This window comes from Prunus persica, chromosome G5, assembly GCF_000346465.2.
Source record: "Prunus persica cultivar Lovell chromosome G5, Prunus_persica_NCBIv2, whole genome shotgun sequence".
Classification (NCBI taxonomy): domain Eukaryota; kingdom Viridiplantae; phylum Streptophyta; class Magnoliopsida; order Rosales; family Rosaceae; genus Prunus; species Prunus persica.
The window spans coordinates 1,183,384-1,254,536 of record NC_034013.1 but is presented as its reverse complement, the minus strand read 5'-3'; the positions used below and the strand labels follow the sequence as shown (position 1 = coordinate 1,254,536).

Below are 71,153 nucleotides of genomic sequence, written 5' to 3'. Positions count from 1 at the left end.
AGAATTAAACATGGAAATCAAGAAAAATCAAACTCGAATGGATAAGAAAATGGAGAAAAAGAAGCTACCTTGCAACAGCAGACAGATAGGGGCGTTGAAACCATGATGGAGAAAGCAAATAAGAGAGAGAGAGATTCATAAAAGGGAAGCTCGCTCATGCTAAAATATTAAAACTATGAGAGAATATTTGTTTGTGGGAATTTTCTGTGTATTCTTCTCCTTGTATGAGGTCATATTTATAATACAACGAAACCTGAATGGGAAGTAAATAATAAATTCCTAAATCTATTTGCAGTAGGAAATCAGGAATTAAAGTAAATCAATTACAATTATAATAGGAATTCTTGGTGTGTAAGGAAAGTAAGTCAATATCCACAAGTCACGCCAACACTCCCCCTCACGTTGGTGCATAGATGTCGCCAATGCCCAACTGATCTAGTCGAAGACAGCCCACCAAACAGGCCTTAAGGGATTGAGAATGGGAGTAGGAAAGGCAATGAAATGGAATTAAACAAAGAATAGAAGACTCTAGTACATAGTTTGGTTGGGAATTACTAATTAGGATGGAAGGGAATTAGTTCCACTGTTTGCTTTTGCATTTGTAATCGGATGTAATAAACTGTAAAATAAAAAGTAAATAGGAAAAAGCAGTTCTCTTTTTGAGAACATTTAAGTTTCCACAACTGTTAAAATATTGTTTTCTTCTAAAAACAGTTCCTGGGAAATATCTTCTGTTATGTAGATTGTACTTTAAAAAAATTGTCATCTATGTTGTAAAAAGAATAAAAATAAACATGCGGAGCCCACTAACTATTCATACTGTTCATTACTGTTCATTTGGCGGCTTTGATAGAGTTACTGTTCATTACTGTTCATTACTGTTCATTTGGCGGCTTTGATAGAGTTTGTCTGTCACGGGTGAACAGTGATGAATAGTGATGAATAGTGATTATTTCAGCCTATAAATAAGAAGAGAAACGGAAAGAAGAAGAGAAGAAAAAAGAGAAAGAAAGAGGAAAGAGAGAGTAGAGAGAAATTCTCCTAGAGAGAAAATTCAGTGAGCTACATATATTGTAAACACTAAACTTGTAGCCCTATTATTTTACATAGTGGAAAAGTTACTGCTGCTGCTCTCCGAGGACGTAGGCATAGCCGAACCTCGTTAAATGCTGTGTCTCATCTACTTTACGTGCAGCTCTGAATTATCACACATATCCCAGGTTATTTTATAACACGTTATCAGCACGAGAAGCTCTCAGGTATAATTTTTGTGCTGCACTATTATTTATAATAATAACCATTATGTTGATGTAAAGAAGAAAAGCCAACGCATCTAGCTTTCCACTAATATATCAGTATAATATATATATATATATATTATATATATGAAAAGTTGATGGTAACACTACTACAAAAAGTGAAAAAGACGACCAGAAAACAACGACGGTCTAAGTGAAAACCGTCGTGGTTTATAAAAAGACGACGGTTCTAAAAACACCGTCGTGTAATACAACCTTAGACAACTAAAAAATGGAGTTTCAAATGGCTGTTCAAAAACAACGACGTACATAATTAAACAACCGACGTCTATTTGAAACAGATTTCCGCAGTGTAAAATCAATGCCAACAAAGAACGGCAGAAGTTATGAATCGACCGACGTAGAAAGTAAAGACGACGATTTCAATAAAAACTGCCGTTTTTACTCATAAAATAACACGACGAGGTTTTCGTATAAGACGCCGTATAATTACAAACAAATCCACGGCTTTAAAATACAAAATATCGCCGTATTAAATTAATTTACAACGACGGAAAATATAAATATAACGACGTCATTCTCGTATAGTTCTACGACGTTATCTTTAAATCGTACAATAAAATTTATCGTCGTATTTATTCATTTTATACGTCGTACCTTTAATTTTAACGGTCGTCTTAATAAGAATTTTTGTTAACAATTTTTTTCTTTGATTTTCTTATCCTACGTCGGTAGATCTACTTAATGACAAGAATTGAAATAACCACGACGGTTTATATAGAACACCGCCGACATAATCAGATTTGTCTGAGATCCCAAGGGTTACGAAATCTTACCAGATGGAACTCTGTTCCACATCATAATCTTAACAGATGACACAGATTTGCAAATATTGCGTCGTGTTAGTTTACAAATTCTAGAACATTAATTTCCCTCATTTTAAATTTCCTCGGGAAAGAAAAATCTATTTATCACGCTTTGGAATTGAAAACTAAAACTGAAAGAATACGGGAAAAAAAACTCTATTTATAATTTAAAATTAAAATCCACGTCGGTTGTAGTACACTTAACGACGTTTAACAAAATAATCTACGTCGGTAATTATAAATCTACCGCCATCTTAACTTAATATAGACGACGAGAAAAGACGACGGTAGAACAGAAAACCGCCGTTGTTTCAGTTTCTTTAACATATCTTTCTGCAGGACTTGTGTAGTTCAAAGCATTGACAATGTCTTCATCATATCTCCCAGAAACTACTGATTCAATTGCTCATGCTTTAGAGGCCATCTGAAGCCATTTCTATTCTTTATCGCATTCTTGAAACCCATCTTCTTCTTCTGAAGCTCTACGGATAAAGGAAGAGGCTATCACAAATCCGACGGATCTTCTTAGGCAAGAAAATCAAGCAGAGGATCAGGCACATCTGATCTTCAGATTTCCCTGAGAAGCGAACTTTCCTTCGACAGCGAGTGGAGGCCAGGCTTGCATCTCTTTTGATGGAAAGCAAGGAGTATTCAGAAGCACTAAGTGTCCTATCAGGCTTGATCAAGGAAGTGAGAAGGCTAGTAAACATCCAAATTATTATCTTTGAGACATGAGAGACTGAGAGAGGAAGAACTTGGAACCTTAAATGTAAACCGAAAATGAATGAAAGCGACAAATTTATAGAATAAATTTTTAAAACCAACGGCGGTCCTTACAAAACAACCGCCGTTTAAATTGTAAAATCAACGTCGGTATGATCGACGTATATTACAGAAATCCACGTCGGTAAATTAATAAAAACGACGTGTTAAATAATATACCATGACGCGAGTTATTACTTATGTACTTTAATTTTTGAGTTTACTACGACGGTACCTACAAACTACTGTCGTATTTATTTACCACGTCCGAAGTTAAATGTACCGTCGTATTTTGTAATTTATACGTCGTAGTTATATGTAACCGCCGTATTATTTTTTTGAAATGGTTTTATATGTAAGCAACTTTTCGTCTACTTGACTTACACATTTGTTGTTTTTATATTCTTATTTTATTTAAATCTGTCATCCAAAAAAGAAACTTTACATATTGCAGAATATTAATTTCCTTCGTTTTAAATTTCCTCCGGAAAAAAAACTCTATTTATAACGCACTGTAATTGAAAAATAAACTGAAAGGTCACGGGAAAAAAAATTCTTTTCATAATTTAAAAATTAAAATCCACGTCGGTTATATTAAACCTAACGACGTTAAATGAAATGATTCCACGTCGAACGAAAAATATTGCGTCGTGTTAGTTAAAAACGACGTAGTTAAATGTAACCGCCGTATTATTTTTTTGAAATGGTTTTATATGTAAGCAACTTTTCGACTTACATATGCACTGTTTCCAAACCCGATTAAAAATTTCAATCTCCCAGAGAAACCTTTTCGTCTTTTTTCCTTGTCAGAGCATTGTCAGAGTTTCTCATCGTCTTCCTCTCGTCTTCTTCGTCGTCTCTGAACTTAAACATCGATCATCTTCCTCTTGCTTTCATTGCATGCAAAAGGTAAGCTTTCATTTTCACTATTTTGGTTACTGTTTTGCATGCTCATACGTTTTTTGTTTGAAAAATCTTTTGACCTTTTTTCTGGCCAAAATCATTTTACTTCTTTCCAAGTTTGATAAAATATACAGACAAAGAGGGAAAGTTTCCAACTTTGAAGACAACTACATCAACTAAATAAGACGACGGTAGACCACGACGGTTCGTCAGTTGTTCTAGCGTCGTCTGAAAATTGACAAAGTTGTTTTTAAAATAATAGTCTTTTTTTATATGCTTGTTTAATTGCAGGTTTGATTTCTCTGAACAATGGTTTTTGTTTTTCCCTTATTTGATAAAATATAAAGAAAAAGAAACTAGGGTTGGTATCTAATATAGACGACAAAATATCTTATTGTTTTACGTCGTGTGAATGTTAATACCACGACGGTGTATTACTATTGACGTCGTATGAACATAAATACCACGACGTTATATAAATAATAGTTTACCACGACGGTGTATTACTATTGACATCGTGTGAACATATATACCACGACGTTATATAAATAATGGTTTTAAACATTTATTACGTCTGAGATTATTTCATTGCGTCGTCTAAAATCATATCATACGTCGTATTTTTTTAATACCGTCGTTTGTGTTCTTAATGTTTTCCTGAAATATTTTCACTTGCAGTTTTGTCTGTTAAAATGGTTTCTCAACAACAAACTAAGGATTCTGGCTCCAAGAAGCTTGGAATGGTAGCTACTCAAGACAAGTCTTCGAAGGAGATGAAGTCTTCGAAGAAGATGAAGTTTGCTTCATCATCTGCTGAGACAGAACAAACCAGCCAGACAACAATCTCTGATGATTCAAAGACTGGTCGAGGTATGAGCACAATGCCTCGTGTTGTGAAGAGAAAGCTTCAGAAACTGAGGCCAATTGTTGAGTACAATAAAAGGGGGAAAGGTGTTGGCCAAGCACATATTGAGATGCAGTCGTATATTGGTGTGTTGGCACGCTCCAGGATCCCACTTGTGGACAAGAAATGGTCCCAAATCCCCAAGGATATAAAGGAGCAGATTTGGGAAGCAGTTGACATGGCTTTTGTCGTAGGCCAAGGGGGCAAGACCTCTGTTTTAGCTTCTGCTTCCAAGAAATGGAAGGATTTCAAGTCTACACTAACGAGGTATTATATCCTTCCATACACCAATGACAGGGAGAAATTAAGCCAACCCCCTGAAACATATAAATTCATAGAGAAAGCACAATGGGATGCCTTTGTAGCTTCAAGGCTATCCAAAGATTTTGAGTCTGTGCATTCTCAACATGCACAGATTAGGGAGAAACTCGAGTACAATCATCGATTGTCTCGAAAAGGATATGCTGGATTGGAGGATCAATTGGAGGAAACCATGCCTGGGGTAGAAATTGATCGATCTACCTTATGGAAGAGAGCTAGACAGGACAAACATGGTAACATCCCTGATCCAAAGGTGGCAGAGAAAGCAAAATTAATTGTAAGCCTACTATCACTCTGTTTTAAATTTTTATTAAACTGTGAATTATTCTTATTACGTCGTATGTTATATTTTTCGTCGTGTGAATGATATTACCACGTCGAAAAGTTTTTAAAAACGTCGTTAAAGGTCTAAATAGGAATCACTACTATGTTTTCTGTAATTACAGCATAAGACGTCGGTGGTTCATTTTCGCGTCGTGTGAATGATATTACCACGTCGAAATTTTTTTAAAAACGTCGTTAACGGTCTAAATAGGAATCACTACTCTGTTATCTTTAATTATAGCATAAGACGTCGGTTGTTTATTCATTTCGTCGTTTTAAATAAATAACCACGTCGGTATAACTACTGTCGTGATAAGTTATAATAACGTCGGTTTATACGTTATTGCGTCGTGTGAAATTATATAATACGTCGTTTGTACATAAATAACCGTCGTGTGTTTTTTTGTTTATCTTTTTTTAGGATGAATTGCAGAAACAAGTCTCGGAAGGCAAAGTCAGAGTAGATGGCAGCAATGATGTGCTGACCATGGCTTTGGGCCCCGAGCATCCATGCAGACTGAGGGGAGTTGGTGCTGGTGTTTCCCCAAGGCAATATTTCAATTTGCCCAAACCACAGAGGGTGAGCTTTGACGACCGTTTGAAGGACAGTTTAAGAGTTCTCCTTCAAGAAGAGACTAAAAAGATGGAGGCTAAGGCAAGGGAAGAGGCCTTAAGGATGGAGGCTAGGACAAAACAATTGGTAGAGGCTGAGAGGGAGCATTTCCTGAGTCAGCTTTCCCAATTAATTCCCAATTTTGATCCAAGCATGCTTAAACCAAGAATTAGCCAAAGCCCCAAAAATCCAATGTCTGACAAAGCTAGCTGCTCTGGAGGTTATGTGAGATCCCTACATTTGGAGGATGATACTGCCAAAATGGGGAAACATCAGCCAGATGAAGAGAAGGAAGAAGAAAAAAGAGATGAAGAGAAGGAAGAAGAAAAGGAGAAAGAAGATGAAGAAAAGCATGACGACAAGGTATGTTCACATAACTTTGCCTTTTTTATTTGTTTTTCAAAATTTCAGACGTCGATATTTTTATATAATCCGTCGTTTGTTTAAAACTTAGACGGCGGACTTTTTTTAAGACGTAATAAAATATTTAAACGACGGTTTTTGCACCGTCGTTTAAATGGTTTCAGACGACGCTTTATTAATAAAACCGTCGTCTTTATTGAATTACCACGACAGTTTTTTCACCGTCGTTTAAATCCTTTTAAGACGACGTTTTATTCCTTAAACCGTCGTCTTTATTGAATTACCACGTCATTTTTTTTATTTCTTTAAACAGGTTATTGAAGTTGGTGATTATTCAAATATGGAGGCGCCATCTTCTTTAAAAACCCTTTGTCGTTTTGTGGAAATGACACTCCTGCCTGAGGATAAGACACTCCAATTTACAATTGATATGGAGGTGTTTGGTGGTGAGCACGATACCTTCCTCCTGCCTGAAGATATTACACAATTTGCAGGCATGGAAGAAATTGGAGCTACTGTATTGGCTGTATATATGAGGTTTGTACTTCTAAGATAATAACTCGTTGGTTTATATATTGCGTCGTCTTAACTAACTAACCACGTCGTCTTAACTAACTACCGTCGTGATAAATATATTATAACGTCCTTATCTATTTCAGTACGTCGTGTGAAATATTATAATACGTCGTTTTTTTATACATAACCGTCGTGTTTGTTTTTGCTGACTTGTTTATATTATTTTATGTATTTAGGTACTTACACGATGTTTTGAAACAAGCCAATATGTGCAGCATGGTTGGCTTTATTGACCCTGCTACAGTTAGTGCCAACTCTGGCACAATAACTGAAAGATCACGACTGGTAGCAGCTCGACTTCAGAAGACAGACGGTGAACAGCTTTTCATGATGCCTTACAATCCAGGGTTAGTCTCCTTAGGATTTTGTTTTTATGATTTTCAATAAATGACAGATTATAAACTAACCACGTCGGTGTTTTATTTTATTTAGTCGTTTGAAACTACTAACCACGTCGGTATTTATTTGTCGTCGTGATAAATATATAATGTCGTCGTTATCTACTTTATTTCGTCGTGTGAAATACTATAATACGTCGTTTTTGTAAATAACCGTCGTTTTTATATTAATTTTGTGCAGCCGTCATTGGATCTTGCTGATTGTAAGAGCAAAGAAGGAGACCGTCTATTTTCTGGATCCTCTGCCAGGTCATCGTGTGGTCGACGAAGAGGCCAAAAACATCGTGAACAGTGCTTTAAAAATATATAATACCCACATAGCCCGAGCAGGACGTAAAAATGTAATTTGGAAAACTCTCTCAGGCACACCAAAGCAACCCAGCAATGTCGAATGCGGGTATTATGTGATGCGCTTCATGAGGGACATCATCATGGATCCTTCCTTGGGGTTTGAGAATAAGGTAAGAAGAAATTACCTTCATACATTTCACGTCGTTTTTTGTATTATCAACGACAGTCATGTAAAATTAACGTCGTTGAATGGATATACTACGTCGGTTATGAAAAATATCGTCGTCTGTGATTGAATTTCTTTTTATTTAAAACCCTAATAGTCATTGTTTATGCAGTATGCCAAGGGAAACCAGGAAGCTTCATACCCCCAAGAAGCCATTGATGAAGTCCGGAATGAATGGGCAGAGTTTGTTTTCCAAATTATTAAACAGGGCAATTATTGAACACTTGATATTTATGTATAATGTACAAATTTTCTCTATAATATGTAATGTAAAAATTTGTTGAGGTTTTCTTAAATTAAAAAAAAAACAAACATACAAATTGCTTAACCGACGTGTAATACTTTTCCAACGACCTAATAAAGTCAAAAATCGTCGTATTTTGTTGTTTCGTGTTTTAAACAAATACGACGTAAAAATATAGTTAGACGACGTTCTTTGAACAATTCAGTCGTTTATGGTTTACAACATCTTCAATTTCTTAAGGGTTCAGGGTATCATCGACGACGTTTATGTAACGACAGCGGTTAAGTGGTTGATATATATATTTTACGTCGTATAGGTAAATAGCCGCCATGGTTTCTCATTTTAACGACGTCATTTTAACGACTTAGTAGTCTATTACAATTTACAACGTCTACAATTTATTAACACCGACGTGGTTTGTTGTTGTGGTAAGAATATTTTATTATTTTTATATCAAAATATTCAAAATAAATTTAAAATAAATCAGAAAATTGAAAAGTCAACTCCTATGAAGTCATTGATATATTTTCTTCCACATAAACCTTGAAAAAATTCATTTTGAATAACAAAAATTTAAAATGACCATCCAAAACAAAATTGTTTTGATGAGTCATAAAATCACTTCTAGTTTTATGGTTTAGGGTTTAGAGTCTAGGGTTTAGAGATTAGGGTTGTTATTTATTGGGGTTTATTTTTAAAGTATAATTTTTGGGTAGTCTAGGGTATATGTTAGGCTTTAAAACCATAAAACCTTTTATAAACTTAATTTTTTAAATTGTATAATTTAGTTTTATGGGTTTAGGATATTAATTTTTAACGACGGTGGTTGCGTCGTGGAATACATATTTTACGTCGTACAGAAAAACATACGACATGGTTTACGCTTTAAACGACGTCATTTTAATATGTAAGTCGGTTTATATAATTTACAACGTCTTTAATTTCTTAACACCGACGTGGTTTTTCAGTCGTCGTTATATAAAAAATTCAAAATAAATTTAAAATTAATCCGAAAAATGAAGCTTCAAAATGAACGGCCTTACGTTCTTAATCCGAAAAATGAAGTTTCCGTCGTGGAATATTAAATTTACGTCGGTACGTGTAGAACTTTCGCCTTGGTTTTTCTTTCGACGTTTTAAAACGCGCGAACTCTAAAAATTTTCGCGCGACCTAAATTTTTTTAGATTTGGCTCTTATTCTTATACTTCGAACCCTGAAACCTAAAATTTTCAGATTTCGCGCGACATAACATTTCGCTCTCTCACTTCTGCTATGGAGAAAATGATGGGGAGCAAATAGTACCTACGAAGGAAGAAACTGATAATGAAGATGGGGATTCGAGTGATGATTCTAGTAACGATTCGAGTTATATTAGGTTGTTTTGTTAAAGGGTTTTATGTGTATGCTTTGCGATCTGTTAATAATGTGCTTATAGGTATGGGTTCATGGATTTTCTGTTTAATGGGTTCATGGATTACATTATCTGTTATGTTGAATTGGGAATGGATTTAATTTTGTCGTATCTTTTAATCACCCTATGTTATGTTGAATTGGGAATGGATTTATTGTTTTCATGCTTGGTTTCATGTATATGTTGGTTTCTTGCTTGGTTTCATATATATGTTGTGTTCTTAATGGGTTTTATGTTCTTGAAAATAAACTGAGACACGACGAATTTTAAGGCATACGACGACGATTACACGACGGTGTTTTTAAACTACCGTCGTTGTATTACTTATACACGACGGTTTTTTCATAAACCGTCGTTTGTATTACTTATAATAGACGACGTCTGTTGAAAATCCGTCGTCTATATATGCCAAATACGTCTGTTTTTGTTTAAAACCCGTCGTCTCTGTTGTGTATTACTTGCGATTAGATCATTGTATAATCTGCTATAGTGATGGTCATTGCCTGTATTTTCACTTTATTATAGATAATAGGTTATAGTGTCGGAGATGGATAAGTCATGGATGCACTCGGATAGAAGATCGAAGGCATATGAATTTGGGTGGAAGCATTTTTGAACTTTGCTGTAGAAAATCTTCTAACTACAACACATATCCGTTGTCCATGTGTTAAATGTGTTAATTTGAAGTTGTTTGGGGTTGGAATTATAAGGGATCACTTATACTTTAATGGAATTGACCAAAGCTATAAGAATTGGACATTTCACGGAGAACCTTGGGAAGCAACTACTAATGCTAGTAGAAATGTTGAAGAAGATGATGGTCATAGTAGGTACAGTTTTGTGTCTGAAGAAATTGATATGGATGATAATGATTTTGGTGATTTTGGTTCAGATCCGTATGAGTTTGCCAATGTGATTGGGGATGGAGATCAACTAGTGTACCCTGGTTGTAGAAAGTACACGAAGTTATCGGCATTAGTGAAGTTGTATAATTTGAAGGCAAAACATGGGATGAGTGATGTCTGTTTTACAGAATTATTGATACTTCAAGGCGATTTGCTTCCAGAAGGAAATACAATACCAACCTCCATGTATGAGGCTAAAAAGACTTTGTGTGCATTGGGGCTGAGTTATGAGAAAATGCACGCATGCCCCAATGATTGCATCTTGTATAGGAAGGAGTATGAGGATTCAACTAATTGTCCTACTTGTGGTATCTCAAGGTGGAAGGAAGGCAAAGATTCAATCTTGAAAGAGGGTGTGCCAGCGAAGGTGGTGTGGTATTTTCCCCCAATTCCAAGGTTTAAAAGGATGTTTCAATCACATGAGACAGCTAAGAGTTTGACTTGGTGGCATGCTGCTAGAAAATCAATTGACGGTCAGATGTCTCATTCGGCGGATTCCCCGTCTTGGAAACTTCTTGATGATAAATGGCCTGAGTTTGGTAATGAGCCGAGAAACTTGAGATTGGCTCTTTCATCTGATGGATTCAATCCCCACAGTTCTCTAAGTAGCAGATATAGTTGTTGGCCGGTTATCTTAGTTACATATAATCTCCCTCCATGGCTGTGCATGAAACGAAAGTTCATGATGTTAACCTTATTGATTTCCGGTCCTAAACAACCCGGAAATGATATAGACGTCTACTTGGAGCCTTTGATTGATGATTTAAAATCCTTGTGGGTTGGGATTAGAGGAGTGTATGATGCACATAATGGAGAATACTTTACACTCAGAGCTGCATTAATGTGGACAATTAATGATTTCCCCGCCTATGGAAACTTATCTGGTTGTGTTGTTAAAGGATATAAAGCTTGTCCAATATGCGGCGATGATACACCTAGTCACAGGTTGAAAAATGGCCACAAAATTTGTTACATTGAGCATAGAAAATGGTTACCAATCAATCATCCATATAGGAGGCAACGTGCAGCTTTTAATGGGAAACCTGAATATGGCATACCTCCCGAGCCATTAACCGGAGAAGAAGTGCTGCATATGGTTGAAAATGGTGACAGAGTTTGTTGGAAGAAGAAATCAATATTCTTTGATCTCGAGTATTGGAAATACCTTCCTGTAAGGCATGCCCTAGATGTTATGCACATTGAGAAGAATGTTTGCGATAGTATCATTGGTACATTGCTGGAGATCCCTGGAAAAAATAAAGATGGGATTGCTGCTCGATTAGATTTATTGAACATGGGGGTCAAAACTGATTTGCAACCCGAGTATGGAGAAAGACGTACTCGTTTGCCTCCTGGGCCTTGGAATTTGTCAAGAGCAGAGAAGAGAGAGGTTTGCAATTCTTTCTATGGTATGAAGGTCCCTGAAGGTTATTCTTCAAATATTAAAAATCTTGTATCTGTACAAGATTCAAGACTTCTTGGCCTTAAATCACATGATTGTCATACCTTAATGCAACAATTGCTCCCTGTGGCAATTCGTTCTGTTTTGGAGAAGCCTGCAAGGTATGCAATAACTCGTTTGTGCTTCTTCTTCAATGCTATATGTGCAAAGACCATTGATGTTTCCAAGCTAGATAAGTTGGAAGAAGATGTAGTAGTTACTCTGTGTTTGCTTGAGAAGTACTTTCCCCCTTCATTCTTTGATATCATGGTTCATCTAGTAGTACATCTTGTCAGAGAAGTTCGTCTATGTGGGCCAGTATATTTTAGGTGGATGTATCCGTTTGAAAGATATATGAAAGTGCTGAAGGGGTATGTTCAGAATCGTACTCGTCCCGAAGGTTGCATTGCTGAGCGGTATATAGCTGAAGAAGCGGTAGAGTTTTGTACTCAGCATTTATCTGATGTTAGTACAGTTGGAGTGCCTTCAAGCCAAAAGATGGGAGTTTCAAAGCCATTATCAGGTTGCACAGTGAGCGTAGTTGATCAGGACCTGTTGAATCAAGCACATCTATATGTCTTGGAGAATACGGAGGAAGTCCTACCTTATATCGAGTACGTATGAGTTTTATTCTTTAAGTTTCCATTTAAAATTATTTCTTATGTTTATCTTATATATTTGGGACCGTAATGCTTGAATTTTTCGTGTCATGTAGGCAACATATGATTCACATCAAGACTGCTTATCCAAAATTTAGAAAGAGAACAAAGTGGCTGCAGGATAAGCACAATAGCACTTTCATTCAATGGCTACGCTTCAAGGTATATGTTGTTGAATAACGTATTTCTCTTTTAATTTTCTTCTTATTTATATGTTAGGATGAATTAAGATATGATTAATTTGCAGGTTCAAAGTGAAGTTGAGGAAGACAATCATGGCGTATCAGAAAATTTAAGGTGGCTAGCAGCTGGTCCAAACATGTCAGTGCCATTATATAGGAGCTATCTTATTAAAGGTATTAAATTCAATATCAAGGCACAAGATGATGTGCGGACAACTCAAAATAGTGGAGTTTATTTACTTGCACATACCATGCAAGTTGCTAGTGCCAAGGATAAAAACCCAATTCTCTCAAATATGGGTTTCTATGGTGTCATTCAAGAAATTTGGGACCTTGACTACCAAAAGTTTACAATTCCAGTCTTTAGGTGTGATTGGATAGATAGTTCTGGTCTTGTAGTCGACGAACTTGGATTTACCCTTGTAGATTTGAGTAAAATTGGACATAGGAATGACCAATTTGTTTTGGCTTCTCAAGTCAAACAAATATTTTTTGTTGACGACCCGATGCATCGTGGTTGGTCGGTAGTGTTATCAATGCCTAATAGAGAATATAATGATGTTATTGGTGATGAAGTCTTAGGTGATGTGATAATTGAGTGTGAGCCATTTACTAGAGGGATGCCAAATGTTGACACATTTGATGAACTGGTGGGTGAGTTAGGCGGTCAAAATATTCGAGATGGGTGTGAAGATATATGGATTGAATGATGCTTATGTAATTGGCAGTGTATGACATTAATTTTGTAATATATTGTAATGTGATTTCTTCACTTTCTACGTTCAAATAAAACACGACGTTATTGTGAATCAGTTATTCAGCATATTTACCGACGTCTTAAAGCAACGTAACAATGAAGAACCACGACGCTATTGTGAAGCAATTATTCAGGATATCACGTCGGGGAAGGATTAAGAACCGCCATGTAATTCAAAATAACACGACTCCAATCCCATAATACCGACGTCTAAAAAACGAGATATATAATCTGAACGTTAAAAAATACGATGTCATCATACATTTTCCACGTCGCAAGTTCTTTTATAAACGAAGAGGAACGAAATGAATTCCGACGGAAATTCATTATAACCGCCGTCTAATAACAATTAAACGACGTTATTTGTAATACGGCTCTCATCATAATCAACGCCGTCTATATGTTCTGTAATACGGCTCTCATTTATTTGGAACCGACGTTGTTTAGAAGTTCAACGTCGTCTATATTATTAAGTGCGTCGTGAGTAATGATGATAGATATAAATACAACGTCGACTATATAAATGCCACCGACGTTGTTTCGCATTTCAACGTCAACTGTATAAATACATACGTCGTAAATAATGACACTGACAACTATTTCCACGTCATCTTTTTTAGAAAAATCGAAGTGGAAAATTTATTTCACGACGGTTGTTTGTAAATAAGAGACGTAGTATATTTCAATAACGTCGTCTTCTCATGTATTTAAAGACGTCATATTTTTTCTTGTCGTGTAAATTATATTTAACGGCGTAAAATTTTAGTTGTCGTCGTTGTATGTATATCTTGCGGCCTTGTTCTTTTAACATGTGTCATATTTTTCCTTTTTAACGACGGTGATTTGTTTGAGTTGGTCGTCTATTCTCATCCTCGACTATTTTCTAGAACTTTAGCAGACTAAACACGTCTGTTTTTATTGTTTTCCGACGTTGTTTTATTTAACAACGTCTAATATTTATCGTCGTTGTTTGTTTCTGAAAATATGACGTATAAATTTTGTAATACGACTCTCATATATTTGTAACCGACGTTGTTTCGTTTTTCAACGTCTACTCAATAAATACATACGTCGTAAATAATGACACTGACAACTATTTCCACGTCATCTTTTATCGAAAAATCGAAGTGGAAAATTAATTTTACGATGGCTGTTTTTATATATGCGACGTAGTAGGTATCAATAACGTCGTCTTCTAATGTATTTAAAGACGTCAAATTTTTTATTGTCGTGAAAATGATATTTAACGGCGTCGTTTTTTTATTTCCGTCGTTGTATGTCTATCTTGCGGCCTTGTTCTCTTAATATGTGTCATATTTTTCCTTTTTAACGACGGTTTTTTTAGAGAGTTGGTCGTCTATTCTCATCCTCGACTGCTTTTTTAGATCTTTTTGCAGTACAAAGACGTCGTTTTGTATTTGTTGATGACGTTGTATATTTTAACAACGACGGTGATTTAGCGTCGTGGTATATGAGGGAAAAGATGACGGTGGATTCCACGACCATTGAAAAATCGAATACACGACGGTGATTTACCGTCGTCTTTTTGCTTTTTTGTAGTAGTGTAACATAATATACTATATTTATCTGCTTTTCTATTACTAACCATTAACAAAAATGGACCCTTGGTAATACTAAACATATTATCAGTGGGAGACCGTTGCTAATACTAACACTTTACTTTATGAAATTTAAATGTATGGTGCGGGTTTATCGTCCACGCCTTTACTGCTATTTAAATGTATGGTGCGGGTTTATCGTCCATACCAGTAATTTATTTTATGGACTAAATGTGCTGTATGATGAGTTCTTTTTACAGTAAGCAGATCAGGACCAGAAGTTCCTTGATCCTCATCATACAATTACATCAGGACTAGAAGATCCTTGATGATGATATTAAAATGAGAGCTGGCAGTCTCTCCGGTACTGTATTTGTAAACATGTGATTGGACTTAAAGGTCCTTGATCCCTGACATGTGAATAAGGACCTGGGGTTCCTTAATGATGTAATAGTACCGTATTGGTTCATAGTGCCGTACACATGGATGATAACTGTACTGGCAGATATACTATACACATGAATAGATATGTATTCATGACTTGATGAACAGTACTATTCACATGAATAGTGACGTATGCATAAATATGAGCCATGGATGATAACTGTACTGGCAGATGTACTGTACACATGAATAGATATGTATTCATGACTTGATGAACAGTACTATTCACATGAATAGTGACGTATGCATAAATATTAACCATTTTGGATAAACCGTCACTATATACAAAAGGGAACCTGCAGTTCCTTAAACTCATGTACACATGAATAGATATGTATTCATGACTTGATGAACAGTACTATTCACATGAATAGTGACGTATGCATAAATATTAACCATTTTGGATAAACCGTCACTATATACAAAAGGGAACCTGCAGTTCCTTAAACTCATGTACACATGAATAGATATGTATTCATGACTTGATGAACAGTACTATTCACATGAATAGTGACGTATGCATAAATATTAACCATTTTGGATAAACCGTCACTATATACAAAAAGGAACCTGCAGTTCCTTAAATTCATGTACACATGAATAGATATGTATTCATGACTTGATGAACAGTACTATTGGATGAGAAATTAAATGAGATGCCAGAAGTTCCTCAAAATATGGACAATTATGTAAGGGCTTGAAGTCCCAGAATATGTACAGAAAATTGTAAAAATGTCCATACCATGAGAATATGTGGCTTTGGCCTGAAGTTCAAAATTTAAGAGTATTGAGAACCTGAAGTTCCAACAATTAAATGGACAACCCTTGAGGTATTATTGCAAATTATGGTACACCACATATTTCTTTGACATAAGAAGATGATGAATTTAATAAAGTTCGATTCTGTTATAATCGACACCTCAAGGAAGAAATATATTTTGTGAATTCCGGTTGTTAAGAATACACCGCGAAATGGATAATATCAATATAAACCTCAAATAATGAATTGAGGCTCCCCACATATTTTATTATACCTGGGCCGGAAGCCCATGGATCCAAATATATGAGAGATCCTGAACTTGAAGTTGTGGGTATATAGTAGTTAATGCTCTTCACTACTATATTGCGATATTATCGTGGCTTTTACTCAATTCATATTTCATGTCCATTTGAAAAGGGCAAATAAATTCTGAGTTTGTGCCCAGGCCAAAAGTTCCGGGCTACCATGCAATTTGGGAGAGACAAAGTGGTTATTTGAACCTATAAGGCACAAGGTTCCAAACCGTCATTTTGAAAAGACGTAAAAACCACAGGTGCAAGTTTAAGAATGTGCGCAATTATTATTACAGAAACATACAACAGATAGATTTTTTCCACCTGCAATGAAGGTGCAGGCCCTGTAAAATCTATAAAATTACATTATGTTCTGGAAGCCTCTGAAGGAAGAGGACGGCGCCTCTTAAGCTTAGCCATGAGCTTCTCGTGGTCTCCCAAAATTCTTTCATTGGAGACCTGCAGCATGTCTAGCCTTCTCAGTGTATCAACTGAGTACGAACTCACCAGTTTCAACAAGGAATTATTCTCTCCTTTAAGTTTCTCAACCTCCTGTTGAGACTCATGAAGCATTCTTTGGAGAGACGAATTTTCAGTTGTCAGCTTCTCAACCTCGTTTGCTCTAACACGCAAACGATCAGCCATGTTAGAAACAGAAGCAGCACTCTGAATGCTAAAAGCCATTGAGTCATCAATAGCCTCTTCCTCAGACCTCCCTGTTAACAGTATTTCATCCATTGGAGTAATGAAATTCCTAGCTACTATGACAGCAGTAGCATCATTCATCATCACAGAATCATTAACTGTGAGATGACGATTTTTGGATACAAAGGATGGACGCCAAACTTTGGCGTCACTGTTTGCTGTTGGAGCATCATTTAAATTGAAATAATTTGGGCAGGAAGAAGAGGAAGCCATTTTTGAGAAGGTTTCGAAGAAAGTCTTAGGAAAACTAAAGTTTCAGAAAATGAAGAAATTTGAGTTGAAACGCAGTTGCTCCAATCAAGTTTTACAAAGGCCATATCTATAGGAGGAAATATGGCTACTGTTTTTCAGGACCCCAATATCTTCTCGAATCCCCATATTATCTTTTTCTTTCCTAGAGTTCAAAACTTCACGTGGCCTCTAATAATGCCTGTCGGCACTTTCGGCATTTTCAAGCATTATTTTCAAAGCCGATCTTGCTTTACGGATTTCACGGAGCTACTTTTTCAAAAGCATCCCGAGAATCTCGCACTTTTTCAACAGCATCCCGAGAATCTCGCAATTTTCCTATGGTTAATTTGAAATTCACCGGTTCTACCTATTCATTGTATTTGTGTATAAATGTGTTACTAACGAAATTTTCTTTGCAGAAGACATCCAGTTTACTCCATACCTAGTGATGCGATATCTACTTGTTTTTCTTATCAGTAAACACTTAATATGCCTGAGAAGCAAGACTATCTCTGATCATCCATTCAGGAAGCAAGACTATCCCTGATCATGTTTCTGCAAGATCAGGGAACTGTGAAGGCGGCCTTATGCTCTAATCTCCGGAAGTTCTTCTAAACTAGAAGAAATGAGAGCTTGTCGTTTGCTCCTACCAGCTTCCTTCCTTGATTGCTGAGCATGTTGTCTGCTCCCACCAGCTTCCTTCCCTGATTGCTTACCTTACCTTGCAATCAATATCACAATCTTTGTATCTTTTCTTTCTTTTTATAACTCTCTGTTCATAAGAGATTCTATTTCTTTAGAACGAACATCCAAAGAAAGAATCCATACGGTGATCCTAACTCTAAGGGTTATTTATTTATTTTTGACAGAGAGAAGAATTGTGACTTTTTGCTCTTGCAGGATATAACTAGATCATCAAGCGTTATTGGACCGATACGAGCTTGAATGATACTTGAGAAAAGTTTCTCCCACCTAAGATGTAAGCAATACTTGTGTTGTTTTATGCTTATATACTTATTTGATATTTTATCTTGAAAGGTAACCAAATAGGGAGATAAGTCCGTTCCAAAAGAATGGCTTGTATGTATCCATGAATTATTAACGCAAATTTTACAAATTGCAAGTTGGATACATTGATAATACACTGCACAGATTAAAGTCCCATAAGAACAGAATATGGGTATAGCAGTGATCAATATGATGCACGCCTGTTGCGTAGCAAATGATGTGGATTGAAGTCCCGAAAGGACAATCCTTTGACATGTCAATATTGATGTTATGCACGCCTAATACGTAGCAAATTATATGGGTTAAAGTCCCATAATATGGGTTAAAGTCCCATAAATTAATTGACATGTATGTATTAATCGCCTGTTGCGTAGCAAATGATGTGGATTGAAGTCCCGAAAGGACAATCCTTTGACATGTCAATATTGATATTATGCACGCCTAATGTGTAGCAAATTATATGGGTTAAAGTCCCATAAATTAATTGACATGTATGTATTAATCTGTGTCATGCCTGCAGCATGACAGATATATGGGTTCTAAATGTTCCAACTCCCTAAATGGAGATTATCCACGCCCTGCTATAAAATAACGCTCCATTGGAGGTTATAATCTACATTCTCACATAATAAAAGCCCCCTGCAGTGGCTTGGGTACCCAAAAGCAAAGAAATGCTTATAATTGATGCATGCGCATGCACATGAGAATGGTGGGATCATAAATTGATGAATGACAAATTTTTGATTTTGGAGTAGCTACTCAAATCATCAATGAGCTGTGTTGATTGGAACCACGTTCAATTATTAAATGTCGACAATATCATTGGCCAAAATGAAATGAGGCAATTCCATTATAGATGAGAATGAACGTGAAAGAACAAACCCACAGTACGAACCCTAAAAGATGTTAATATTAAAAGTTATACTTGGGTGTTCGGAATAAAAAGGGAATATACCTACTTTGTATGACACAATGTTTTTTGACATAAACAAGGGATGTTGGGTTTTCTCCATATTTATAGATTCAATTGTGCCCCTTTATTGCACATTTACGGAGACCAACATGTTATCTTTAAGGGTTATTAAATGCACAGAGCATATCACCTGAAGTGATTCCCTAAAGATGTATAAATAGCTGGGTTAAAGCTATATAATGTGTCATAGAGTTTAATCCCTTTAAACAAAATCCTTGAAAGGATTGAAATTGCATGAAGCAAGTCTGTGGACATGTGCCTGAAGCACAAAATCTGTACTCAATGTTAATGTACATAAATTGCCTCAGTGAGTATATTGATTATAATGCGTTTGCAACACATTAAAGCTTCTCAAGAATTCCAGAAATATTTGTCTCGACTTAAAGATCGAGCATTATGCCAACGAGATACTTGCTTATACTAAGAAAGTATTGAAGCATTTTTATGAGGATTATCCGTTGGGCACTTTAAGGATTTTCCGGAAGTATGTTGGACCGGACATCATATTTTCAGATAAGGCTCAACTCCATCACCATCATTTTGGGATGATGTGAGGTATATTTGATGCTATTTCCGCATAACACCATGTATGGGCATATTCTTTCAAGTGAACTTATAAATAGCCCAAGCGTTATTAGATATGCGGACTCTGAAAATTTCTATGATTTACATAGAGATAGCTCACTGGAAATATATTTACTATATGAATTGTTGGTGGCTACATCATCCACTCACTCCGAAAGATTCTCAATCCAAAAGATAGTCATGAAGACATCAGGGGGAGATATTAATCAGGGGGAGCATCCAGAAGTATGCTATACAAATTGTTGTACTCTTCTTTCCATCAGTTCTCTACCTTACTAGGTTTTCTCCAAGCAAGTCTTCAATGATACAACCGACATATCATTAGTGGTCTCCAAGGGGGAGTGTTGTAAAAAGAATAAAAATAAACATGTGGAGCCCACTAACTATTCATTACTGTTCATTACTGTTCATTTGGCGGCTTTGATAGAGTTACTGTTCATTACTGTTCATTTGGCGGCTTTGATAGAGTTTGTCTGTCACGGGTGAACAGTGATGAATAGTGATTATTTCAGCCTATAAATAAGAAGAGAAACGGAAAGAAGAAGAGAAGAAAAAAGAGAAAGAAAGAGGAAAGAGAGAGCAGAGAGAAATTCTCCTAGAGAGAAAATTCAGTGAGCTACATATATTGTAAACACTAAACTTGTAGCCCTATTATTTTACATAGTGGAAAAGTTACTGCTGCTGCTCTCCGAGGACGTAGGCATAGTCGAACCTCGTTAAATGCTGTGTCTCATCTACTTTACGTGCAGCTCTGAATTATCACACATATCCCAGGTTATTTTATAACAATCTAGAACTAATTTGCAAGAAAAACAAGATTCTAGTGAGGTTGAACCAACTACGATATAACCAAGATAGATGGACGCGTTAGCGGCTCCCGTTTGGCCCGGCGTCTTTCGCTCGTGGAAAGCGTAGTTTGAGTCAACAGTTCTCATATGAACCTGGGGCGGGTCCCATATGGGGGTTGCTGCTTGGAGGGGCCCACTCGGTCTTAGGACACGTACCACCGTATGGTTCTATTCGGACAGGGGTTGGCGGGTTGAATGGACCCAATCTTGTGTTTTTTATTATATAGATACCGGATCCAAGAATAAAATGCAACGCAAGAAAACAAAAATTATAATTAATATAAATACTAAAATTGAAATAATGGCCCATCCATCAGTCTTGCCTCTTGATTTTGCTTTGTTCCTTTTGTTATTTTTCCTTATTAAAAGAGACAATGTTATAATGGTTTTATGTGGTGAAAATCATGGGCATCGCTTTAAAATTTGAAAATCAAATGAGTGAAGATTATTGCAAAAGATTTCTTGCGTGTCAAATACGCAAGTGTATGTTTGGCTTCTTTTATAGCGTGTAAACAGATAAAATCGACTCCGATAGGAAACTAAGCATGGGCACATGATTTTTGGCATGATTCCCTGAAAATGGGTGCTGAATAGATGATATGACCCTTGTTTCTTTAATTCTTAATCTCAGGTGCAACCAAACCGTGTGTAAACTTTATGTTCCCATGATGGGTCGCAGATCCTTTTTCTTTTGTTTTGAAAATGGTAGTGATAGGCAAAGAAGATGATATTAAAAGTAGAAAATAATTAGTTTGTTACAGCTGTATTTGACAGCGCATTGTTGTATTTTAATATAAGAGAAATGCTAGCAATTTTTTCTCTAACATTCTTTTTTGGACCTTCTCCCTTCTCCTTATGACAAGTGTCATTTTCCTTACACTTAAAACAATGTCATTAATGCATCGCACAAGTTAGTTTTTGTTTTCCAAGTTTACCCTTATAGAAAATATTCTCACTCTGTTGGTTTGTAGCAAGGAAGAAACTTCGTTGCATCCAATCCCGGAGTATTATGCACCTGCAAATATACCATTTCTCGATAATTAGGAGGTAGAGGTACCAATTTAAATACGATTTAAAGTAAATTATTTCCAAAACATTCATGCATATATATATACTGTATATATATATATACACACATACGCACATATATAACTTTGAAATATTAATTTAAAAGTTGTCATTCGTATATATATCATGGGAATAACTGAACAAAATAAAGGAAATAATTTTCTTTATTAAAAAAAAAAAAAACCATTGATTGTTAATATAAATATTGCGTAACTGATAAAATACCACAAAAACAAAGTTGGTGAAGTGGTTTGTGAACGAGGCTTTCCTCCTTTGAGAGTCAAGGTTTGAGTCTCTTCATTCACACTAAATTTCTTACCTTTTTAGGTTGAGAGCAACATAAAGGAGCAGGAGCAGCGGCTGCTGCGGCAGGTGCAGAAGCAGCTGTGGCAGGTGGAAAATTTTAAATTTTAAAAAAATAATAATAACTTTTTTGCCACGGATAACAAATTCACATTAACTTTTTTGCCCGTTGAATAATTGAACGCTTATGTGCTTAGCACTGGAAATTGTATTTTCATTGTCTTTTATTCTTGTAGAGTTGCAATGGTGCTCATGTTTATACAGGATCCATTTCACTCTTCCCGCCACATCTCTAACTAATGACAACTTCTAACTTATATCGCTAAGTGATCTAACTGATTCGACTGTGACAACATAAGCTCATATAGAAACTAAACTAAACTTTATTCTTGTCCTGTGATCAAACGTATGACTTTCGGTTGAAAAAAGTGGATCAACTTTGTGGTTCTTGTTTGTTGTTACACACCAAAGTTTCCAGCTTTAAAGATTGTGGCACCTTTGTATATCATTTCTTAATATTTTCATTTCCTCATATTAGCATTCTGGAGTTTGCATAAGAGTTGATTGAGCTATTGGCAGACCCCAATATGAAAGTTTAAAAAAAGGCCAGAGATTATTCATTCATATGTTGTTGTATTGCATCAAAGAACACAACTTATTCAAAAATAATAAAAATAAAGAAGCATGAATGTTTAAAGATGGTGATCATGATTCATGACAACAAATTAAGTTAAGAGTGAAAGGTTTAATACCATTGACCCAATGGGAATAGCAACTGCATCAAACTCATATATGGTTACTGCAACATTAGTGACTCAGCAGCCCAATAAAGTAAACCAAGGCTGGATAATAAAAATTAGCAAGTCTATTAACATGTTGGGTAGACTTTTATCAGGTAACTCAGATGAAGCATGGACATTCATATCATTAAGGCTAGATAATAGGAATTAGCAATGATCTGAATGAACTCAATGGAGCTACCAGCACATTCCCAACAATTTCCTTCCCAAAATTAAATCCATACGGCACTGGTTCACTATAGGCAATTAAAAAACAGCTTAATTGGTACACAGAAGGTGATATACAAACAAAATTGATGCATACATAAAAGTAAAAGACCTAACTGCAAAAGACTTGGAAAGAGCCTCAAATGCACAAGACTCAGCCTCAGCCTATACAATCAAACTCTCCCAGAAGGCCCAATTGCCTGGAAGTACATGATGGTTAGTCTTGGAAAGAGCCATGAAATGGAGAAAAAGAAGCCACCTTGCAACAGTGGCTAAAATCACAGCAGACGCATAGGGGCGTTGAAACCATGGTGGAGAAAGCAAATAAGATAAAGGGATTTAGAAAAGAGAAGCTCGCTCAAACTAGAGACGAAAGCAAAGGAGGCTGAGGGAGAGAAAAGCCCACGTCGAAGCCAGCCCACCCAACAGGCCTTAAGGGATTGAGAATCGGAGTAGGAAAGGCAATGAAATGGAATCTCGATCGTTTCTTTTATCCTTTTAAATGTTGATAAAGCAGCTCTAATTATCCCATAAGCTAAAATATTAATTGAAAACCAACAAACCCCTTCATAATCCACAGCCAAATCAGACGTGCATTTCCAAAAACCGCGATGAAAAACTTGAGGAGCTGATGCACAAAATAATAATAATACTAATCAAACAACACCTTAAATTATACCGCAAAATTAAACCTGAGAAATAAAATGTTGATTTAAAAAATCTGCAACTAAAAGAAGATTAGACGATTACCTGGGCTCAGTGAAGCTCTGAGGCTTATAAGAAGCAGAATTGAAATTAGAAAATGAGAAGAACTAGGAGAGTCAACGGCACCACGGGACAGAGAAGGGTGGAGAACAGAAAATTATACACGCACCCATTGATATATTCAGTGCACCCATAAAATTCTAAAAAACCCAACTTTACAGTGGACTGAAAAGCCGGCCAGCCATGGCGGCACCACAAATCGAAACCAGTTGGTCAAAACACTCTCTTCTTCTGCTCCTGTGTCCCTCTGAATTGGGCTCCACAAAGATGAATTGCAGCTCTCTGAATTTTCATATGGGACTACAAGCTTTGCTTTCTTCTGTGGAAAAGGAGGGAACCGTGTGGGCCACCTGGGAAAGTGAAAGATAGACCGTGTGGGCCACCTCGGAAGAGCTTCTCCACCACACAGCGATTTTCCAAGAAGCTCTCTCCTTTCCATTATTGCCTTTACACTAATCCCATAACACTATAGCATCTTCTTCTCATTGTTTTCAGTTTGGGCGGGATGGAAATCAGATAATTAAAGAAAAAAAAAGCAGAGTGTCGGTCTTGGAAAGTTCCTTTCTTTTTCTATGTAAATTCCTCAGTTTTCTCAGTAACCAAACAGAGGTGTTTATGTCTCAAAGAAAAGCACTGGCTTATTAGCTGTGGAAATTGAGAGAGCAACAACTGGTTTCCTGGTTTGCAAATACTCGTCGTGGAGATTAGTCTTCTTCTGACCCATCTTTAACACCTAGTAGTAATCATTACAGACCCTCCTTGAGTTCCAGGGATGAGGCCCACTTCAGAATCAGCAGAGTGGATATTTTTAGCCACTAACCTTGGCCTAGAGATGTTGTCAGCTGCTTGTGATCAGGCTTCCTCCCCAAGAAGACCCCACTTTGCACTATTTGGGATGCTGTTGGCAATTGCAGCTGTGTTCATTTCCATCGGGGAGCTAGTTTACAGAGGTAAAAGGGAAAGAGTTGTGTTGAGGAGACGGGGAATGCTCTGGTGGTTTTATCATCCACCACCTCCTCGACATGCGCCTTTTGGTACTCTTCCTGACATTTATGGAGTAGTTGCTGGCATCTCACAGTGCATTTGCTCTATAGTTCAGTATGTTTACTGCCTTCGGCATGCTGATAGTCCTTTCAAAGCATCCCTTTTGCCTGCCATATTTCTTATCTGTTTAGTTGGTTCAAGACTAAGTAATAAGCGAATGAACGCCAATACTTCAAGGTAAACACGAATTACACTGCTCATATGCTGCTTAATTAATTTGCATATTAAATCTTTTTGCAGCTTTTTAGTCTGAGATAATACAAAAGGAAGGCTTCTTCTTCTTTATTTATTTATTTATTTATTTTTAGAAGGAGACGAGATGGAAATTTTAAGAAATAATTAAGGGAGATTTTATTGGATATCATATCACATGGGAATTCTACTTTATTTCAATAAGCACAAAATGTAAATACTAAAGTGTGAGCGGATAGAGAGAGAGTGGCTAATTAAGCTGGCTCTCTATCTTTAATAAACAAGACAGTCATAAAAGATTGCTTTCTTTTCTCTGTTTGCTTTTTCATATGTATGCATGACTTCCATTCCACTAATGGAAAATATTCTCTCCATCTGTTGGTATGTAGCGTGGAAGAAACTTCGTTGCATCCAATCCAGGAGTATTATGCACCTGCCAATATACCATTTGTCGATAATCAGGAGGTAGAGGTATTAATTTAATTACGATTTAAAGTAAATTATTTCTAAAACATTCATACATACATACATACATATATATATAGAACATATATAGAACATATATATATATAGACACGCACATATATAACCTTGAAATATTCAAAGTTGTCATTTGTATATATATCATGGGAATAACTGAACAAAATAAAGGAAATTATGTTTCTATCTTTCTCTGGATAGTAAAGTGAAATTTATCTTTTATTTATTCATTGTATTTGTATACATATCATATACATATACATATCTTTTGTTTCGGGAGCGCATGATGTATCCAAAAGGCTTAAGTTATGAAGTCTCATATGAAGGCCTACGTGATGAAGATGATGAAGTCCCATATGTATCACGGAATGTCAATTTGGAGCCCACTTTGGGAAGGCCACATTGGGATTGAATACAATAAACAAAAATTAGGTATTAGACATAACAACTAATTAGGATTTGAGACAGAGTAATTCTGTTTGGATTTTAATATCTATGAATCAAATTTTGTTTTGAATTAGGCCAAAGAGGAGGCCCATATGTGAAATAATTTTCTTTATTAAGAAAAAAAAACCATTGACTGTTAATATAAATATTGCATAACTGAAAAAATACCACAAAAACGAGGTTGGTGAAGTGGTTTGTGAATGAGGCTTTCCTCATTTGAGGGTCAAGGTTTGAGTTCCTTCATGCACACTAAATTTCTTCTTTTTTTAAAGGTTGAGGACAATATAGTTGGTTACCAGCAACAAGTGATGGAGCCGCTGCTGGAGCCGCAGTTGGACATGCGGTATCTGAAGAAGCTGCAGTATCTGGACCTGTCACAGCTGCGGTATCTGGACCTGTCACAGCTGCGGTATCTGGACCTGTCACAGCTGCGGTATCTGGAGCTGGGACTGCAGCTGCTCCCGCATCTACCTCAACTGCCACATCTGCAGTATCTGGACCTGCCGCAGCAGTTGCGGCCAAAGGAAGATTGACGGAGGTGGACATGTGGCATGACTTCGTAGTAGTGGCATTTTGTGTAATTTTGATATTTTTTTAATTACATTATTATAAAATTAGGTACTACTTTTTGGTGTTTGACCCTCTGCTAATTAGGTGAAATTGTATTCCTATCTTCCAAATTAGTAAAATATATATTTTATTAAAATGAAAGCTTCCTATTATTAATTGAATCTATTAATCACTTTTAATTCATGATTATATTATGTCTCTTAATGGATGGGTGCTCCCATGGGGATGAGAATCAGGTACCGATCAAATTAATCATAAGCAAAACAGAATTCCGATCCTCTACTTTGAATTTCTCTACTAGGATATGCTAGACTTTCATTCCCCACACGCCACATCATTTAAATTTCAATCCAAAGGATTTAAAGTTGACACATCACCCTTGAAACAAAAGTCAAATTTTTCATAATGAAAAAAAGGAAAGTAGATTTCCTAATTAAAACATCAAATTTCTGTAAATATTGTGAGAGATAAGAACTACATTTGTCACATAGTGGCATGTAACGAAGAAATTGATGTGGAACGTAACAAATTTAATATTTCCAAAAGGGTTAAAAAATGGAAACATTTAAAAGATTGAGACTAAGCTAAAATAGGATCCATAATTTCTGGGTTTTAGGATCCATAATCTATCATAAATGTTTTTTCATCAATCGCTTTTGTTATCTTCTTACCAATAAGACAAAAGAAGGGTAAATTTTTGAAAGTTCCTTAATGCCCTTGAGAAATAAATGTACTAAAACAGATGATTCTTTAGGGTTATTTACTCAAATAGTTCTCAAACTTATACCCGATTTGCATTTTGGTCTCTCAATTAAACTATTCGTTCAAATGGTCCACCAACTTTATATTAATCGGCAAATTGGTCATACCGTTACATTTTTTGTGAATTTTAGTCAAGTCTACGCTATAGGTGAGATGTAGGATAGGTATCATACCTTAAAAGGCTTTGACAAGGTTGTTTTCTTTTTTTCTTTTTCTTTTTTGTTGGTAAAATAGGGGGCAAAGCCTAGAACAAAAAGATTACACAGAAACAAATCCATGCCTCAACAGACCATTCTTATCATCATCTAAAATAGGCTGCATCATATCAAGGGGAGAAGAGAGCTCATGGTAACCCAACTCCTTATGATGACCCATCTTAGCTAGAAAATCAGCAGTAAAATTGGTCTCCCTATAGACATGGAGAATGCTGCAATTCCACTGGCTTTTCAAAAGCTCTCTGCACTTGGTAAGCAACACAGACATAGGATGAGAGTCCACCCATTATCCATTAATCATATCAACAACAAGGCCAGAATCAGAATTAAGAGTTATCTGGCGCAAACCCATCTACCAAGCAAGATTAAGACCATAATATAAAGCCCAAGCTTCAGCTACCAAGACTTCACCATGACCAAGATTAGCAGAAAATCCTGCTATACAGCTACCCTCAGAATTCCTAATTATACCTCCTGCAGCAATGCACCCAGAGGCACTCACTCTAGAACCATCAATATTAAGCTTAGAGAAGCCACAAGGAGGAGGCTGCCAAGCAAGAAACATCTGAGTTTGAGAGGTAGCCTTCTTTAAAAGATTATTAGCCTTATCCCATTCCAGAAGATACTCAACAATACTCTGATTAGGACGACAAGGCATTTGGAACTGAGGCTCAAAGATAGAACAACACCTCCATTTCCAAATGAACCAGTAAGCAACAGCAAAAACACTACCTCACTAGAACCTCTTCTCCACTAAACCCATGACACCATGTGGGCCATCTTCTTCTCATTGTTTTCAGTTTAGGCGGGATGTAAATCAGATAATTAAAGAAAGAAAACAGAGGATCCATCTTCGAAAGTTCCTTTCTTTTTCTATATAAATTCCTCTGCTTTCTCAGCAACCAACCAGAGGTATATGTCTCAAAGAAAAGCACTGGCTTGGTTTCCTAGTTTACAAATACTCCTCGTGGAGATCAGTCTTCTTCTGACCCATCTTTAACACCTAGTAGTAATCTTTACAGACCCTCCTTGAGTTCCAGGGATGAGGCCTACTTCAGCATCAGTAGAGTGGATATTTTTAGCCACTTACCTTGTCCTAGAGATCTTGTCAGCTGCTTGTGATCAGGCTTCCTCCCCAAGAAGACCCCACTTTGCACTATTTGGTATGTTGTTGGCTATTGCAGCTGTGTTCATTTCCATCGGGGAGCTAATTTACAGAGGTAAAAGGGAAAGAGTTGTGTTGAGGAGACGGGGAATGCTCTGGTGGTTTTATCATCCACCACCTCCTCGACATGCGCCTTTTGGTACTCTTCCTGACATTTATGGACTAGCTGCTGGCATCTCACAGTGCATTTGCTCTATAGTTCAGTATGTTTACTGCCTTCGGCATGCTGATAGTCCTTTGAAAGCATCCCTTTTGCCTGCCATATTTCTTATCTGTTTAGTTGGTTCAAGACTAAGTAATAAGCGAATGAACGCCAATACTTCAAGGTAAACACGAATTACACTGCTCATATGCTGCTTAATTAATTTGCATATTAAATATTTTTGCAGCTTTTTAGTCTGAGATAATACAAAAGGAAGGCTTCTTCTTCTTTATTTATTTATTTATTTTTGGATGGAGACGAGATGGAAATTTTAAGAAATAATTAAGGGAGATTTTATTGGATATCATATCACATGAGAATTCTACTTTATTTCAATAAGCGCAAAATGTAAAGATTAAAGTGCGAGCGGATAGAGAGAGAGTGGCTAATTAAGCTAGCTCTCTATCTTTAATAAACAAGACAGTTGTAAAAGATTGCTTTCTTTTATCTGTTTGCTTTTTCATGTGTATGCATGGCTTCCATTCCACTGATAGAAAATATTTTCTCAATCTGTTGGTTTGTAGCACGGAAGAAACTTTGTTGCATCCAAACCCGGAGAATAATGCACCTGCAAATACACCATCTCCCGATAATCAGGAGGTAGAGGTACCAATTTAATTACGATTTAAAGTAAATTATTTCCAAAATATTCATCCATACATATATATATATATACACACACACACGCACATATATAACCTTGAAATATTACAGAAAGCTTCTATTGAGGAATCCCTCAAATAATTTATTTGAGGGACACCCCTTGTAGGGTCCACTCCAGATTGTATTTCACTAATCCAAACTGTCTATTTTGTAGATACACATTCAAAGATCATCTCTACGAAAAATCACTTGAATCCGATATCATTTGACCATTCAATTGAGTTATTGAAATTTTAGTACTTTCTTAAAGTACCGTGTTCATTGATTTTGTAGGACACAATTGGATGTTGAAACGGTTTCCAATTTGTCTAATTTTTTGTAAGGATGATCTATGAATGAAGACCTAAAAAATAGATGGTTTGGATTAATGAAAAAAAAATTGTTGGGTATCCTAAATGGTGTCCCTCAAATAAAATTATTTGAGGGATCCCTCAATAGAATGGGACTGTGAAATATTAATTTAAAAGTTATCATTTGTATATATATTATGGGAATAACTGAACAAAATAAAGGAAATAATTTTCTTTAAAAAAAAACAAACCATTGACTATTAATATAAATATTGCGTAACTGATAAAATACCACAAAAACAAGATTGGTGAAGTGGTTTGTGAACGAGACTTTCCTCTTTTGAGGGTCAAGGTTTGAGTCTCTTCATGCACACTAAATTTCTTACCTTTTTAGGAGCAGGAGCAGGAGCAGGAGCAGGAGCAGGAGCAGGAGCAGGAGTGGCTGCCGCCGCGGGAGCAGGAGTGGCTGCAGCGGCTGCCGTGGTTGCAGGAGCGGCAGGTACGACGGCGGCTGCAGCGGCTTAGGGAGCAGGAGCAGGAGCGGCTGCAGCCGCGAGAGCAGGAGCAAGAGCAGGAGCGGCTGCAGCGGCTTAGGGAGCAGGAGCAGGAGCAGAAGCAGGAGTGGCTGCAGCGGCTGCCGCGACTGCTGCGGGAGCAAGAGCGGCAGTTGGGGCGGCGGCTGCCGCGGGAGCAGGAGCAGGAGCGACTGCAGCGGCTTAGGGAGCAACTTTGAGATAGAATTTAAAGTTAGGATTTATGATTTCCAAATTCTATGTTTTTTTCCCACGCGAAATTTTTTTATTTTTATATATTTTTTTATCTAAACACGGGAATTGGTCCAAATGACCGTAAGCTAAAATAGGATTCTTCACACGAGGGCAAAATAGTAAACGTCAAATATTGAAATAAAATTTGAAGGACGAGTACATTCACCAACCAAATACAAGACAGAATAATCAACATTTTAATTAGTCAATTATTTCATAATCAACTGTTCAATCAATTATGTCAGAATCTTCCCTTCGCATATGGAAAATTTTAAATTAAAAAATATATATTAATTTTTTGCCACGGATTACAGATTCACATTAAACCAAACCAAACCTTCTCTTATTACTGGTAAAAAATAGGCAAAGAGAGTAAAGAATGAGAAATAAAGGGGACAAACATGGAGGCTCAGCCTGGAGTTGACCTTTACCAGTTGGGAGCCTGAGAGCTGAGAGAGAAACAAGTGAAATAAACCTCTCAGATTCAGATTGGTTCCATTTGGATTTAGGGTTTTCTTTCTTCTTCTTCCCCAGAAGAAAGAAGAAAGAAGATGATGTTAATGGCGTGGGAAGGATAATCAAACAAGCAAACAAATCCCAAAACCGAAACAATGGGGTGGAGGAATGCGTTTGACAATGCGAAGCCAGTGTTCGTGACTATATACGCCACTGTAATAATTGGGATCATCTTCTCGTCTTTGTATGTGATATCGGCCATTTACTCTGGCAAGTCTGCTGCAGATTCCACCACCTCCTGGCTTTCCCGTCAGTTTCTCTCTCTGCTTTTTACTTTTGGGTTTCCTAGCCCATTGATTTTGTTATTGTTTCTTACGCTTATCCTTCAATTTCTATCACTTTCATCACATATTGGAAATGGGTTTTTGAGATTTTAGTTGCCCGTTGAATAATTCAACGCTTATGTGCTTAGCACTGGAAATTGTATTTTCATTGTCTTTTATTCTTGTGGAGTCGCAATGGTGCTCTTGTTTATACAGGATCCATTTCACTCTTCCCGCCACATCTCTAACTAATGGCAAATACTAACTTATATCGCTAAGTGATTTAACTGATTCGACTGTGACAGCATAAGCTCATTTAGAAACTCAACTCAACTTTGCTCTTGTCCTGTGATCAAACGTCTGACTTTTGGTGCTTTAGTTTAGTTTTTTTGTGTTTTTTCTTGGGTTGAAAAAAGTGGATCAACTTTGTGGTTCTTGTTTGTTGTTACACACCAAAAGTTTCAAGCTTTAAACATTGTGGCACCTTTGTATATCGTATTTTCACTTTATTAATGATTACACTGCATGCGGTTCCTACATAGTAAAGTAGTAAATTTAATTTTCCATGGTGCCATCAGTAATATTGTAGAACTCAAGCCATTTGCTTCTTGTCAATGCACCCTTTCTTGCAATATTTGGTGTTCATTCAGTAAGCTTTCTGTCTATGATTTCAGTCATCTCCCTCTCCCTGCATATCTTTAATTTTTGTGAATTCACAAATTGCTACAGATGTAGGTTCTCCTCCTGTAGAGCAAGCACCCAATGTTTCTGAACCAGCAATAGTACAAGCAGTTCCCACACCTTCCCTAGAGCCTCGAAGCATGTCAACAAGACCCATTTGGGAAGCTCCCCTACACACAAAGAAAATGCCAGCCTTGAAGAAATTTAGACTGAGCAAAGAACTGGTTCAGGAAAGAGTGAAGGATAACGTCATTATTGTGACCTTTGGGAACTATGCATTCATGGATTTTATCCTGACTTGGGTTAAACACTTGACTGATCTGGGGCTTTCTAACCTTCTCATTGGTAAGCTACCCCGCATTCTGGGTTGTGCACTTTTATGTCTTTTTGGCCTTTCCAATTTCTTTACATATCTATTCCATTTCCTTGTAAGGAAACATATGTTTTTGTATTTCTATTTATGTCTGCACTTATGAGTTTGAAATTGATGGCTTAGGTGCAATGGACACCAAACTGTTGGAGGCTTTGTACTGGAAAGGTGTTCCAGTATTTGATATGGGCAGCCATATGAGCACAATAGATGTTGGATGGGGATCACCAACATTCCACAAGATGGGGAGAGAAAAAGTTATACTGATAGACTCAATCCTCCCTTATGGCTATGAGCTCTTGATGTGCGATACCGACATGGTTTGGTTAAAGGTAGTTTTTCAGCTAGTACTTTAATTCTTAATATTTTTTTGTCAAGAATGCTTACTTGTTTGGTTTTTTCGTCTGACGATTATGAGTTATCATATATCTTTTTTCGTGGAACAGGACCCACTTCCATATCTTGCTCGCTATCCTGAAGCAGATGTCTTGACTTCCAGTGATCAAGTTGTACCAACAGTCACTGATGACAGGTTGGACATTTGGCAACAAGGTGAAGATTTTGTGTAAAAATACTTCTTTTTTCATCTCCACTATCCTATACGTGCATAAAATGTTTGCAGCTATTCCATGTGCTGGATCTCTGTATCTGGTGACATGAATTTGTGTCCAGCCACAAATTATAACTACGCTAATACTTTGGGAGGGGTCTACCCCTTGGGGATACTAGTATAGGATCCGTAACTTTCCCTGTTTCTGTGGATACCTTCATTACTGTTTTTCAATTTTGACTCCAGCCTAGTCTCTGTTGTTACCCTTGTTGATTGTTTATGTTAAAGTTATTGCTTTGGTTATTTTGCTGATTTCTTCCCTCTAGCAGTTGGTGCTGCCTACAATATTGGAATTTTCCACTGGCGGCCAACAGATGCTGCTAAAAGATTGGCCAAGGAATGGAAAGATATGCTTCTAGCTGATGAAAAGATATGGGATCAGAATGGGTTTAATGATCTCGTAAGGAAGCAGTTAGGACCACCTGTTGATGGAGAGAGTGGACTTGTGTATGCTTTTGATGGAAATCTGAAGCTGGGAGTTTTGCCTGCAAGCATATTTTGTAGCGGGCATACATATTTTGTCCAGGTAGGGTTGTATAGTTTTTCTTTGGTAGTTTGGACATTGTATCTTCATAGTTAATCTCGGCATGGATTTATAGTTTTCTTCCATCTTTTCCTCAATTGCACCCTCAAACTTAGGTTTCTTGCGTGAACGTAGTCCATATAAGCTATAAAAGGTTGTGTATCGCACAAGTCCTAAGCTTTTTAATGGTTTAATGGCAGGCCATGTATCAGCAATTGAGGTTGGAGCCATACGCAGTGCATACCACATTCCAGTATGCGGGTACTGAAGGAAAGCGCCACCGACTACGTGAAGGCATGGTTTTCTATGACCCACCAGAATACTATGATGCACCAGGTACTAACATAAAATATCACCAATATTTGTGCCATGCATTGCACATCTTCTCGATCTTCTTAGGATGCATTTTTCTTGCAACTGCTTGCTTCTGTGAAGGTGAATGTGTATCATTTTCTTTGCATCTTCTCAGTTAAGTTTCCTCCCATCTCATGGAGCTTGATCTTTCATGCTCATTTACATTTCTGAAATTTGCTCTTGTACTAAAGAAACTAAGGTACTCTTTGATTGGTAGATTTAACCATTAGAACATAATGGAATTAGAATTAGAATAGAATGCTGAGAGCTGGAGAGTAAAGTAGGAAGAATTGAAAATTGGTATCATTTTGGGGAAATGGACATTTTATAGGAATGCCAGTCCGTTCCTCTGTTCATTCCAATAACCAAACCACTGCCTAAGTCTGAATTTTCGTCAAAACTTGCCACCTCATCAGCAATAAAAAAGTTTGCATAGAACTGAAAATTTGACCACTTGAATATCTGGATTCGCTACTCTGGCATTTGTTCATATTGTACTGATGACTGTTCTCATGCTAATGCCGCTTGACATCTTTGGAAATTTATGCAGGAGGGTTTTTGTCATTTAAGCCATCTATTCCGAAGAGCTTGTTACTAGATGGGGAGCATAATGTTAAATCACATTTTTCTCTTATTAATTACCAAGTATGTATGTGCTAACCTGCTTCCATTAACTTTTAGCAATGATCTGGATATTACAGTGTTGCATCATATAATTTATATCCGAAATGGCTTTGTTCAGATAAAGCAGATAAGGATGGCACTTGCCATTTCTTCCTTGTTGAATCGCACCTTGGTGAGAAAATATCTATCATTTTGTTTTATTTCGCTGCACATTTTTGTTGGACTGGAATGTTTCAGTGATAAATGAGTGAATGAATTTTAGTGTGGGATTATTGAAGGAATTTGTGTTTGTTTTATTTATACATATCTGGGTGATATTGCAAATTTTGATTCACCGTTGTCACAATCAATTGTTACTATTTTAGTGTATTTAGCTTCTCTTCACCTGAAAATGCTTCGCATGACACTGATAGCTGTTAATAGAATTATATAGGGATGGAAATTGTGGACTTATTCAACAGGTTCTATCATGCATGTCTCATTTACTATCACATACAAGGTTTAGTGTAAATTTTGTAGGGTCCTGCAAGTTTGACATGTAGCAAGATCCTAACTATCATAATCATAAGTAAATAGTTGTTTCTTCTATGAGAATATAGAAATTGCACATGAGGCACTATATGCCTTGCATCTCGATACACAAAATAATGTGCTTCTCCACTATAGCCCACTTTGGTTGGATGCTCCAACTTCAACATGGTATCAGAGTGGGCAATTTATCCATGTTTTAGGCCCAATTGGCCTCACATGCTCCATGTCATCCTACATAATTAATCTATCAGTTTGGCTTAGTCCATCCACACATGAGCAGGGTGTTATACAAACTCTTAGGCCTCTCCACTAGTAGTGTCTTAGGTTGGATGCATCAGCTTTAACAAAGTGCAATCAAATTGGTCACTTACATCAAATTGGTCTTAGCCTATATACCGTGCTGTTTTGCTTATTGGTTTGGTTATAAGGATAAGGCTCTAGAATCTGTCCGCTAAAATAATCAATCAACATTGTGCCAATATTACGTACCTGGTTTGAAATCCATAATTGTTGCTGAACTAATGCATATGGAGTTCATATTCTTCATATTTTGTATTTGTGATTTTCAGGTCATGCCTCCACTGTGGTGCAGGTTGGATAGGCTGTGGTTTCCCCACCCTGGTGTCCTTGAGGGATCTATCACTCGACAACCTTTTATTTGCCCTCTTGACCATGTATTTGAGGTATGTCCTGTTTGTCGGAGCTAATTTTATATACTTTTGTTTTCTTTGCTTCCTCAATAGACAAGATTGCTCAGAAAATTTTCGTTGTTAGAGGTTGACGTCCATTGGGACAAGTTTCTATTAAATCAGCCGTTGTACTTAAACAGCAGGATATCAGTTACATTCTCGACGTCAAGACAGCTGACAGACAAATTCATGGCTTTTGCCACTAGAGTTTAGTTTTTGAAGTAGTGAGTGAATTATAATGTCATTGGAGAAAAATAATGATCATAATATTAACTTGGTCATCCTTGCTATGGTCTAAATTAGAAATTTAGCCTTCCTCCCCTATTTAAATTTCTGATGCAGTCTGTTGACCAGTGTTTGTGCTGATTATTTAGATGTCACTACCCTGGTTGAAAACCTATAAGGATTACTAGAAATGTCAGTTAAATTTTCTGATTGAAATTAATTATGATCTTCTATTCGCCATTCTTGAGCATGATTAGTTGCAAAGGGGGTTTTCCTAGATGGTATGGATTCTGGAAGTGCCTTTTCCTTGTCATTTGTGTCTTGTTGGATGTAGTCCAGCACCCTCATGATGGTTTAGGGGTTATGCTTCCCTTGGATTTTCCTCAATTACACAAAATTTGACTCCGATAGGAAACTAAGCCTGGCCGCATGATTTTTGGTATGATTCCCTGAAAATGTGTGCTGAATAGATGATGTGACCCTTGTTTCTTTCATTCTTAATCTCCACTTTTTATGGAGGAAACCACAATATGAGGGATGTATGGTATTTTTCACAAATTATTTTTCATGGAAACCTAAAAAATCATCGTGCTGCATGCAAATGCTTCATCTTCTCAAAAAATTAATGAGTTTTTGTTACTGAGGAAACCACATAAAAGAAAGAATAAGTGTCATGAAGCAAACCCCAAGGACAATACGAATTTTACAATCTAACCACAAGGATTGTGTGCATAATTTTATTTTTCTTTTCTTTCTCTATCCTATCTGTGGACCCTTTGTTATAATCATTTAAAAGGTTTTCATTGTAGATAAAGCTGAAATACAAAATATACTGGAAAAAGGTTTGCCGAGAGAAAAAGAGGCAGTAAGAAGAGGATGTCGGTTATATTGTTTTCCCTACAGCTACCTCAGAACAGTCGATTTTCTCTTTTTTGCTTTTGTTTTACCTCTTTTTCTTTAATCCATACCAAGCTCTCTCTGAAATTAGTCTGGACCAGTTTCTTCCTGCCCAACTTTTAATTATCTGGAGTAGTTCTTAATATTTATTTCTAAAAATTGTTGTTTACTTTATAGCTATTTTCCATCATTTGTCAAAGCTTACATTTCGTTTAAACCGAATTGAAATCCGTTGTTCATAATAATGGGTCTGTTTGTACTGAGTGAAGCTTCCTACGAGTTGAACAAATAAATCATAGGAATATTAAGGGATCTCAAAGTCACATTTTACTCTGGTTTTCCTATTCTGAGTCTCCTCTGGAAGCTAATGAAAGACTACTGTGAATGCAGGTAAATGTCTTGCTCAAGGAATTGCCAGAGGAGATATTTGGGCCCCAGATCAATATAAGAGAATACTCATTTTTTGACAATCCATTGATGCCAAAACAGGTAAATGAGTATCAGTGAAACTTAACACTTAAACTCAAAAGTAGCACTTATCTTCTATACTAACCAACAACCCCCCACCCCCACCCCCCCTCTTCCCTCCCTCCCTTAGAGTACCGCTTATACATTTATGAATCTTTTTTTCAGGTGAAAGAATCATGGCTTGAGGTCCAGCTTTGTCAAGAAGGAACCCGAGACTGCGTTGCTTCAAATACTACCAGCCCATCAGGAGTGCTGAGATTTCCAAAGAGAAGCGATGAAGAAACGGTATTCTGAATGTGTGTGTGTGTGTACGCACTTATTTTCTTGAAAAGACTCTATACATCTATTAATATATACATATACGGTTTAGTGAAAGGCTATCTGTCATTTTTGGCACTCTATATACAGAGCTTCAGTTGAGGGATCCCTCAAATAACTTATTTGAGGGACACCCTTGTAGGGTTGGCATCTATAATGATCTCTAATTTATTGAGAAGCTGAAACTGGGCCAGTTTGTTCAAACATTATCAGTTAATCAAACTATATTCATCATTGGCTCATGAAATGGTCAGAGTTTAAGTGGCCTTTAAAGGGGATAAGTACTGTGACAAGATATAGGTGGTCAGGACTCAGACCGACTTTTGAGACATAATATTCTAGAATGTTTTTTTTTTTCCTTCTAACTCTGTCTAGCAATGTTTCTATTAACTCTAATATTTTTATTATATTGTATTTCACTTGTATATGCAGTTCAAGACAATATTCTCCTCATTCAAGGATGTAAAAGTAATTCAGTTTTCTTCTATGCAAGATGCCTTCCCAGGTTTCACTGACAAGGCAAGTCTTTTCGATATTTTTTTTTTCTTTGGTCTCTTATTAATGGTTGAACCGTTAGTACATGCTTATTTATCATGTTCTGATGATATATGAATTTACGCTCAGGCAAGGGAAGAGAAATTCAGGAACCGCGTGAAGCGGTACGTTGGTATATGGTGTTGTGTGGCGGAACACACTCCTGGTCACATATACTATGACATGTACTGGGATGAGAAACCAGGTTGGAAACCTATCCCACCTCAAACACCAGAGGATGATCACCCGCCACCATAAAACCCTAGCTACACTCGTGTATGTTTGTCAACACACAAGCAGAGCATGGGAGAAATACGGAAAGAAATCTCTCACACAAATTAGTTCCTAACTTATAATTATATCCAACGGAGAGGACTGCATCCACATTTGTACATGGAGAGGCTGTGTCCATCTTAAGAATGTAATTTGATGCTGAAATGCCGTCATCTTGTGTATCAGTAAAGAAATCTTGTTTTGACGTGTATCAATATCTCCATAGCTCAAATAAAAGAAAAACGGAAACTTTTTATTTTCACGTTTCTTATTTATTTTGTAAGATTTTTGAAATGGAATCCTTTATTTTTTTGGAAATATAGGTTTCTTCTGTTATCAATAAACTAAGAGTAATGCTACACTTGCCACATTTTTATCGCACATTTCTATACCACATGATGTGGCATGTCCATATCATATGTCACATTAATTAAAATCAATGAACTGCATTTTAATAAAGAAAGTTTTATTATCATTTTTTTAAAAAAGTGTTAATCAATCATAAAAGAAAAGAAAATATTAAATACTTTTAATTGATGTAGCTGTTCACTTCATCTGCCACATAAGGTGGTATGGAAATGTGGTATACAAATGTGGTAAGAGTAGAATTATTCATAAAGTAATTAGAATTATTTTTTTCTTTTTTTCCATGTGACAACATTATATTTATTTCGCTAAAAAAAAAAAACTTAGTAGGATCGCCCCATAACGTGATCTACTACAATAGTGTCTTTCTACACACTATGTTGGGCATGTTACTTCCATTCTAGATTATTGTAACGTTCACTTGCATTTTGGGGTCCAAAGGGTGGGAATAGATGGGGATTGGTAATGGTTCATGAGAAATTGAGCATGTGGATGGGTTCTTTGGTTTGGTTTTCTCTGCCTTTTGTTGGGGACTTATGCTTATGGTCTTTGATTTTATTTTATTTTTGTCAAAGTTTGGGAGGGGAGGGGAGGAGAGGTGACATTGGATTTCGAATATGAGACTAATGATTTGCAGATAAATGCCGAGTTAAGGATTCGGCTGGCTGCTTATATTCTTTGATTAATGAGTGGTTTTGTTAGTGTAAAATATTGTACGTACTTTGGTTGGCCAATTAGTCTATTAATTTACCTGTACAACATAAGTAAATCATTGAAAGGTAAAATATAGTCAACATTTTTATACCTGTTTACAATGAACTACTCGCTCAGGTAACTTACTAGTGGGTAGTAGATAGAATTTTTTACATTGACACCTTGTAAAGATTGTTAGTATTTTTATTACTAAGTAAATTTAGGTTTTACCCATAAAAAAATTTTCACTTTTGGAAAAAGCCAAAGCTTTTTCAAAAAAGACAGAATAACCTCTCAACTTTCAAACCAAAGACATGCAAATGTAAAGGATTTCTTAGGAAATTAAAAAATAAATAAGGGTAATTTTGTCCATTTTTGCTTCTTTTAAAAATTTTCTCTCTCCTTTGGGTTTTTCCAAAGTCTCCCACTAAACTCCCGAGATTTCAAAAATTACACTAATATTCTTTGAAATTTCAAATTATTTTTACAAAATTCATTCCATTAAAAACCTCATAAGTTTTGTGAAAATATGAAGAAAAAAAATTTCGATGAGTATCAATGTAAATAAATTGAAAACAAAGAGGAGGTTAATTTAATGCAATTTTAAAAACTTCACGAGTTTTTGTGAAAATACAAAAAATTCAGTAAACGCACAACATGGAATGGAAGTTATTGGATCAAAAAACGTACCTTCCTGCATAGGCCGATGGGCCCAATCTACGTAGCGTGGGTCCCGCCTATATTTTAAACCCAGTTTAAACCTCTCCGCCTCCTTTGGAGCCAAATTTCCTTTTTTGAACAGTCTCCCTCCCTCACCCTCAGATCCATTCCAAACACTTGCAGATCCCCCCAACTCCAACTCCAACTCCAACTCCAAACGGTAATTCTTTCTCCACTCTATGAATCTCTGCTGTTTATCTATTACAAATTTGAGCATCGCACCCTCTCTATCTCTCTCTCTCTCTCTTACACGCACGCACCAATATTTATTATATAATCGAATCTTGTTCAATTTAATTTCCTTTGGCTCTTGAAGTTCTTCCTCATAGGGTTTATGAATAGTAGCAGCTCCATTTAGACTGCAACTTTTGTCTGCAAAACAGTTGATGAGTACCCACCATAGATTTGTACTGATACTCTCAGTTTAGAGCAGAGTTGATTAAGTTTCTTCTTTTTCTAATTTTTTTTTTTTGCAAATGGGTTTTGAAAAAGGCGGGCGATGTTTATATGTTGCTGAAATTGGACTCACGGGCTCGTCAAATTTGTTTTTCTTGTTACCAAATGTTGAGATTGGATGGTTGAAATATTTCCCCACTAGGTGATTTGATAAAGAGACCAGCTTTAAACACTCTCTAGGTGGGTCTTTTAAATTTGAGATTGCTTTCAGGATGGAGGGCATTTTCAGAAACTGGCAAAGTGCTCTTATTTTCTTGAATAATTGAACTTTATCTCCCTATAATAACATGCCATTTATGGTGACTCCATGTTAAAATGACTACATTTTCGACATAGATAGTGAAATCACCTCAAGTTGTGTAGCAGGAGGAGTTAAATTTTTGTTTATTTTGTGTGATACTTTTCATTCAAGTAGCGCAGCAGGAAGAAAATGTTTGTTATATCTGCTATTCGTTTAAGCTCAATGTGTTTTAGCATGATAGTTATATTGGGGCTGTTGTTTTCACTCAAGGATATCTTTATTGATTTTATCTTTCTTTTTCTGCTAATGCCTCTGCAGCCAGGACCTTAGGATCCTCTTAGCCAAGTTAGTTGTTCTGATCCCTCAAATGGTGAGCTCTAACCTCAACAACAATGCACTGGGAAACAGTGTGGTTGGTTCATCTGTGTGCCATAAGCAATCAACATTACCGATGAAAAAGATAGCATTGAGAGATGTACAGAATGATAATAGGAACTTTATGCCAAATTATCCTGAGAATTGTTTTCTAGGACGACCAGTCGCGGATCCCATTAAGGTTCTGGGAACTAAGATACTCAACCCTGAGTTGCCACGGAGCCCACCTTGTCACCAATTCACGAGCATCAGCAGTGCAAGTGATCAGCTCATGCATGGCGGTGGTGGGAGGAAGTTAGAGTCAGCACTAGGCAAGCGAAGAGTTCAAGGTGTGACAGAACAAAATACTTACTCTCTCAATTTCAAACGATATTGTTCGCAAAAGCAGCAAGACCTACCTAGAGACAGAACCAAGAATCAGGAACATGAGATATCTGCATTTGCACCAATGCCTTCGGCTTCTCCGGTTAAATTTTCACCTGGTAAACCACCAGTTCCAATTTTTCTTGGAAAGCCCAGTAATGGTTTGCCAGCTGCTCATTCCAGGCACCTTAGATTCACTCCTGAATCTATGGTTCCTCACTTGGTTGGTTCTGAGAAGAACCATGATGAGCAAAGGACAGAAGGGTTTCTACATTTGCAGAACCTCTTGAAGCAATTTGATGATTCTGATCAGAGAGAATACATCCAGAGTAGGTCATTGTATTATGGCATTGCTGTTTCAATTTTAAAAATTTCGTACCTACTTTTCTGCCTTTAATTTTGCCAGCACTGAAAATGCTCTTTGTTCATAATGTTATCAGCGCTTCGTTATTTATCGCCATCTGAGCTTAGCAGACATGCCGTTGAGCTAGAGAAAAGATCAATGCAGCTATCAGTTGAGGAAGGTAAGCTTTATGCAAAAATCTAACTACTCAAAGAATAAATATTTATTAATATAGTCATTGAAAATATCACCTTTTTCACAAACCCTGTGTTCATTTTATGGCTCTGTCATTGATTTATTTAACTCTAGTGATCAATGCATCATGCAGCAAAAGAGATCCAAAGGATGATGGCTCTAAATATATTGGGGAAGTCTTCAATGACAAGCAATTTTTTATAGGCAATTTGAGCGTGTTCAGTGCAACAAGTGGAAAGCGATTAAAGATTCAAAATACTCTGGTTTTGGTGATGGCCAGCAGAATGAACTCTCCCAAATACCTTGAGCTTACTTTAAAGCTTGGGAATTGTTAGCTGTGAAGTTGATGCTGACTCTTCTACTGTAATATGCCCCTCACTGCTTTTTCCCCTCCAACAAGAGCAACAGGAGGTAGTCTACTCTTACCAGTATAATTTGTTATCTCTCTCTTTTTATTTTTCTTTTATGTTTTGTGTGTTTTTTCCACGGCAGAAGATGTTGTAATGTAATTGCTTTAATTTTGGTGAGACCAGTTATTTTAGACAAACCATTTTGTTTATTTATTTATTTGTACAAGTAATAAAACTAGAGGAAGATTCAAACTTGAGTAACGAGGGTACATACTGTCCTCATCAACTGGCCTATGCAACCATTTTTATCCATTATAACAGATGTTGGTAACGTACTCAAAGAATAAATATTTATTATATAATTGCAACCCTTCTAATTGTTGTTACACCAACATTATTATGGTAACGTGTTTACTTCCAAATGTTTGTACTCGTTTCTACGCTTCCACATTAAAATTTACAATTGAAATTATTTGCTACTTTTCCTACATACATGAAGCTAATGCTAAAGTTCTTATTGCATCAAGGCCTAGTTACGTTTTTTTTTTTAAATTTTTTTTTTTTTTTAGATGATCACTATAATGATTAGATGTCAAGTCTTGAACATGGAACTTGAATATGTTTTATGCATGAAGAACAAGAAGTATGGTCATATGAGTATAACTCGAAGCTTCCTTGATCTCATAGTTCCCTTGTCTACGTCCTCAAAGAACAACAGCAATAACTTTTTCAATATATAAAAAATAAGACTATAATTTTAATATTTATAATATATGTGACTTCTCTCTTAAAAAATATCTCTCTGCTCTCATTTTCTCTCTACTCATTCACCCTCTTTCTTTCCTTCCTTTCTTTATTCTTTATATGGACTCTCATTTCTTCTCAGATGGTATGTTTGTTGAAGAAAGGGGGAAAGCCTTGCTTGTAGTCAGAATTCTGTGGCTGCTTACTCATATTTTTTTGACTTCACGTGAGTGTTGGCAGACAAGCTTTACCATTATTCATCTTCAATCAATTAGGTTCTATTATTTGTGGGCTCCACATTCTTTACTTTACAATATCAGTATTGACAAGTAACAAAGAAGAAATCCTGTAGAAAAAGACATTGAGCGAGCCCAGAGTTCGTTGATTTTTCTTCTTCGTTTTTTATGTATCCAAATTTGAAGTGGGCCCAGAGAGTGGCACTCTTTGTGCCTAATCTGAGCTCGGGCCCCTTCTAACCTTATCAGCATATTTCCTGTTTTCGGCAGCTTTCACACAAACGACACCGAAAAATAGCCTCTTCCAGTTTTTTATTTATTTATTTTGTCTGTTTTTATAAACTTCAAGCATATCCACTGCCATAAGTGATTGCGCCTAAGCGTTAGCAAAGCTCCAAGATCTGGATAAGGCATGATGAATGCATCACGTGCTCAATTATTTTCAATCGTGGAATTCCCACCACGATTATGATAATTGCTGTAAAGAGTACCCATGTGATGTGAAGCCCACTTACTATTTGTGTGGGGACTTTGGTGCATTAGTTTATTGCACACTTGGTGTCATTCTTGCTTGCCAAGGCTACCCTCTTGTGCAAATGGGTGAGACAACCAATCATCTGAGAAGAAGAGAGCCCATGCTGATAGGAAAGGAAGAAAATAAAGAAGAGGAGGAAAGAAAGCGGGTAAGTGATGGAGAGAAAAGAGAGCAGGGAGAAATTTTTAAGAGAGAAAGATTAGCGGGTCACATATATTATAAACATTAAAGTTATAGCTTTATTATTTTACATAGTGGAAAAGTTACTGTTGTTGTTTTCCGAGTACTAAGCAAGGCTGAACCTCGTTAAATATTGTGTCTCATTTACTTTACGTGCAGATTAACATTCTCGCACATATTCCAATTATTTTATAACAATAATAATAATTTTCTAGGCCTTTTTCTTGTTTTTTTTTTTTTTTTTTGTCGTTGAAGTTTTTGTCAATAAAAATAAGAAAAATGTTAGGGAGACCAGCTTTAGATACCAACTTGTATATCATCTCTCTAATAAATTGTGAGATCCATTTTATTGGTGGGTTCTACCTCTATTAGAGAGATGACACACAAGTTATTATCTAAAGTTAATCTCCCTAATATGACCCTAAAAATTTATGACATAATTCTTTGTTGGTCCCATCATTCAGCCTTCCTACATGAATGTATTATATGGGCGAGGTTTTCAATATATCAAATATCTTCACGATATATTGTGCTTGTTCAATGTATGGATGAACATCATTTTATCCTCATGTTTAGATGCAATTTTTGTGAAGAAATATAATTTTAGTTTAATATTCTGGATTTTCAATCATAAAGTGATATTTATGGCATATGAATATCGAATTTTTATATTTAGAATCTGTGCATTTATTTGCATTTCGTAAAATTTAAACTAAATATCTAACTACTTATATGACACATCATTAATTAATCTTTAAGTTAAAGTCCTTTTTTTTTTCTTTTCAAAAATTGATGTTAACATTAAAGTAAACGTGCTTGAGGGGTTTTTTTAATTCATCGTAATATATGTTATTTCTTAATTACATAATTTGCTCGATTTTTGTGACTAGAAAATCAAAGTTCTGAAGTTCACTTTGTGCTTAGGGTTCGATCTATAAACTGGAGGTAAATAGCAATAAATTAATTTTATTTACAGTTTTTTCAAGGAGGAAGCATGATGAAAAAAGTATCTCCCTCAAGCATGTTACCTTTAAAGTTAACAAAAAAATCTTAGGTTAAAGATTGATGATGTGTCCTATATTAAATGGTTAGATTATTTGAGCGGAATTTCACAAAATGTGGTTAAATGCACAGATCCTAAATATGGAGATTCGGAATTTGTTGTTAAATTGATTGTCTTGAATCCAGTTCAATGATAATGTGAGATATACAAATGAATTTTTTTTTTCTTAAGTAAAATAAAAGATTAACAAAAAATTAATAATTCAATTAAGAATGTTAGCGTTAAAACTAAACAAATAGTTATAGGGCTAACTTACAAGTTATATGGATGGTTTGGACAGGAGGGGCCTTCGGACCGTGGCGTCCTTCCTTGGATCATGATGCTGGAATCAAGCTGAAGAGAGAAACGGCAGGTGAGGTCTTGAGCACCGGTATGGTCTCGGGCGAAGACCCTCTGATGCCAAAGTTAGTGACTAAGAGCTAAGTACTGAATGTGGGAGCACAGTTCAAGTAGAAAGTTTTACCCTGTGGCTGGGGCCAGAGGCCTTATTTATTCAGGGTGTTGGGTGATCACTTAGCACTTAGTTTCGATGTAGGACTTGTGAGAGTGTCTTTAATGGTTGACACGCATCCCAACATGCTTTAGCGAGAGCTTCGAGGTTGTCTTGTATGATCGGCCAGTCGTGCTGATGGCGCCCTTGAGGTCATTCGACATCAGGTACTGAAGGTTTGTTTAAGGGGGCAGTCCAGAGCACTTACCAATTGAAGAACATGTATGAATCGGTGGTGTATGCCGATTCATGTCGAATTGGCCTATTCGGCCCTGCTTCACAGGGTTGGTCTTAACCTCGTTTGCTTTCCACGTGTCATGATGTGAGCGGAGAGTCATATATGGTACAAACAAAGAACAATAGTCAAATTAATAATTTGCATTTTGCCCTGCCATTGTTGTTCGCCGTGAAATGTTTTTAATTGTTTCAATCAAATCTCTATAGTTAGAGCATCCATAATGATGTTCTCTATTTTTTAGCTAAAATTTAGGTAAGAATACAAAAAAGCTATTTTAGGAGCTCTTTAAAAAATTTCAGCTCCAACCATACTCTCAAATTTAGAGTCATAAATGCTGTAGCTTTTTTTTTTTTTTTTTTTAAATTGGTCCATTTATATTAAAAAAATAATATAAAAAATAGTTAGCATTAATTACAAGTTTGAAATACTCATTAGATAAAACAACATTATATTTAAATCAATTTTTGTGTTAATTATTTAGCGATAATATGTTCACAAAATTTGAAAAATAAAAAGACGATTCCATATATTTTATAATTACACAGTCAATTATGGTGTTTCTACTCCTTTTTACTCATTTTTACTTTTCAATTGAAAGGTTTGGCGGGAATCGTTCTGACTCGCGACGCTAAATTGGCAAAGATATGTTTTCTCTTCTGTTGACCTTCCACTGTGTTTGGATAAAGATAACCAGCTGAGATTGGTAATTTGCACATAAGCGCGAGGGACCTTCCACGACCCCCAAGTGTTTATAAATTCCCCTATTTCACATGTCACTCTTCAATTCTCATTTGCCACAGGACCCTCCTTTTGAGTGGCTTATCTCTGCTCTCTCACCTTCTTATCAAACTCCCTTCTTCTTCTCCCCATCTCTCTCTCCATGGATCCTTACAAGGTACTCATTTCCCTGTCCTAATCTCAATATTTCTTGATTTGTTTAAGTTTGATTTCTTGGTGAATTAATCTTCTTGATCAATCAGATTGGTCATATTTAAGCGTGCTCGAAATTTTGTGTTTGTTGTTCTTTTAGCTCATCATGGTCTTGTTTCATTTTCGTTGTGTATGTTGCAGCACCGCCCTTCAAGTGCTTTTGATTCCCCATACTGGACCACAAACGCCGGTGCTCCAGTTTGGAACAACGACTCTTCTTTGACTGTTGGACCTAGAGGTAATTCATCACAACTCTTCGTTGATTGATCCTGGGCTTTCAATTGCAACCCAGTTTTTTTATTTTTTATTTTTAGTTGCGCTTCATCATCTATCTATCTTATGATGCTGTTCACTATTTGTGTGCATATATTTATCTTTGTTATCATAGGTTCTTCGCTTACCTGGGTTTTGAATTTTTGTGATGGTTTTCTCAACTTTTTTGAACAAGATTTTGATATTCATGTGATTATGAGATGTAAACTGCTTTTTGGATGTTATTCCCGCCCACTACCAGGTTGAGGATGATTAATCTTTGGAAACGCTTGTGGGATTTAAGATATGTATATATATACTTATATATCTTGTATTTGAAGCTGATCCTTTTCGATTAACCCCTTATCTGTTATTTATTTATTTATATATATATAGAAAATTAAGGATATGAATTTCTTTTTTTGGCTAATTTTCCCCTGCGGTCTACATCTCAACATTTTATCCAATTTTTTATTAAATCATTAAAAAAAATTGAAAAAAGAAGAAAAAGATAACACAAAATAAAACCTTATCTCATCAGTTTTTTTTCTTCCCCCTCCCCTCTGGTTTTCTTCTCCCCCTCCTCCTCTGCCCGATGCTTCTCCCGAGGTCAACCAGCCCCACCCCGACTCACCTCCTCCTGCCTCCTTCTCTCTCACTTTGTCGCCCTATTCCCTTACGCTTTAGGGTTTTGATCTTCTTTTTTGTTTTTCGTCCTTTCGTTATCTACAAAGTGTGTCTCCCACCCTCTCTTCTCTCTTCCCCCACCTTTCACCCTCCCCCTCCTCCTTATGTCTCCCTCTTTCTTCGACATCCATAACCTCACCTCCCAAAAAACTCAAACACCACCCAAAAAAAAATTTATATTCAAGATCAAAACCCTAAATAGCCACACAAAAAATTTGAAGATCTTTATTATTAACCTCACCTTACTCCCCAGGAAACCCAAACAGCCAAACAGCCACCAAAGAAAAAAAATTCAAGATCAAAATCCTAAACAGGCACCCAAAACATCTCAATATGTTTATTATTAAATTTTGTTTTCCTCTCTGTAACCTTGGCATCGGGAGAGAGAGACGCAAAAAGAGAGTGGGAGGGAGAAGGAGGAGGGGATGGGCATATGGGGGGAGAAGAGACAGAGGGTGGAGGATGGTGATGTTGGTGGATGTTGAAGAGGAGGGGGAAAGAGATCGAAGAGAGGGTGTGATGTTGGTGGCTGTCAAACATAGGGTGAATATATCATTATTATTTCAATTTTTAATTTTTAATTCTATATTTATTATTTTTAATGTTTGAAATGACCAATATGCCCTCATATTTAACAGAAAATTAGAAGAAATGTTGAGGATTTAGACGGCAGGGGGAAATTGGCCGAAAAAAAAAATTCTTATCCTTAATTTTCTAAAAAAAAAAGAATAGAGGGCTAATTGAAAGTGAGCTACAATTTCAAGGGGTATTTCAGTAGTAAACCCTTTATTTTAAAATTTCTACTTACTTTAGTTGAAAAATGATTGTCCCGCTCTGTTGGTTCTCGTTTAATTCCTCCAGCCTCCTTTTGGGTTGTCAAGATAATCTGGTTGGCTGAAACCCTACCTTCTAAATGTAAATAAAAATTACAAATATTTGCAACCGAGCAACAGTCATCTTTATTTTATGTTCTGGAACGCATAACAATTAATTTCATTTTTATGCTATTTTTGCATGTAATCTAGATGATTAAATATGATGAGTTGAGTCGGTGCAGTTCCGAATTAAATTTCTGTTTCTATTTTTCAGGTCCAGTTCTCCTTGAGGACTATCATCTGGTGGAGAAACTTGCCACCTTTGATAGAGAACGAATCCCAGAGCGTGTTGTCCATGCTAGGGGAGCCAGTGCAAAGGGATTCTTTGAGGTCACTCATGATATTTCTCAGCTTACTTGTGCTGACTTCCTTCGAGCCCCTGGTGTTCAGACACCTGTCATTGTGCGTTTCTCCACTGTTATCCATGAGCGTGGCAGCCCTGAAACCCTGAGGGATCCTCGTGGTTTTGCAGTGAAGTTTTACACCAGAGAGGTGAGGTTTTTACCTATATATTATCAATGTTTTATTTATTTTCTCAATAGTGTAGGCATATTTAATGGATTTGTATTGGTATCTGTAGTGGCAGCTGAGGTGGCTGTGGTGACAAAATCTGAAGTACTCAAGTCATATTTGACTAATTATAGTTATTGGAAATCTTGCAGTCTCGTGACTTTAATGAAAGATTGCATTCATTCCTTTCTTAGCTCTGCCTTTTCATTTTCCTTTAAATTATAGGGGGTAGTCGTCTGGCTGTAATAGATTGCTCATGTAGCATTATTCACCATATACGAATTTATTCGGGTTAATTTTGCTGTGTAGTAATTACTCATGTGGTGACTTTGTTCTTCTTAAACGCAGGGTAATTTTGACCTGGTTGGAAACAATTTCCCCGTCTTTTTTGTCCGTGATGCAATGAAATTCCCGGACGCGATCCGTGCTTTCAAACCGAACCCCAAGTCGCACATCCAAGAGACTTGGAGGATCCTTGACTTCTTCTCCCACCTTCCAGAAAGCCTGCACACGTTCGCCTTCTTTTATGATGATCTGGGAGTTCCACAAGATTACAGGCACATGGAAGGCTCTAGTGTTCACGCCTATACCCTCATCAGTAAGGCAGGGAAAGTACACTATGTGAAATTTCATTGGAAACCTACTTGTGGAGTCAAGTGTTTGTTGGAGGATGAAGCTATTAAGGTTGGAGGAGCTAATCACAGCCATGCTACCAAGGACCTCTATGATTCCATTGCAGCTGGCAACTACCCTGAGTGGAAACTTTATATTCAGACAATGGATCCTGATCACGAGGACAGATTTGACTTTGACCCTCTTGACTTAACTAAGACCTGGCCTGAAGATATCCTTCCCCTGCAGCCAGTTGGCCGTTTGGTTCTGAATAAAAACATCGATAACTTCTTTGCAGAGAATGAACAACTTGCGTTTAACCCTGCCCATGTTGTCCCTGGTATCTACTATTCAGATGATAAGATGCTCCAAACTCGAATCTTCGCATATTCTGATACTCAGAGGCACCGTCTTGGCCCGAACTATCTGCAGCTCCCAGTGAATGCTCCCAAGTGTCCTCATCATAACAATCATCATGAGGGATTCATGAATTTCATGCACAGGGATGAGGAGGTATTATTATTTTACTCAATTGTTATGTCTCATATGGAATCGCTTTGGCCCTTGTATACTTCGATTGCTCAATATTCTGGGAGGACAACTCCAATTGTATGCATGTTTATTCATTTGAGTTTTCTCTGATGAGTTGCTATACTGTTATTTTCAGGTTAATTACTTCCCTTCAAGGCATGATCCTGTTCGTCATGCTGAGCGCTACCCCATTCCTTCTAATATCCTTTCTGGAAAGCGTGAGAAGGTCAGTTTCTATCAATTGAGGAATATTGCTTTAAATAATATACCTTAGTTTCCCCGTCTCGTCTGTACATCATCTTTTCTTCCAGCTGTGTCCCTTTTTCTGTCACCTGGGCACATACACTAGTGTAGGTGTGTGTGTGTATACATATGCACCGATTGCATTTCTGGATTTTCCTTGTTTTCTGCACATAATAATTCATATGGGAACTTTGTTTTGGTTATTCAGTGCGTCATTGAGAAGGAGAACAACTTTAAGCAACCTGGAGAGAGATACAGATCTTGGGCGCCAGACAGGTACCTGGCAACCCTGTGATGTCTCTGTATGAAAATAATTGTATTTAAACATTGTTCTTAATCTTGCATCTTCATGCAGGCAAGAGCGATTCATCCGCCGATGGGTGGATGCCCTATCAGACCCTCGTGTCACCCATGAGATTCGCAGCATTTGGATCTCATACTGGTCTCAGGTGAGTCTATTTATAAATTATTGCATTTGTGAATTTGTACCGTTAAGCAACGTGATGATGTGATACTGGAATATGAAGGGTTAGTTTTAGAATAAGCCATGTTGTTCTGATGTTATGTGCTTGTATTGGCAATGCAGGCAGATAAGTCTCTGGGTCAAAAGCTTTTATCCCGTCTCAATGTGAGGCCAAGCATTTGAGGGTTATGCCAAGTCAAATGTTTGAATTCCTATCTGTGTTATACTAAATTTGGTATGTAATGTGAACTGTAGTTCCAATGTAATAAGCGCCGGTTGTATTGTCTTGTTTCTATACAAGATATTATGCAGTCGTTCTTGTAGTTCACATGCATATGAGTGTCCTGTCTTAGTGTGTATGCTTGTGTTTGTGGACTTGGATTGTCATGTTAGATGAGTCATGTGGCAAAAGCTCGTATAGGTATGTTTGGTACATGGTATTAGACTATGGATATGAGTAAATAGTCAATGTCATTTGTTTGATGTCAACTTGTATTACTTAATTACTGAATTATATTAAACGAAAGTTTTTAATACTCTCATTACCCGACTAATACAACTCACATGCCCCGATTTAGAAAACACACGCTTAATTATAAGATTAGGAAAAAAAAAACACGCCCCACATTTCTTCTTTGCTCTCTCTCTCTCTCTCTCTCTCTCTCTCTCTCTCTCTCTCTCTCTCTCTCTCTCTCTCTCGGGTTGATTAGCAGCTAATGACTACTCCGATGGACCTCTAACCCTAACAAGTATGTTTTTCTAGGACGACCAGTCGCGCATCCCATTAAGGTTTTGGGAACTAAGATACTCAACCCTGAGTTGCCACGGAGCTCCCCTTGTCACCAATTCACGAGCATCAGCAGTGCAAGTGATCAGCTCATGCATGGTGGTAGTGCGAGGAAGTTAGATTCAGCATTAGGCAAGCGAAGAGTTAAAGGTGTGAGAACAAAATACTTACTCTCTCAATTTCAAACGATATTGTTTGCAAAAGCAGCAAGACCTACCTAGAGACAGAACCAAGAAGCAGGAACATGAGACATCTGCGTTCGCACCAATGCCCTTGGCTTCTCCGGTAGATTTTTCACCTGGTAAACCACCTGTTCCAATGGATTGCCAGCTGCTCATTCCAGGCAACTTAGATTCACTCCTGAATCTCTGGTTCCTCACTTGGTTGGTTCTGAGAAGAACCATGATGAGCAAAGGACAGAAGGGTTTCTACATTTCAAGAACCTCTTGAAGCAATTTGATGATTCTGATCAGAGAGAATAGATCCAGAGTAGGTCATTTTATTATGGCACTGCTCTTTCAATTTAAAAAATTTCATACAATTTTTCTGCCTTTAGTTTTGCCAGCACTGAAAATGCTCTTCGTTCATCATGTTGCCAGCGCTTCGTCAATTATCACCATCTGAGCTTAGCAGACACGCCGTTGAGCTAGACAAAAGATCAATGCAGCTATCAGTTGAGGAAGGTAAGCTTTGTGCAAAAATCTAACTACTCAAAAAATAAAGATTTATTAATATAGTCATTGAAAATATCACATTTTTCACAAACCCTGTGTTCATTTTATGCTGTCATTGATTTATTTAACCCAATCCAATTAACAAACGTGTCAAGAATGCTCAACCCGAATCTAACCCATTTAATAAACATGTCTTCTTGGGTTCGGGTCGTCTTTTTTTGTGTGAGTTTGGAGTCGTGTAATGGGTTCATAAATAAAATAACATGCATGTTACAAAACTCACAATTGAAAAAATTTAAATAAAAAAACAGAGAGAGGAGAGAATATATAAGGAAGAGAGAGAGAGAGAGAGAGAGAGAGAGAGAGAGAGAGAGAGAGAGAGAGAGAGAAGGAAAACAAAGCAAAAAAAGAGACAGAGAGGTAGGGGTGGGCATGGTCCGATTTGGACTGGTTTCTTAAAAAAATGGAACCTTGAACCGAAAATGAAGTCCCATGGATGATTTTATAAATAAACAAAAAAACAGAAACTTAAACATTTTATAATCCAACAAAACAAAACAAAACACATTATACAATCCAACTAAACATTATCAAGTTGATTTTTTAAATATAGTCCCATGGATGTTTTTAAATGTTTTATGTCATATGGGATAGATACCTGGTCACTGTTTCTAGGGCTGCCATTTTATTTTAATCAACCCTAAATCAATTTGAACCACAAATCCAATGCCCACCCCTAGAGAGAGGAGACATGTGTCGACGCGCAGAGGTACGACAAATCTACAAGCGGAATTATGGGTGCCATGGATAGTAGGGACGACGTTGCACAAGTCGCGACAAAGTTGTAGACGGTGGAAAGCGAGAAGGCTGTGGAGCTCAAGGAATGCGGAAAAATTAGACGGTGCAATGGTGCTAGGGTTCATCTATTAAAGGAAACAAAGGAAAAAGAAGAATTACAACCACGCAGAAGAGAGAAAAGAAAGAAAGAAAAGAGAAAGGAAAGAAGAAAGAGAAAAGAGAGAAAATGAAAGAAAAAGAAAGCAGAAAGAAAATGTCGTATCCCTTCTCATCTTCTTTGGATCTTAACCTAGCTCCGCCAACACAGACATAGGGGCAAGGAGTTGCACCAGTCTGGATACCCTACTTTGCTTCTTCACGAGGACCAGTGACAAAAAGCGACTCGTTACTCCTTGACAACGAGGTTGCCATTGGAGTTGCGAAGAGTTTGGTGACTCCCAGGGATGTATGCATACTAGGAACGGGGGATGACAACCGGTTAGTGAGCAATGTTGTGGCACTGTGCTTGCAAAATGCGACAACTATCACAAGTGTGGGGCATCGCCTCATTGCAAAATCTTATGAGGTGCAAGTACTGAGAGCTTAGTTGTGGCAGAGCAGAATTTGGTTGATGAATATCGGCGTGAGATCAAAAGATTGAAAAAAAAAAAAAGAGGAAAAAACAGCAGAGGAGAATCAACGCTAGCTTCAAATATTGCAGGCAGAAAATGAAAAGTTATCAAAGATGGTAACTTCTTATTCTAAAGAGATGCAAAAACAGCTGGAGGCCTTGGAGATCCTAGGGAAACGCAAACGAGATCACGACGGAAGTTTTGCTGAAGCTAAGAGAGTGATCTTTGGGAGCTCAAGTGATAAGCCCCAAGAAGCGGTGCGTAAAGACCTAAAAGAGGACATCCAGAGGGCCAAACTAAAATCTCCTATGGTGGATTCAGGAAGCGTGACAAGATGATGATGAAGAAGAATTTTTTTAGGTTTGCCTCAATGCACTCTTAAAGGGTGAAATTCTTAGAGAGTGCTTTGATTTTCTTTGATGATTTGAAGTTTTAACCGATAAGGGAATAATTACAGTAAATCAAGAATTAGCTTACACTACTACAATTTTAGCTTATACCGACAGACTAATACTGGCGAAAGAGCAATTCAGCCGATATTGGGACTCACTACTGGCGAAGTAAAGTGATTTGTAACTACTAAATGATACTAGCGAAGTCTTAAGCTATTACAAATTTTACTAGTAAATCATTGCGCCAGTCCCTTCAAGTGTTAAGCGCCTGCAATGAGATAGGCTAGTTGGTGCCCCAAATTTGGACTTGGGAGCTTGAACTTTAATCAAAAGACAGTCTTGCACCTCTTGGAGCCTAGCAAGCCTATCTAATTGCAACCCTTCTAATTGTTGTTTTATTTTTATTTTATTTGATTAACTTGTTAAAAGTTATTTAGTTAAGTTTAATTAGTTTTTTAATTAAATAATGCTGACATGGCCATGTAGAGACCAAGTCAAGCTGAAGTCCTAGAATGTAGAAGTTGTGGTTTAGTCTGTTCACCACGTTCAAATTTGCTTCCGTTGCTTAAGGTAGTTGAACTCCACAAAATCTGCACTTGTGTGTTAGTGGTTATTGTGGAGATTGTTATTTTGTAAGCTTTGTTTTTCAGATGTATATAAGAGAGGAAAACTGCAGTATTCTTATGCTGTGAAATATGTTTACTCAAAGAATCCTTTTACGTTTAAGTTAATTTCAGTTTCTCAACATCTGGTATCAGAGCTCTTCTGGGCCTGAACAAACTTGAAAAAAAGGTGAAAGATTGTGTCTTGCAGCAGCAAGAAACAATGGCAACAGAGAAAGCCACTGAGAGTTTTATTCAACCAGCGATTCCACGATTTGATGGTCACTACGACCATTGGAGCATGCTGATGGAAAATTTTCTCAGGTCAAAGGAGTATTGGAATCTTGTGGAATCAGGAATTGACGCCCCAGCAGAGGGAGTTGTGTTGACTGAACAACAACAAAAGAGGGTTGCTGAACAGAAGCTGAAGGACTTGAGGGTGAAAAATTACCTTTTTCAGGCACTTGATCGATCTATCTTGGAGACGATACTCGAGAAGGAGACCTCCAAACAAATATGGGATTCTTTGAAGAAGAAATATGCAGGGTCAGAGAGGGTGAAGCGTGCAGTGCTTCAAACTCTAACAAGGGACTTCGAAACTTTACAAATGAAATCAGGAGAGTCCATCACTGATTTCTTTGCTAGAACTCTGGGAATAGCAAGCAAGATGAGATCCAATGGTGGCACCATGGAAGAAGTCAAAGTTGTGGAGAAAATTATGAGATCATTGACTCCAAAATTTGACTACATTGTCTGTTCAATTGAAGAGGCAAAGAACGTTGCTGAGTTACGAGTTGATGAACTACAAAGCTCTTTGTTAGTGCATGAACAAAGACTTAACCGCACCACTGCCAGTGAAGAACAAACAGCTCTGAAAGCTTCCATTGTTTCTGAGTCCTCAAGTTCTCGAGGAGGAAGAGGTCGTGGAAGAGGTGGACGTGATAGAGGAAGAGGTGGTCGAGGTCATCGAGGAGGTGGACGGTCTGGACATAGAGATGACAGCAAGTCATCTCATGTTTTCAAAAGAGATGATGACTTTGAAGAAAAAGGAACGTACCACTTTGATAAGTCAAAAGTGGAGTGTTATAGATGTGGAAATTTTGGGCACTACAAGAATGAGTGCTACACGAAGTTACCAAAAGAAAAAGGAGAAAAGTCAAATTTTGTGGAGAAAAAGAAGGAGGAAGAGACACTTTTGATGGCTTTTCATGCACTGACAAAAACTGATCAGGAGACATGGTATGTGGACACAGGCTGCAGCAATCACATGAGTGGATGTAAGTCTTCCTTTATTAATTTGGATGAAAGCTTTCACACGGTAGTGAGTTTTGGTGACAAGTCAACAGTGAAAGTGATGGGTAAGGGAGATATTCAAATCAAAACTAAAAATGACTTTATTGAAACTATCTCAAATGTTTTTTATATTCCTGATTTGAAGACAAATTTGCTGAGTGCTGGTCAGTTACAAGATAAAGGCTATAGGATTACAATCTATAAAGGAGAGTGGGAAGTGTACGACCCAAAAAGAGGGTCCATTGCTGTTGTGAAAATGTCTTCCAACAGATTGTTTCCTTTGAAAATCAAGACTCTGCAGGCTTGCTTATTTGCCAAAGAAGATGACCCGTGGAGATGGCACTACAGATATGGCCATTTGAATTTTAATGGCTTGAGAACACTTCACCAGAAAGGGATGGTCACTGGCTTACCTGATATAACTCCTCCATCAAAGATGTGTGAAGAATGCATCACTGGGAAGCACAAAAGAGACTCTTTTCCAAGTGGCAAGGCAGCAAGGGCTCAATAAATCCTGGAGATGGTTCACTCTGATCTATGTGGACCAATAAATCCCATCTCAAATGGTAACAAGAAATATTTCATCTCCTTTACTGATGATTTTAGTAGAAAGACATGGGTATATTTCTTGCAGGAAAAATCAGAGGCATTTGAAGCATTCAAAAGCTTCAAAGCTCTAGTTGAAAATGAATCAGAAAAGAAGATTAAAACTCTAAGAACTGACCGTGGGGGAGAGTACTGTTCGAAGGAATTTGATGCATTTTGCAAAGAGAAAGGCATCAAGAGACAGTTGACCACTGCCTATACACCACAACAAAATGGTGTAAGTGAGAGGAAAAATCGCACCATTCTCAACATGGTTCGAAGTCTGCTAGTCAAAGGAAGAATTCCCAAGAAGTTTTGGCCTGAAGCTGTGCTATGGTCAGTTCATATTTTAAACAGAAGTCCCACATTTTCTGTTAAGAATATGACTCCTCAAGAAGCTTGGAGTGGATTGAAGCCTGCGGTTGATCACTTTAGGGTGTTTGGGTGCATAGCATATGCACACATCCCCGATGAGAAAAGAAAGAAGTTGGATGACAAAAGTGAAAAATGTGTTTTTCTTGGTGTAAGTGAAGTCTCAAAAGCATACAAACTGTACAATCCAGTTACAAAGAAGATAGTGGTAAGCAGGGATGTGATATTTGATGAAGACACTATGTGGAATTGGTCTGAGAACAGATCGGTTCAACAACAAATTCCAGTTTATGATGATTTAGACAATGAAGAGGTAGCAGCTCCTGAAACTCAAGCCCAGCAGCCACCTCAACTTGAAGTTCAGTCATCTCAACAGTTTGAAGAAGAGAGATACAATTTGAGAGATGAGAACTCAAGGAAGAGGCCAGCATGGATGATGGACTACGATGTAAGTTATTCAAGTTCTGATGATGAAAATGCTCACTTTGCATTACTTGTAGATAGTGATCCAATCACATATACTGAGGCTGTTAAAGAGGAGAAATGGAGGGAAGCAATGGACAATGAAATCAAGTCCATTGAGAAGAATCAAACCTGGGAGTTAACTGATCTTCCAAAGGGAAAGCAAACCATTGGTGTTAAATGGGTGTTTAGAACAAAGTTGAACGAAAAAGGTGAGGTTGACAAGCACAAAGCTCGTTTGGTAGCTAAGGGCTACAAGCAGAAGCATGGCATTGATTACAAAGAGGTGTTTGCCCCAGTTGCGAGGCACGACACGATTAGGTTAGTGATCTCTCTTGCAGCTCAAAATTCCTGGCAAATTTTTCAGTTAGACGTGAAGTCAGCATTCCTGCATGGAAACCTGCAAGAGGAGGTGTACATTGATCAACCACCTGGTTATGAGAGAAAAGGAGAAGAAGAGAAGGTGTTCAAACTGAAGAAAACACTCTATGGACTGAAACAAGCACCTCGAGCTTGGTACAGTCGCATAGATGCTCACTTTGCTAAGCTTGGATTTCACAAATGTCCTTTTGAGCACACACTTTATGTCAAGACTGAGGAAGAAGGTAAAATACTCATGGTATGCTTGTATGTTGATGACTTGATATTCACTGGAAGTGATGCTAAAATGTTTGATGAATTCAAGAAGTCTATGATGATGGAGTTTGAAATGACTGATCTAGGATTAATGCACTATTTTCTTGGATTGGAAGTCATTCAAACTACTGCTGGTAATTTCATCTACCAGAAAAAATATGCACAGGACATTCTTAACAGGTTTCAGATGGATGACTGCAAGCCATTTGGAACTCCAGCTGAACATGGCTTAAAGCTATGCAAAGACAAAGGTGGAAAGGAGGTTGACAGCACTTTCTATAAACAGATAATTGGGAGTCTCATGTATTTAACATACACGAGGCCTGACATCATGTATGCAGTGAGTCTTGTGAGCCGATATATGGAAAAACCAACTGAAATGCATCTCAATGCAGCAAAGAGAATTCTCAGGTATGTAAAGGGGACAATTGATTATGGTGTGTTTTATAAAAGGGAAGATGGTTCTGGTTTTGTTGGGTACACAGATAGTGACTATGCAGGTGATATAGATGATCGTAAGAGCACTTCCGGTCACACATTTCTGCTCAACTCTGGTGCAATATCGTGGTCCTCAAAGAAGCAACAAATTGTGACACTTTCCTCAACAGAAGCTGAATATGTAGCAGCAGCTGCAAGCTCCTGTCAAGCTATGTCGCTTAGGAAAATATTTGAAGTGCTTGGTGATGTTCAAAAGGGACCAACAACCATCTACTGCGACAACATGTCAACTATAAAGCTATCGAGGAATCCAGTCATGCATGGGAGAAGTAAACACATTGATGTACGTTTTCATTTTTTGCGTGACCTGTGCAGTGATGGGAAGATTGTACTTGAATATTGCAAGAGTGGGGAGCAGGTTGCAGACATCTTAACTAAGCCTTTGAAGCAACCTGCGTTTGAGAAGCTGAGAAGCATGTTGGGAGTTTGTTCATTTCAAAGCATTGAACAGGAAGATGATTATGTGATGGTACCTGCGCTTGAGAAGCTGAGAAGCATGTTGGGAGTTTGTTCATTTCAAAGCATTGAACAGGAAGATGATTATGTGATGGTGTAGAGATCCTAAACTGTTTTTCGTAAAAATCAGTTTAAGGGAGGGTGTTAAAAGTTATTTAGTTAAGTTTAATTAGTTTTTTAATTAAATAATGCTGACATGGCCATGTAGAGACCAAGTCAAGCTGAAGTCCTAGAATGTAGAAGTTGTGGTTTAGTCTGTTCACCACGTTCAAATTTGCTTCCGTTGCTTAAGGTAGTTGAACTCCACAAAATCTGCACTTGTGTGTTAGTGGTTATTGTGGAGATTGTTATTTTGTAAGCTTTGTTTTTCAGATATATATAAGAGAGGAAAACTGCAGTATTCTTATGCTGTGAAATATGTTTACTCAAAAAATCCTTTTACGTTTAAGTTAATTTCAGTTTCTCAACATAACTTTCAATAAAAAGACCAAAGAGAGGTCAAAGAACCACTAAGACAAAACAACCAGTCAAACGGCATTAACAAGAAAAGAAACCAAAGCATTCATTTTACAATTGAAATTATTTGCTACTTTTCCTACATACATGAAGCTAATGCTTAAGTTCTTATTGCACCAAGGCCCAGTTACATAGTTTTTTTTATATTTTTATAATAGATGATCAAAATATTATATAATGATTAGATGGCAAGCCTTGAACATGCAACTTGAATATGTTTATGCATAAAGAACAAGAAGTAGGGTCACATGAGCATACCTCAAAGCTTCCTTGAACTCGTAGTTCCCTTAGACATAGAGGTTCTCTAACTAACATCAAGTAATTACCTTCAAAATTTGTTCATTGTCGAGCTCCATTAAAAAAAATGTTAAAATATTGATAAGTGGGCCCAGAGAGGAACAGTCTTTGTGGCTAATCTGAGCTCGGCCCATTCTAACCTTATCAGCATATTTGCTGTTTTGGCGGCTTTCACACAGACAACACCAAAAATAGCCTCTTGTTTGTTTTTATTTTTCCTTCTGTTTTGTTCATAAATTTCAAGCATATCCCCTGAGAGAGAGAATCTCTGTGCTATTTTCTAAGAGCACGCGTTTCAAGGTACACTTTGGTGGTCGTGGCGTCTTGTGAGTGGACCACGTCACCCATACCCGCCACTGCCTTAAGTGGTTGCGCCTAGGTGTTAGCAAAGCTCCAAGACCTGGATAACGAACGATGAATGCATGACGTTCTCAATTATTTTCAATTTTGAATTCCCACCACGATTATGATAATAATAATTTTCCAGGCCTCTTTTTTTGTTGTTGTTGTTGAAGTTTTTGCCATAAAAAAATCGTTTAGCCTTCCTACATGAATATCGGCGAGGTTTTCAATATATCGAATATCTTCACGATATATTGTGCTTTTTCAATGTCCGGATGAACATCAATTTATCCTCATCTTTAGATGCAATTTTTGTGAAGAAATATAATTTTAGTTTAGTATTCTGGATTTTCACTCTTAAAGTGATATTTATGGCAAATGAATATCAAATTTCTATATTTAGAATCCGTGTATTTATTTATATTTCGTAAAATTTAAACTAAATAATTTAACCATTCATATGACATATCATCAATCTTTAAATTAAGGTCTTTTTCGTTCTTTCCAAAAACTTATGCTAACGTTAATGTTAACGTGCTTGAGAGTTCTTTTTTAGTTCATCGTGAAACTTGTTATTTCTTAACATATCACGATGAATTTAGAATGAGAGTGAATAATCTTGTGAAAAAGATAAGACATACTTTGCTCAAGTTTGTGTGGCCAAAAAATTAAAGTTTTGAAGTTCGCTTTATGCTTTAGGGTTCAATATATAAGCTGAAGATAAGTAGCAATTAATTAATTTTATTCACAGTTTTCTCAAGGAGGAAGCATGATGAAAAAAAAAACCCCTCAAGCACGTTAACTTTAAAATTAACTTCAATTTTTTTTTAAAAAAATCTTAGGTTAAAAATTGATGATGTGTCATGTTAAATGGTTAGATTATTTGAGCAACTTAGTTTCATAAAATGTAGATAAATGCATGAATCCTAAATATAGAGGTTTGGAATTTGTTGTTAAATTGTTCGTCTTGAAACCAATTCATAATAATAAACAACTTGCATTCTTGACCTTGTTGTCGTGGTGAAATGTTTTAATTGTTTCAATCAAATCTCTATAGTTAGCTATTATTAATTGCAATCAACACCAACATTATATTTAAATCAATTTTTGTGTTCATTATTTAGGGATAATATGTTCACAAAATTTGAAAAATAAAAAAACGACTCCATATATTTTATAATTACACAGTCAATTATGGTGTTTCTAGTCTCTTTTACTCATTTTAATGATCTCTTTTACTTTTAAATTGAACTCTCAATTTCTTCAATGTTTCTTTTGTTTTTGGACAATAATTTCCATTAAAAAAAAAAAATCTGAATCCCCTCTGTTTTTTTGTTGCATACCATCTCCTCATAAAATTGTATAATTTTTTATTTTTTTTGTAAAAAAATCCCTCCTCATAAAATTGGTTGTAAAAGATTTGAAGTGAGTGAAGGACGTTTTGCCACAATTGTGCATACAAGAATGCTTCGTTGACAGGTTTGGCGAGAATCGTTCTGACTCGCGACGCTAAATTGGCAAAGATATGTCTTCTCTTCTCTTGACCTCCCACTCTGTGTGTGGATAAAGATAACCTGCTGAGATTGGTAATTTGCGCAGAAGCGCGAGCCACGCCCACGACCCGCAAGTGTTTATAAATTCCCCAATTTCACATTTCGCTCTTCGATTCTCATTTGCCACACGACCCTCCCTTTGGGTGGCTTTGCTCTGCTCTCTCACCTTCTTATCAAACTCCTCCTTCCCCCTCTTTCTCCATGGATCCTTACAAGGTACTCATTTCCCTGTTATAATATCTCTTGATTTGTTTAAGTTTGATTTCTTGATGAATTAATCTTCTTGATCAATCAGATTGGTCATTTAAGCGTAGCTCGAAATTTTGTGTTTGTTGTTCTTTTAGCTCATCATGGTCTTGTTTCGTTTTCGTTGTGTATGTTGCAGTACCGCCCTTCAAGTGCTTTTGATTCCCCATTCTGGACCACAAACTCCGGTGCTCCTGTTTGGAACAACAACTCTTCTTTGACTGTTGGATCTAGAGGTAATTCATCACAACTCTTCGTTGATTGATGCTGGCTTTTCAATTGCAACACAGTTTATATTTTATATTTTATTGTTTTTTTAGTTGCGCTTCATGTTCAATCTATCTTATGATGCTATTCACTATTTGTGTGTATATATTCATCTTTGTTATCATTGGTTCTTCGCTTACCTGGGTTTTGAATTTTTGTGATGGTTTTCTCAACTTTTCTGAACAAGATTTTGATATTCATGTGATTATGAGCTGTAAACTGCTTTTTGGATGTTATTCCCACCACTACCATGTTGAGGATGATTAATCTTTGGAAACGCTTGTGGGATTTAAGATATGTATATATACTTATATATCTTGTATTTGAAGCTGATCCTTTTCCTATTGACATTTATTTTAAAATTTTATGCTTACTTTAGTTGAAAAATGATTCTCCCGCACTGTTGGTTCTCTTTTAATTCCTCCAGCCTCCTTTTGGTTTGTCAAGATGGGTTTTTTGATCATCTGGTTGTCTGAAAACCTACCTTCTAAATGTAAATAAAAATTACGAATATTTGCAACTGAGCAGCAATCATCTTTATTTGATGTTCTGGAATGTATAACAACTAATTTCATTTTTATCCTATATTTGCATGTAATCTAGATGCTTAAATATGGTGAGTTGAGTCGGTGCAGTTCCGAATTAAATTTCTGTGTCTATTTGTCAGGCCCAATTCTCCTTGAGGACTATCATCTGGTGGAGAAACTTGCCAACTTTGATAGAGAACGAATCCCAGAGCGTGTTGTCCATGCTAGGGGAGCCAGTGCGAAGGGATTCTTCGAGGTCACTCATGATATTTCTCAGCTTACATGTGCTGACTTCCTTCGAGCCCCCGGTGTTCAGACACCTGTCATTGTGCGTTTCTCCACTGTTATCCATGAGCGTGGCAGCCCTGAAACCCTGAGGGATCCTCGTGGTTTTGCAGTGAAGTTTTACACCAGAGAGGTGAGGTTTTTACCTTTATATTATCAATGTGTTAATTTTATTTTTATTTTCAATAGCATAGGCATATTTAGTGGATATGTATTGGTGTCTGTAGTGGCAGCTGAGGTGGCTGTGGTGACAAAATATGAAGTACTCAATTCATATTTGACTAATTATAGTTGTTGGAAATTATGCAGTCTTGTGACTTTGATGAAAGATTGCATTCATTCCTTTCTTTTCTTTGCCTTTTCATTTTCGTTTACTAATGGGGGTAGTCACCTGGCTGTAAAAGATTGCTCATGTAGCATACCATCTGTAATCTAGATGCTTATACAGATGGTTGATTTCTTGGTAACATTATTATTCACTATATACAACTTTATTCAGGTTTATTTTGCTGTGTTGTTAGTACTCATGTGGCGACTTTGTTCTTAAACACAGGGTAATTTTGACCTGGTTGGAAACAATTTCCCTGTCTTTTTTGTTCGTGACGGAATGAAATTCCCGGACATGGTCCATGCTCTCAAACCGAACCCCAAGTCGCACATTCAAGAGCCTTGGAGGATCCTTGACTTCTTCTCCCACCACCCAGAAAGCCTGCACATGTTCACCTTCCTATTTGATGATCTGGGAGTTCCACAAGATTACAGGCACATGGAAGGCTCTGGTGTTAACACCTATACCCTTATCAATAAGGCGGGGAAAGTACAGTATGTGAAATTTCATTGGAAACCTACGTGTGGAGTCAAGTGTTTGTTGGAGGATGAAGCTATTAAGGTTGGAGGAGCTAATCACAGCCATGCTACCAAGGATCTCTATGATTCCATTGCAGCTGGCAACTACCCTGAGTGGAAACTTTATATTCAGACAATTGATCCCAATCATGAGGACAGATTTGACTTTGATCCACTTGATGTAACTAAGACCTGGCCTGAAGATATTCTTCCTCTGCAGCCAGTTGGCCGTCTGGTTCTGAATAAAAACATTGATAACTTCTTTGCAGAGAATGAACAACTTGCATTTTGCCCTGCCATTGTTGTCCCTGGTGTCTACTATTCAGATGATAAGTTGCTCCAAACTCGAATCTTCTCCTATTCTGATACTCAGAGGCACCGTCTTGGCCCGAACTATCTGCAGCTCCCAGTGAATGCTCCCAAGTGTTCTCATCATAACAATCATCATGAGGGATTCATGAATTTCATGCACAGGGATGAGGAGGTATTATTATTTTACTCAATTGTTATGTCTCATATGGAATCCCTTTGGCCCTTGTATACTTAGATTGCTCAATATTCTGGGAGGACAACTCCAATTGTATGCTTGTTTATTCATTTTAGTTTTCTCTGATGAGTTGCTATAATCTTCAGGTTAATTACTTCCCTTCAAGGTATGATCCTGTTCGTCATGCTGAGCGCTTCCCCATTCCTCCTAATATCCTTTCTGGAAAGCGTGAGAAGGTCAGTTTCTATCAATTGCGGAATATTGCTTTGAATATACCTTAGTTTCCCCATCTCTTCTGTACATTATCTTTTCTTCCAGCTCTCCCTTTTTTTAGTCACCCGGGCACATACACTAGTGTAGGTATATACATATGTACCGATTGCATTTCTGGATTTTCCTAGGTTGCTGCACATAATAATTCCTATGGCAACTTTTTGTATATTTTGAGTATGTTGGTTTTTTTGGTTTTTCAGTGCATCATTGAGAAGGAGAACAACTTTAAGCAACCTGGAGAGAGATACAGATCTTGGGCGCCAGACAGGTACCTGGCAACCCTATGATGTCTCTATATGAAAATAATTGTATTCAAACATCATAGTTGTCTGCCCTGAAAAAAAACATCATATTTGTTCTTAATCGTGTATCTTCATGCAGGCAAGAGCGATTCATCCACCGATGGGTGGATGCCCTATCAGACCCACGTGTCACCCATGAGATTCGCAGCGTTTGGATCTCATACTGGTCTCAGGTGAGTCTATTTATAATTTATTGCATTTGTGAATTTGTACAGTTAAGTAACTTTATAATGTTATACTGGAATATGAAGGGTTAGTATTAGAATAAAGCAGCCATGTTTTTCTGATGTGTTATTCTTTGTATTGGCAATGCAGGCAGATAAATCTCTGGGTCAAAAGCTCGCATCCCGTCTCAATGTGAGGCCAAGCATTTGAGGGTTATGCCAAGTCAGATGTTTGAGTTCCCAGCAGTGGGCAAGAAGACATAGTAAAAGGACAATATGGGAGGATGAATCACATGTTAAATTGTTTATCCTTTGAAAGTGTTATACTAAATTTCACATGTAATGTGACCTGTAGCTCCAATGTAATAAGTGCCGGTTGTACGTGCCGATTTTCTTTTGTTTCTATACAAGATATTATGCAATTGTACTTATACTTGCATATTAATGTCCTGTCGTAGTTCCTGGACTCGGATTGTCATTTGGGATTATGGTTTAAGTATTAATATAAGTATTAATATTAGATTCTTATCCAACTCAGGTGAGTCATGTGGCAAAAGCTTGACGTCTCAACGTTTTCTATTGCCTTCATACAATCTCCTTTAAACGCCTAGATCAGTCCGCTCTCTTGGCCTCTACACATCCATGGAGCTACGGAGATAAGTTTTGCATATTTTCAAGTTTTGAGGGGTTCAATGAGGGTATTAAATCAAAATAAAAGGTTGCCAACAGGGTCTTAGCCCAGTACATGTTTTGAAGTTTTGAGGGGGTTCAATAAGGGTATTAAATCAAAATAAAGGTTGCCAATAGGGTTTTAGTCCAGTAGAAAAAGTACTTGATTTGCAGACTAGTGGTCTTAGGCTCGGACTCGAATAAGGAGGCTAGTGATTTTAGGCTCGAATTCGAATAAGGAGGTTAAGTTATATACTACATTTCATTGAATACATTAACATAATCATATATTGTGAATAATTTCACCATTTTTCAAAAGGAAAAGGGAGATTGCTCGCAAATTTTTTTAAAAAAGAAAAAAACTTGATCCCAAGGAGAAGTTGGCATTGCGTCCTCTATTGAAATCCAACGAGTCGTAAGTGGCTGAAGAAGTGACAAATCCACATGGAATAACGACTCATGCACTCTAGACCTATTCCACAATTTTCCTAAAAGTTTTCCTTGTTTATACTATATTTGACCAGCCAATCATTTCACAACACGTGAAACATGGGATCCATGAAAGGAGCCCACAGAGCCTAGTAAAAACATTGAGGCCCATAAAAAACCATCGGAAGTAGGTGAGCCTTCGACAACCTATCCTTCAATCTGGTTACAGAAGGCGCCTCACAGGCTTTCTCTTACATAGACACGTCGTAGCCTCTCAGGCAATGTCCACAATCCCACATCGAAACACAACTCGAAGAGCTCACCCTCAAAGGTCTATAAATAGGGGCACAAGTCCCCAAAAGGGAGGTAACAATAGCATTCCACTACTTAGCCCTTACTCTGTCTAAATTACTATTCACTCTATCCTTAAGCTAATTTAAGCATCGTAGAGCCTTTGGCCGGTACTACACTAGCACGCAAGGTTTTACCGTTGCTCTTTGCCTTGCATATCATCCACGTTTGCGGAAGGGCCCACAAGGCCAAAGGCATCACATCTATAAGTTGGGTCCATAAGTGGTTAACTAGTTTTGGGCATCAACAGTTTGGTGCTATATGTGGGAAACATAAATATGCATTCAACAAACACACACACACACACACACACACACACACACACACACACACACACACACACACACACCAGCATAACTCCCACACTATCGAACGACACCTAGCACCTACTGACTATTTGGAAGGTTATGGGGATGTGAAACTGAACTGGCTTATTAGTTTCAAACTCCCAATGCATGGAGCAAGCCGATTCCTCCACGACTTTTGGGAGGTCGGTACTCCCCTCACAAAATGTCCTCGGGCCTTCGCCTACCGACAATTAGCCTGCACCCAGCCTCATGGCATTTTCTCTTCACCCTCGTCACATTGTAAAGGTGCAAAAACTCCTCATAGGTGGGCTCCCCTTCTTCAGCATGGATGAAGGCAGTTATGGTTCCCAAACGAGCAATCCAAAAATTTAGATTAAACTGCTCCAAAATCCTTTGAATAGAAGACTTCAACGGCAATTGAAGCCATTCTTGAAGACATCGGTAAAAAATACAGCCTTACTGTTTGATGGATTGCTCAGCGATTCCATCTCCTTAGGAATCCGCATATTACCGAATCTGGAACCCGATAGTCTGCACGAAGTTTTGTCAACTCTCGTGTCGTCATCTTGCTCAGATCCAAATAGTCCATACCGAACAAAGGCCCTTGAGGTATTCTCCGGTTACAGCTTGCAACCTTAATCAGCACCAATGATGATTCGTAAGCCACATCATCACGATCGAAAGTAGAAGCCTCTGATTGGTAACTTGCATGTATAAACTCACAATACTGGCAAGCGTTGGTGACCCCACCAGAGAAAAGGTTAATATCCAAGAGCCCAACTCCTTCGATATATAAAGAGTTTGTCTTACCCTCTTCAGCAGGTTTCTAGGATGATCCTCATACATAATCTTAAGATCAGCACCTTCATTATCGTTTTTATCATAATCGGTATCCTCATTCTTGGTAGCCTGCTCATCGTCCGATGATTCCCCATCGAACGTTAGAGGACTTCTCATATTCTGATTCTCTCTATGACATCTGCAAACAAAAATAAAGGGAAACTAAATTCCATGCTTGAATCAAACTAAGGTTTCCTACGGCTTCTGACGCATATCCTCTTATCCTACCTTGTTTTCCTAAGGATAATACATGTTTATACTTAAAATTCGAACCATACAAGGCATTTAATCCGAGAAGGCAAGGAAAAAAGATGCATACCATGTTTCACATGGCTCAGAGAGTCACTGGAAATTGCATTGCCCTGTACTCCACCGTAAATCGCTTTCACAAGAGGAATCGTTCGTTGGAAATCACCTAACACAAATCTCAAATTTTGCTTTCTTAACACTAAATGATTTCTCAAACGCGAACCATTCCCTTCTATACGGAAAGCTTGTGAGGATTGCCTAGGTTAACTAACATGCGCCATCATTATTGCACCCAAGTGTGGCCTAGGCTTTGATATATGGACCACCATTCGCATTTAAAGGTTCACCCATGCACGCACAGAAGACGAAGCCACATGTTATGCCACTCTCCTCAGAGCAACTCTCCCCAAAAAAGACAAGTGCATCACGATTGGCATGTATACAACTATATCAAACAACAATGAGCATTTCACGAGCCAACATAATGCATACTCATGTGATCATCGAATGGTACCCCCGCTTTACCGTTCGGCAAGGTTCTACCCATGGTTCCTTGATACATTAATAGACACCCTACCATTCGGCACCTGTGCTCCAAGCACCCTTTCTCGAAGAAATTCATTGATCAGAGACTTGGGGGGACTAGGGAATTGCCATCGACAAGAAAACAAAGGACATGCTCATCATCTTTGTGAAATCACGCCTGGTCAGAATGCTGAAGACAAATGCATGTCCCCAACCAAGAAGTCTCTTCTCAATTGAGAACTTGGGGAGACTCTTGTTTATACCATATCTGACTAGCCAATCATTCTGTGACACGTGGAACATAGGATACACGAAGGGAGCCCACAGAGCCTAGTAAAAACAATGAGGCCCCATAAACAACCATCGTCAGCAGGTGAGCCTTTAGCAACCTATCATGCTGATTCGGCTAAAGAATGCGCCTCACATGCAACCTCTTACATATACATGTGGTAGCCTCTCAAGCAATGTCCACAGTCTCACATCAAAACACATCTTGAAGTGGTCACCCCTAAAGGTCTATAAATAGGGGCAAAAGTCCCCAAAAGTGAGGTAACAGTAACATTCGGCTACTTAGCCCTTACTTCGTCCAAACTACTATTCACTCCGTACTTAGCCCTTACTTTTTTTTGCAGATCATCCACGTCTGTCGAAGAACCCACAAGATCAAAGGCATTGCATCTCTAAGTTGGGTCCATAAGTGGTCACCCATTTTTGGGCATCAACATTCCTAAAAGAAAAAAATCACATAAAATGGCTTAGGTATTACTCTTCGAAAAATCGCATTGCTTTCTTATTGATAACCTTGATCCTAAAAATTCTTCAATGGAAGAATGACTATGTGCTAGAATTAAGTTCCTACGACATTGAGTGCATAATGGGAGTTCCAAACCGAGGACAACATGTTGAACTCATTGGTCGAAGAAAAGAAAATCAAATGAAGGCATTGTGGAAGGGAAAAAATTTTGATCAATGGAATTATTGAGAACCTCGAATAGTCCTAAACTAATCAACTAGCATTAGGTCTAGTAGTATTTGTTTTCACTTGGTTAGAGGAAGTCTTAGATTTAACTCACATGGATGACGATGATAATATATGTGTGTGTGTGTGATGAGTTTGATATCTATTTGTGTTTAGCGCTATTTTGGTGGTAAAACTTAGTTGTGAGTTTGTTGGCGCGTTGTAAATATAGTTTCGAAATATCCTAATGTTTGTCACACACACAAAAACCAAAAAAAACAAAAAAAAACTTAGACATGGACTTAGCCGTGTTGGTTAGAGAGAATGTGCTCCCCACTCTGCACCCAAGTTCGAATCCATTCCCCGTAGTTTAGATTAATTTAAAATAAATTATTGCTTGTAGTAAAAAAAAAAAAAAAAACACACACACACACACACACAAGAAAGAGGTCCAAAACAATAGACAATAAATTCAGGTTTTTTGAGTTGTTGCCCTAGGTACCATTTTTTGCCCAACTTCTGCACCAACCATGAGTGCAAAGTTCTTGGTTGCACTAAGGAGGCCGGATACGTAAAAATCACACAAATATGTCAATAATGTCATAAACCTTGAGCAAGAGGTCGAAACAAATCCTTAAAAAATTCAATCTTTGCTAGAATTGAAACCACGACGAATTATGAAGAAAATGTAGAGATTAACAGGGCGAGTACATGCATTGAATAGGTTCATCGCATGAGCAATAAACAAGTGCCTCCTTTTCCTTAAGGATTAAAAAGGAAGGAAGACAAATATCGTGTAGATGAATAAGTGTGAAGAACTATTTGCGAACCTAAAAGCCAATATGGGGAAACCACCTCTACATTCCAAACCTAATAACGGAGGTAGATCAACCTAAATTTCAAGTTTATTACACTAGTCGAGTCCTTATTCGAGAAGTAGTTGGTTAGCTTCCAACTTATTTCTCCCATTTGAAATAACACCAATATTAGCACGTGCGTGTCCACTTTTAACTTACTTAATCAATCTCCTTGCCTTCCTCCCATTCCCTCATGTGACTACATGGTGCAACTAATCTATACGCACTCAAAAAGTATGGGAAACTCACTCTCCCAACTTTTATTTATTTCTCAACCCTCCTACTCTATTTATAGAGGTATTGTGGATAACATCCCTATATGCTAGGCACTTTTTTCTCACATTTGTTTGACAACCCCAACTACTAGGCTTACTTGAC

At 37.3% G+C, this 71,153-nt stretch overlaps 5 protein-coding genes and 2 long non-coding RNA genes across 14 annotated transcripts; 5 read left to right on the top strand and 2 right to left on the bottom strand.

Annotated features, from left to right (window-relative positions):
* LOC109949085 lies at positions 23,030–24,243 on the bottom strand. Its single transcript, XR_002271559.1, has 2 exons — positions 23,940–24,243; positions 23,030–23,817 (listed from the first exon to the last, which is right to left on the bottom strand). It is a non-coding gene; the product is annotated as an uncharacterized LOC109949085 (long non-coding RNA).
* Positions 24,441–26,753, top strand: LOC18776664. 3 transcript variants are annotated; one of them, XM_020563387.1, is made up of 3 exons: positions 24,441–25,175; positions 25,580–25,655; positions 26,390–26,753. In XM_020563387.1, exons 1-3 carry the CDS (start codon positions 24,727–24,729, stop codon positions 26,648–26,650), a joined length of 786 nt encoding a protein of 261 aa, XP_020418976.1. In that variant the 5' UTR covers positions 24,441–24,726; the 3' UTR covers positions 26,651–26,753. The 3 variants fall into 3 exon arrangements, 2 of the variants coding, with proteins under 2 accessions (XP_020418976.1, XP_007209481.1); XM_007209419.2 differs by having other exon boundaries at positions 24,442–25,175; positions 25,580–25,661; XR_002271558.1 differs by having other exon boundaries at positions 25,086–25,175; positions 25,580–26,102.
* LOC18777290 (arabinosyltransferase XEG113) lies at positions 30,466–38,971 on the top strand. 2 transcript variants are annotated; one of them, XM_007210820.2, is made up of 14 exons: positions 30,466–30,483; positions 30,936–31,516; positions 32,260–32,556; positions 32,708–32,913; positions 33,028–33,133; positions 33,461–33,717; positions 33,915–34,050; positions 34,619–34,713; positions 34,811–34,864; positions 35,793–35,906; positions 37,425–37,523; positions 37,668–37,787; positions 38,253–38,339; positions 38,445–38,971. In XM_007210820.2, exons 2-14 carry the CDS (start codon positions 31,363–31,365, stop codon positions 38,610–38,612), a joined length of 1,893 nt encoding a protein of 630 aa, XP_007210882.1. In that variant the 5' UTR covers positions 30,466–30,483; positions 30,936–31,362; the 3' UTR covers positions 38,613–38,971. The 2 variants fall into 2 exon arrangements, with proteins under 2 accessions (XP_007210882.1, XP_020418975.1); XM_020563386.1 differs by having other exon boundaries at positions 33,458–33,717.
* LOC18777385 lies at positions 40,321–62,212 on the top strand. Of its 5 annotated transcripts, none has more exons than XM_020564078.1 (4): positions 40,321–40,566; positions 41,422–42,170; positions 52,705–52,788; positions 62,058–62,139. In XM_020564078.1, exons 2-4 carry the CDS (start codon positions 41,471–41,473, stop codon positions 62,066–62,068), a joined length of 795 nt encoding a protein of 264 aa, XP_020419667.1. In that variant the 5' UTR covers positions 40,321–40,566; positions 41,422–41,470; the 3' UTR covers positions 62,069–62,139. The 5 variants fall into 5 exon arrangements, with proteins under 5 accessions (XP_020419667.1, XP_007210471.1, XP_020419664.1 ...); XM_007210409.2 differs by lacking the exons at positions 52,705–52,788; positions 62,058–62,139 and adding exons at positions 42,282–42,365; positions 42,494–42,989 and having other exon boundaries at positions 40,325–40,566; XM_020564075.1 differs by lacking the exons at positions 52,705–52,788; positions 62,058–62,139 and adding exons at positions 42,282–42,365; positions 42,513–42,989 and having other exon boundaries at positions 40,334–40,566.
* LOC18776773 (catalase isozyme 1) lies at positions 46,966–51,860 on the top strand. The gene is made up of 8 exons (XM_007210514.2): positions 46,966–47,110; positions 47,287–47,383; positions 49,174–49,451; positions 49,818–50,594; positions 50,749–50,838; positions 51,064–51,131; positions 51,211–51,304; positions 51,442–51,860. Exons 1-8 carry the CDS (start codon positions 47,096–47,098, stop codon positions 51,499–51,501), a joined length of 1,479 nt encoding a protein of 492 aa, XP_007210576.1. The 5' UTR covers positions 46,966–47,095; the 3' UTR covers positions 51,502–51,860.
* Positions 51,686–61,971, bottom strand: LOC109949198. Its single transcript, XR_002271716.1, has 2 exons — positions 60,259–61,971; positions 51,686–52,751 (listed from the first exon to the last, which is right to left on the bottom strand). It is a non-coding gene; the product is annotated as an uncharacterized LOC109949198 (long non-coding RNA).
* On the top strand, positions 62,056–66,122 carry LOC18777304 (catalase isozyme 1). Its single transcript, XM_007209886.2, has 8 exons — positions 62,056–62,408; positions 62,578–62,674; positions 63,373–63,650; positions 64,071–64,847; positions 64,997–65,086; positions 65,324–65,391; positions 65,505–65,598; positions 65,741–66,122. Exons 1-8 carry the CDS (start codon positions 62,394–62,396, stop codon positions 65,798–65,800), a joined length of 1,479 nt encoding a protein of 492 aa, XP_007209948.1. The 5' UTR covers positions 62,056–62,393; the 3' UTR covers positions 65,801–66,122.

Bases quoted from the DNA above. Each gene is read 5' to 3' on its own strand.
- LOC18776664 (XM_007209419.2), top strand. From the start codon at position 24,727: ATGAGGCCCACTTCAGAATCAGCAGAGTGGATATTTTTAGCCACTAAC. The intron at 25,176-25,579 runs GTAAACACGAAT...GTTGGTATGTAG, and splicing joins ATGAACGCCAATACTTCAAG to CGTGGAAGAAACTTCGTTGC. The intron at 25,662-26,389 runs GTATTAATTTAA...CTTTTTTTAAAG, and splicing joins TCGATAATCAGGAGGTAGAG to GTTGAGGACAATATAGTTGG.
- LOC18777304 (XM_007209886.2), top strand. The intron at 62,675-63,372 runs GTAATTCATCAC...TCTATTTGTCAG, and splicing joins TTTGACTGTTGGATCTAGAG to GCCCAATTCTCCTTGAGGAC. The intron at 65,087-65,323 runs GTCAGTTTCTAT...TTGGTTTTTCAG, and splicing joins TTTCTGGAAAGCGTGAGAAG to TGCATCATTGAGAAGGAGAA.
- LOC18777290 (XM_020563386.1), top strand. From the start codon at position 31,363: ATGGGGTGGAGGAATGCGTTTGACAATGCGAAGCCAGTGTTCGTGACT. The intron at 32,914-33,027 runs GTAGTTTTTCAG...TTCGTGGAACAG, and splicing joins CCGACATGGTTTGGTTAAAG to GACCCACTTCCATATCTTGC. The intron at 38,340-38,444 runs GCAAGTCTTTTC...ATTTACGCTCAG, and splicing joins TCCCAGGTTTCACTGACAAG to GCAAGGGAAGAGAAATTCAG.
- LOC18777385 (XM_007210409.2), top strand. From the start codon at position 41,471: ATGGTGAGCTCTAACCTCAACAACAATGCACTGGGAAACAGTGTGGTT. The intron at 42,171-42,281 runs GTAGGTCATTGT...TAATGTTATCAG, and splicing joins TCAGAGAGAATACATCCAGA to CGCTTCGTTATTTATCGCCA. The intron at 42,366-42,493 runs GTAAGCTTTATG...ATTTAACTCTAG, and splicing joins GCAGCTATCAGTTGAGGAAG to TGATCAATGCATCATGCAGC.
- LOC18776773 (XM_007210514.2), top strand. The intron at 50,839-51,063 runs GTCAGTTTCTAT...TTGGTTATTCAG, and splicing joins TTTCTGGAAAGCGTGAGAAG to TGCGTCATTGAGAAGGAGAA. The intron at 51,132-51,210 runs GTACCTGGCAAC...ATCTTCATGCAG, and splicing joins AGATCTTGGGCGCCAGACAG to GCAAGAGCGATTCATCCGCC.